The sequence below is a fragment of the Protopterus annectens genome, chromosome 17.part0 (genome assembly GCF_019279795.1).
Source record: "Protopterus annectens isolate FY-2018-M chromosome 17.part0, PAN1.0, whole genome shotgun sequence".
Classification (NCBI taxonomy): domain Eukaryota; kingdom Metazoa; phylum Chordata; order Ceratodontiformes; family Protopteridae; genus Protopterus; species Protopterus annectens.
Window position 1 is genome coordinate 226,507,986 of NC_056751.1, and position 72,089 is coordinate 226,580,074.

The window sequence follows — 72,089 nt, forward strand, 5'->3', positions numbered from 1 at the left end:
GCCATAGACTGCCTGCACTCATGTGCACATCAAAGCACCACCTGGTGAAGAGGGTAGAGTCCATGTCAACCACAAGGGGTATCACTCCATCAACTATCAGTTCAGGTGCAATGCCCAGGGCATTATCATGAATGTGTGTGCTGGCAGCCCTGTCAGTTATATCATGACTCCCATATCTGACACGCATAAGAGCTGTACCAGACATTTGTCAGGGGGGACATCCCATATGGCCATCTACTGGGGGATGCTGGTTATGTACTGGAACCCTGGATGATGACACCCATCAGAAATGCACACACACCTAAAAATGAATGCCATAATGAGGCACACATGCAAACTAGGAACATCATAGAGTGTGTGCTTGGGCTGCTCAAGTCATGGTTCCACTATCTCAATATATCTGGTGGATCCCTGCAGTACTCTCCAGCCACATGTGCACATATATTCAAAGTATGTGCCATGCTACACAATAGGATCCTGCAGAAACAGCTATGGCAGAAACATCAAAGGGAAAGGGCACACAGCCCCCCACCAGTGCCAAGGTCCCCACAGCCACTGGGGGACTCAGAGGAGGAACCCCCTGAGCCTGTTCCTGTAGGCAGACTTAGGTGTGCCCAGTATGCCCTGGCCTTGGCCAAGAGGCAACACATAACATATGCACTGACACCTCACTCCGACTCACATACATACTAAAAAGGATGTCAGCCAAAACACATAACCTGTACCTTAACATATATTGGCTGTGTACTGCATGCATCCAACAGAGTCAGCCCTGAAGCACTGTTATATCAACTGCTGCAGGCACAAGGTAAGTCACTTTTCATTACAACAAATGTACGGGGTACTACACTATAGTAGCATAGGTATGGACCTGCTGCATGTATGCAAGGGAATAGACTGGGCTACTGGAATAGCTGCAGGCAACTGACAGCTATGTGGGACAATAGGAACTCTCTGCCCAATACTGGCTGCCCCATAATATGTAGTAGGTCCCAAGCCAGCAAAACCCACTGCACTGTGTGAGGGGATTACAAACAGCAGGGTCATAGGACAGATGCTTGACTGTCAGTGCTAGAGTCACCTACCCCCAATGCACCAGTGTTCCCATACAACTGCAGTAAATTATGTTTGCAAGGTAATAGCAGCACACCACACAATCCCAGGGATGTACCAATCACCCTGGTGACATGTTCCATTTCCACAATATGCACGGGTCGATGTGTTATGTGTCTGTGGTTGATAGCATCAGGAATTAAACTGCGCTGTCTGGTGGCTGTCGTGGCTTAGTAGGCTAAGTATATTACCATGGTTGATGGTGCTCATGGTTCGAGACTGGCTGCGCCTGCTATTTTGCATGTGAGCTACACCTATGGTAGGAGTTCTACAGACTGTCCGTATGTCACTATTTGTTACTGCAAGAAAGCTGGACAAAGCCAGACCAGGGATAATGGAGGGATAGGGGGCTACAGATAGCTCTGAGTTACCTACATGGTGGCTAGTATAACAGCAGGTTGTAACAAATCAGAGTAGCAGCAGGATGTCAAGGCCAGCATGTAACTGTGTCAGTGCTTACAACAAGTCAGTGGGCACCATCATACCACTCAAATGTACAGTGTTGCAGAATGCCCACATTTTTGCCTCATAATTTTGACTAAAAACAGACTGCCTGCCTTGCTTGGATTACTTTCAAATACTTAGTAATGCTGTACAATTATATATTTTCTATTATTATTTTTTGTTTTGTTTTGTTTTGACTTGACAAGTTTAAGTTTGCTACTTCTACTACTATTGCCTGATCTGATTAATATATAGTGATTAACTAGAAATATATGGACTGAAAATCTTCCACACAGAGAAGTTTCTTACACTGTTTTGTTTAAACAGTATAATGCTGACCAATGGCTCTGGGTACTGTTCCTGACCCCCTAACTCCGTGGTAAAGCTGTAACTGTAATTTCTAAACTGTCTGATACTGATTATTTCAATTATAATGTTGTAAAGAACTGTTTGCTAATACAGTTTAAGTTAATACCTGAAGTTTATAGGAAAAAGCTTTGTGAGCATAGACGCAAGGCAAATGAAAGTGTGTGTGAATATATTGCTGAACTAAGCACTTATTTTCATCGGTGGGTGAGTGGATGTCAGGTCGCTACTTTTGAAGGGCTGGCAGACCTTTTTGTTAGGGAACAAGTCCTTAGCACTTTGCCTGAGGACATGTGAATCTGGTTAGCTGATAGACAATGCACTACTACAGATGAGTTGGGGAAGAAGGGAGACTTATACCTAGTAAGCAGGGCATCACTGCACAGGAACGGGACACCCAATGCTGTTCATGGGTCTAAGGGAACCCATGGTGGGCAGCCCAGACTGTCCAAACAGAGTCCACCAGTAGCAGGAGAAGCCACTAGTCCAGGTACATGTTCAGGACTAAGGGTTAAATGTTTTAAATGTAAATTAAAATTAACAAACTAAAAACTAAAACCAACAAAGTAGGAAAAGAAGGTTGCTCCAAAAGGGTTTATTTCATTAGCACTTTCATCCGCCAATGTAAATGAACCTTCTCAGACAAATACAACCAAACATTTTACTGCTTAAATAGTAAAATTCAAATCAAATGACATTACAGACACATCTCCCCTCATTTTAAGTTACAGTTCCCTCAGTATCAAGTTTAAGAGTCTTATTTTGTCTAAAACATTCTATAAACAATAATATTCAATTTGTACTGTACAAACACATAGGAAAGCTAAATACTATTAATGCCCTTGCTAGACACAATGTTGGAAATCCCGGACACTCATTCTCCTTTTTGGTTATTGAACAGGTATGTAAGGACATTGGGGGGAGACCATGGTCATTAAAATTGGAGGAGAGGGAGTTGATATGGCAGCTCAGATTAAACACTTATGTTCACCCAGGCCTAAATGATTATTGTTCTTTAAAATTTATTTTAAAATTGAAATAATTGGAAATATGATATTGTATTTGGGTGTGTTTGCACAGGACAAATTGAATATTATTGTTTATAGAATGTCTTAGACAAAATAAGGCTCTTAAACTTGATATTGAGGGAGCTGTAACTTAAAATGAGGGGGATGTGTGTGATGTCATTTGATTTGAATTTTACTATTTAAGCAGTAAAATGTACAGTTGTATTTGTCTGAGGAAGTTCATTTACATTGGTGGATGAAAGCACTAACAAAATAAACCTTTTGGAGCAACCTGCTTTGTCTATTTTGTTGGTTTTTGTTAAATGTTTTAAATGCAAACAGTGGGGCCATGTAGCATATAGATGTCTATGGAGGCAAGGTGGGGAACAAAAGGTGGGAGAGCCAGTAAGTGGAAATGACAAAATGCCAACAGTATGTTGTCTTCAGACAACAAGGGTACTAAACTACCACAAGAGGTTATATCCTATCTTAATGAATGGGAAAGAGGCCATGGCTAAGAGAGATACAGCCTCTGACCTAACTATTGTGAAGCCTGCAATGGTTACAGAGCAGCACTACTTGCTTCAGCAGTCTTCTCCAGTCAGAGCTTTAGGAGGGATCCCATTCCAAATACTTTTGCCTAGGGTTCACCTTGACTGGGAGGGTAGAAAAGGAAGCAAGCAAGTAGGTGTGTTTGAGGATATCCCTGCAGATGTCCTGATAGGGAATGATTTTGATAATGCTGTACCCTGTGTTCATGCAGTTACACGCAGTCAGGCTTGGAGACAAGCGTATGGGTCTGGTAGCTGGGGGAGACCCAAACAGACTGCACACTTCCATCCTGGACTGGTGAGGTGGTTACTTCAGGGAGGAAGTGAGACTGAAGGTGAGCCACAGCTGCTTGTGGGTACTGATGTTCCCTTGGATAGAGTGACTGCAAGGGCAGAGGTAAGTAGTAGTACCCAGGCTGATAGTGAGGCACCGCTGTCAGAGAATGCCAGACTTCTTGTGGAAGGGGAGCTGAGAAGAGTTACTAAGAAAGAGTTGAGACAGACTCAGCTCTCAGACCCTACATTACAAGGCCTGAGGGAGGTAGCCAATGAGGCACCTGCTTCTCAAGTGAAAGGTGAATCTGTATACTGGGACAAAGGGTTACTGTATAGAGAGTAGACCCCTGAGGGACTGCTAGAGGATGAGAAAACACAGCAGTTGGTAGTGTCCAGAGCCTACCGTCTGGCACTTCTAGCCACAGCCCATGATATTCCCTTTGCAGGTCATATGGGCATAAAATGTACAAAGAGACATATTATCCAGAACTTCTATTGGCCTGAGATTTCCGGAGATGTAACAGGGTACTGCAAGACCTGTGAGTACTTCCAAATGTAGGCAAAGCAGAAGACAAGGTGAAAGCTCCTTTGATGCCTTTGCCTGTGATTGAGGAGCCATTTCAGAGGGTAGCTATGGATATTGTGGGGCCTCTGAGTACCCCAAGTTCCACAGGGAAAATGTATATCCTAGTGGTAGTAGATTATGCTGCAGATACTCTGAGGCAGTGGGTCTGTCCTCCATTGAGGCAGAGAAGGTGGCAAATGCTTTGTTAGAGATTTTAAGCAGGGTAGGTTTCCCAAGAGAAATACTGACTGATAGAGGCACCAGTTTCATGTCAGACCTGCTGGCTTGTCTGTGGAAGTACTGTGGGGTGAAGCAACTAAAGACCACCTCCTACCATCCCCAGACTAATGGTCTTATTGAGAGGTTAAACTCTGCACTCAAAATGATGTGATGGGCAGTTGCAGACCAGTTTAAGAGGAACTGGGACAATAATTGCCCCATCTGTTTGCTTAGAGATAAGTGCCCCAGGAATCCACAGGTTTTTCACCCTTTGAGTTGCTGTATGGGCATATGGTGAGAGGACCTCTAAATTTGATTCAAGATGAGTGAGAGGGTGAGTATGAATCCCACAAGGAGTCTGTTGTGGCATATGTCCTAAACCTCAGGACAAGGCTCAGGTAACTAATGGGCTTGGCTCAGGAGAACCTGGCAGAAGCCCAACAGCAGAATAAGGTCTGCTAAGATATGAATGCTCGAGCTAGAGAGTATGCTGTAGGGCAGCAGGTAATGGTTCTCATTCCTGTCAGACATAATAAGCTGCTGGCAGCCTGGGAGGGACCTTACAGAGTGGTAAGGAATGTCAGTGATAGTTACTACATGGTAGAACTGCTAGGCAGGAGTCTGTGGCACAAATTGTACCAAGTTAACATGATGAAACCATACCATGATATGGAGGCCCTTGTGTTGAGTATTTACAGTGGATAGCAAGAGGAGTCTGGGGAGGATCAGGTGACTGATCTCCTCAGTGAGGCTTGGACTGACATCTTAGTGGAAGGGGTAGCAATGTCCCAGCAGTTGTCACCTACCGTGGTTCAAGAAATATGAGCAGTGTTACAGGAGTTTGGGAGCATGTTCACTGGGAAACCAGGGCGCACCCACCTGGTGCAGCACCATGTGGATACAGGACCCCAAAGGCCTATTAAGCAGGCCCATTATAGGCTGCCTGACAGAGTCAAATAGACTCTGAGGGAGGAGATACAGGAAATGTTGGAACTAGGGGTAATTCAGGAGTCCAGGAGTCCCTGGGCCTCCCCACTGGTGCTGTTACCAAAAAAGGATAGCAGCACCAGGTTATGTGTGGACTACAGGAAATTAAATAGTCACACAGAGTCAGATGTTTACCCCATGCCTAGGGCAGATGAAGCCCTAGAGCAGCTGGGTGGGGCTAAGTATCATACCGTTACTGATCTTAACAAGGGTTCCTGACATGTGCCCTTGACTCCCAGTGCTAGAAAGAGGTCAGCCTTTGTGATTCCTTTTGGCTTGTATGAGTTCATAAAGATGCTCTTTGGGATGAATTTCCCCAGTGACTTTCTATAGGCTGGTAAATCATATCCTAGCAGAAGCAGGAGATTTTGCCCTTGCTTAAGTAGATGATATTGCCATCTACAGCCATTCCTGGCAAGAGCACCTTCAGCATGTCAAGGAGGTGCTGGGCTGACTACAGAGGACAGGGTTAACCATTAAGCCCAGAAAATATCAGGTGAATATAGCAGAGGTCTCCTACCTGGGACATAGAGTGGGGAGTGGTAAGATCAGGCTAGAACCTGCCAAAGTAGAAGCCATTCAGGCATGGCCTGCCCCTGTTACCAAAAGCATGTGAGGGCATTCTTAGGGACAGCAAGGTACTACAGAAAGTTCGTCCCCAGTTATAGTACCGTAGCTACTCCCCTCACAGATCTGACAAGGTAAAACATGCCAGATAAGGTAGTGTGGACCCCAGCATGTGAGCAGGCATTCTAGAAACTTAAAGGAGCGTTGTGAGGATCACCAGTGTTAGCCAGTCCAGAATACAGCAAAGAATGTGCTGTGCAGGTGGATGCTTCAATCCATGGAGTGGGGGTGTACTTAGCCAGGTTTCCTCAGACGGAGAAGAGCACCCAGTGATCTATCTCACTTGTAGACCCCAACCCAGGAAGGAATGCTATGCATGTGTAGAAAAGGAATGCCTAGCCATAGTGTAGGCACTGCAAAAACTTCAGCCTTATTTGTATGGAAGAAAATTCACTGTATTTACAGACCACAATCCCTCAATATGGCTACATCAAGCCAGCTAGCAAAATGCCAAGTTACTAAGGTGGAGCCTAGGGTTGCAAACATATTATATGACAGTGCAGCACCGGAGTGGGGTTAGCAATGCCAATGCAGATGGGCTCTCAAGACAGGGAATGGGGTAAGGTATTCCCAGATAGTTTCAACCCTCTCACCAATGTTTCTCAAGGGGCACTTGAAAAACTAGCTTCAGTTTTTGGAGGGGGGAGAATTGTGATACTGCCAGCCCAGCTATCTAGAATTTTGTAAATAATCATATGTCACTTGTGAATATTAATATGATTCATATGCTTGTCTTACAAATGTAAGAGAACTGTATGCTATGTGGTGAGTTTCAAGAATGTAACCACAGTGTACCCTCCTGGAAAAGAACAGAATGTATATAATCTATATACCTGTGCAAATTTATGTTTTAATAGTAGAAGCTGGAACATACACAGTTATCCACACCCCCACCAGGGACAACAATATCCTAGACCTAGTCATTACCAACATGAATGACTGGTGTTCCATACCTGAAGTCAACTCCTCGTTGGTCACATCAGACCATAAGCTAATTACCCTAGATATCCACATCCTGACCCCACCCACCATTAAGGAAACCATGGTAAAAAAATTCTCCAAAGCCAACTTCATGCTTCTTAAGACAGAAGTGGCAAACTTCATGACACCCATGCAGATGGGCAATACAGTTACTACTGCTGAATCCTACACAAATGCAGTCTATAAGCACTTACACTAGTGCATAGATTGTGCTATCCCAAACAGAACCAAGATGCTATCTTCCAAAAAAAAAAAAGGAAGCCAACCTGCCATAAACAAACTGTACAACAGAAGGAAGAAACTGTTGCAAAAGAGAGTAAAATCCCATGAGTGGAGGCGCTCCCTAGTCAGCTTCAGTAAGAAGCTGAGATCTCTTATAAGATCCTCCAAAGCTAGCTATGAAAACAAAATTGCCACTGATTCTAAGGGCAACCACAAAGCATTATATAGCTATGTCAAGAATCTCGATGGCAACACCCAGATCTGCTCTGAGTAACAGCACAACAGCATGAAAATTACAGAGCTAACTGATATTGCCAACATCCTGGCAGATAGGTTCATTGCTAACTTTACCCCCCTCTCACCCCCTAAAGGGCCCATATCTATACAGGAAGAATGCAGAGTGCCTGTAATCACATATATGCAGGTAAAAGCTGCACTCTCTAAAACCAAAAACACAGCATCCATGAGACAGGACAACATCCAAGGCTACATTTTACATTAACTTCAAAATTAACTGGCTCCCCACCTAAGCACCATGTTCAATCATAGTCTCATGTCAGGCTTTGTGCTCACTAAATGGTGCACAGAAACAGTTATCCCACTCCACAAAAGGGGAGCCACCACTGATCCTGGGAACTCAAACAGATGCCCTACAATTGCCATCTCAAAAAACTCCAGCTTTACTCTGTAGCATATTGCCTACTCTAAGGAGATCAATGCCTAACATATAAAGCTATGTTAAACCCAGGGACATGCTCTAGGGACTTAAGCCTTGACACCACAATAAACAGGACATGCTAGAGGGATAGATTCCTGTCCCAAAGACTTCCTATACTCTGGAACAAGCTACCCATCTATGTCAAGTAAAGTTCCTCATTAGTACTCTTCAAGAAAAATCTTGATGAGTGGATGGGAAATAGGAAATACATCCTGGGGATCACTTCTGTGGCTCTGCTCAACAGGGACACAGGAAATTAACTTTCTTGGGTGGCATAAGCCAAGGAACCTTGTTGGCTAGGCTTACTTAGGCCCTTGGGCTGATAGCCTAGTACCTACCTATGAACCTGTGGACTTGCAAAACCACAAGAAAAATAAGTTGAAAAGTAAAGTGTTTTACAATTGTGTTATCTCAGTTTCAGTGCAGCAAGCAGATACGATGTCTAGAGCTAAAAGTTTTCCTATTGTCTTGAAACAGAAATAATTACTAGGTTTCAAATGTAAAAGTGTTTAATTGTTTTACGACTTCCAGTTCTGAGCAAATATCTGAGAGACATGTATTTTTCGAAGAGAAATGTTACATTTCGTTAAGTTTCTGTTAGCCTGGGAACTTAGGACAGGTGACAAAGAGTGATGTCATCCAGGCTAACCCAGTAGTAATATGTGATTTTAATTTAAGAACTCTTTCAGAGAGAAAGACAGGACATTTTGCATTAAGTCTTGGACCTAGAAACATCCATTCGGCACTTCTGCCTACATGTTGCTCTGTAAGTAAGATTTAGGCATAATATTTATTTTAGAGTTAGATAGGAATATAGTAAAGATTAGTTTAAATGTTTTCTGTATTCATTTGAGACTGTCCTGCAATGTTGTTTTAAAATAGCTCCTGTGATTCTGAACTCTGCAGTAACTGTGCTGTTTGAGTATTGCCTTGTTCTTTTATTATTTATTATTAACTATATTTAAACCTTTTTACTGTGGCTGGTTTGTTAAGAGATATTTAAGCTCTACTTGCATATGTATTTGGTAACATTGTGCAGCCACTCCTAAATAGCCTTGAAAGTCTTGGTCACACTTACCATTTGGATTATGGTGACATTACACAGTAAGATTGGGCACCCTTTGGTAAGGGCCTTAAAAGTAGTTGATATGTAGTGGCAGATGGCAGCTGGTACTACCTTATAGTCTGCGCAGAAGGGGGCATAGCTAGTAAACCTGTGCCAGCCTTTCCCAGTTATGTGTTTGTGTATAAATAAAATTTCAAAGTGTGTGTGTCAGCTACTTGGGCAAGGACATGAGGCACTGGTTGGACAGAGAGGGTGCTAGAGGTTTTAGCTTGGCCACTCAGCTGAGATCTAAACCTTGTAGCTGTGCCAGTGGGGAGTATTATTGGTGATCTGGAGAAAGAGAGAGAAACCAGCCCCAGACTGGCTGTAATCTCTGTGTGCTCTTACAAGAAATTGTACTTTACTGTGTGTGTACTTGTCATCCTCCCAATGTGTACATCCCTCACTGATGCTAGTAGTGAAGATTGAGCTTCCTTGATTACTGGGCCAGTGTAGGGGCATCACAACATATGTTATATACTAGTGCCATCCAGAGAGTTGTAGGCAGCATTTAGGACACCTATACATATTTGTGAAGTTTGTCCCAACCTACAGACCTTTGATGTGCTAATATGGTTGGCAGTGACTGCAGTAGCAGCAACCAGATCTGCTGGAAATTGCAGGGCTTCGTTATTTATTTTTTGTATTGACAAGTATATACGTGACATGCAGCAGACTGGAATGAAAGCCAGGACTGTGTGTGTCACATGTAAAGCATGCTAGGAATGTAACGGATAGAGCTACTGAGGCAATATTATGGCAGATGTATTTGAAAGACATATGCACATGCATACAATGGGTTACACAGGATTTGCATGAACCTGTGTGTTCAGATGGGTATGGAGTGTGGCAATGAACTGTCTGTCATGATTTTGTGACCTCTATCTGCACTGGCCTGCCAGTACGTCACCATACAGAATAGGTTTTGTGACAACCATCCCAAAAGTAGGTGGCACAACTGTAGACATTCTGCAACAGTCTGTGCAGTTGTCAACTGTACCTGCTATTGTAGGCCTCGCTTACATCCATCAACATGTATTCAGCTGTGTATTGGTTTGGTGTCTGCATCACAGACCCAAGTACACTGTCATTTATCCCATTATATATAAAGGTAGTGTGTCACTTGCAATCAAGATACACTTATAAAAGTACCTCCTGCTCATTAGAACCTAGTGGGTTAATGTGCTAGGCTATAGTTGACAGGGCCACAGGTTCAAACCTTGGCAGGTGCAATTATTTTTTGCTGATGTCCATCATTGGCAATCAGGATATGTTTATGGAAACACCAGCTGTTCATCAAAGTTGAGTAGCATAGTGAGCTAATGCATTATGCTATAGTTGATAGGGTGCCAGGTTCAGACCTTGGCTTGTGTAATTATTTTTGCTAATGTGCATCACTGGAAATCAGGATATGTATATGCATACATGTGTGGTGCACCTGAGCTGAGTGGCCTAGTGAGCTAATGCACTATGCTGTAGATGACAGGGTCATGAGTTTGAGACTTGGCAGGGGTGCTTATTCTGCTAATGTGCATAACAATGCCAAGAACATATAAGATGATTAAAGCAGCTTTAAGTGGGTTTATGCAATGCAGTGCCATGCCACTTAGCTCTGCTTAAACCCATGCTAATTCCAAAAAATAGAAAACAAAAAGGAAGTGATAAGAAAGTGGTGAAATGGGGCAAGCAATGGGAAAAACAATGTTAAAAGCAGGTAGGGATGTGCAGGATGGGTGTAGGAAAGGACAATAGCTCTCCATTTCTTGTACAGCAACAGCTGTGCAGGTTATTGACAATTTTGAATTTTGGAGCCTCACATCCCAGAGAGAGGGGTGTGGGTGACATAACTTTGTTAATTAATTACAAAAATAAGGAAGAAAAAATTAGGAAGAAAGGGAAACAAAAGAACAGAAGAGTGAAAACAAAATGATGGCCACAACCAACTTCAACTGATGAAGTTGTGACGAAAGCGGATACTAAATTTTTTTATACGCTATTTGACCTGTGGCTTCCTGATTTGATTTCCTGAGCTCTTCTGCCATTCCTGTTTTTTCTTGGTTTTTGTTAATTAATTGCTGTAATGATTGATTGTGGGCAGTGTAGGAGTGGGCAAATTGGAGAGCTATGTATGGGGTGATATATATATTTTGTGGAACAGATGCCCTTTTTTATTTTAAGGAGAGAGTGGAATATTGGGGAAGGAATACAGGTATGTGTTGGGAGGTAAGTTGGGTAGGAGAGGTAGCATTTGCAAACAAACAAGACAGACAAGACAGCAGACAGGGGTGATGCATGACACATGGGAGTTAACAACTTGGACAGGGAGGGTGGTATGGAATCAGAGAGCCAAGTGCCCCCAGACAGCAGCAGTGGGACTGAGTGCCCCACCCATGGGCATTCACCATGTCTCCATAGCCCAGAAAGTAACTGGCCTACCCAGTCAAGCTATGGTGTTGAGGTGTTTCACAGTGTATAGGATAGTAATGAAGATAACATGTGGTTAGCTGTAATAGCATGCCAGAACAAATCACATAATCTAGTAATGTAACATTGCATAGAGAACACAATAATTGGGATAACAGTCAGTAGTATAACAGCATGCCATTAACAGTTACGGCATAAGGCCAACAACATAGGTAATTAATCAAGGTATGTTAGCATGCAACCATTGTCATACATAACAATAATAAAACACATGCCACAGTATAACATTTTTAGAACAACATATGTTAAAAGTATACCATACCTGATGTATAAGAATAATAAATTATGACGCAGATAAGGGGTAGGAAGACAGAGGCATACATGTCATTACTACCAGTATAGGCTATATTGTTTGCAACAGAAATCTTATATACTCTACAGGTCTGCCCTTAATTTATGTATGCATGTGTGCTGTAGCTGCTATAGCACCTAAATACCTCTCAAGCTATCCGCATGGGACATTATGGGCCAAGCTGTAACACCTACAGGTATGCAACTAAAGAAGACTATTACTTGTCAGGGGAACATATTTGACTACCAAGATGTAATGTGAACTGATGTAGTGTGACTGTGCTATTGAGATAAATTAAGTGGCTGATAAATCTGTGTCCAAGGATTTGTCAAAAGGGATTACAGTCCGTGGCAGCATGACACTTGAGAGATGTGTCGTGCATAGTACAGAGAGTTTGTGTTTATCATGCTGTCCTTGGCAGGCATGGAGTTAGACTATCAGCAGATATTCACAGACACACCATACATAGAGCTGTACAAAGATTAAATAGTTTTATTTGTTTTAATAACTTGTATTAGTTTTTTACTTGTTGACTTTTTATTTACTGCAGTCTTATCACCTTGCTGAGCAATGCTGTTAACACTCTATTACATCTGGACACACAAATTAGTAACCTATTTGAACAGCTACTACAGCCATTTATTTGCCTGTAATTCATGTGGGGAGAACATCTGTTAATAATACATAACTGTTTACATTAATATATAGTAGTACTTGTCCCTGGATTCAAACCACAGTCTGTTTGTGACAAAATGTATATTGTACCTTGCGTTTATCACACTGAGCTACTGCTGAATATTAATTGAGTAATATATGCCTAGAGCTCACCTGGTAACACACTGTGACCTGGAAAGAGAGATAGAGTGTCATACAAGACTACAGTGACGCTTGAACACACATCCATGAGATTCATGCATGACAGAGATAGTAGATGAACTGTGTATTAATACTTGGAATGTAGGTGTACACATTTAACCCCTACTGGATGTGGATATGTGAAATGTGTACAGACCATATCAGAGTGCTGGGTTGCCTACCTGACCCATATACAGTTGCAGATGGTATATTTGCAGTCTACAGCTATTACAGTTTCATACTTGCCTGCAGCAGTGTAACTAAGTTCAAGAATGCATATAGCTGAAATGCAATGGTTAACACAAGACAATCCTGAGATAAGCACACTATTATACCTTAGCCATTGCTATTCTAGGCTCAGGTTTTAGTGCAGAACAAATACAATAATGCTATATCTTGTAGTATATCTCTACATCTACACTTTAGCACAACAGTTCTTTATCAGCTAATCTTCAGTCTCTTCATAGTATTATTCCCATGTTTACTATACAGCACTTGTATTACTTGATTTATTGACCAACAGCCCAAAATACACACATTTTTTCACAACACATCTTTTTTAGGGGTGACATGAAACAGTGATTGGTATACATCTAACAGTCTTTATTGATGAACACTTTAGATAATGCATTTGTTGCAAGACAGCTGTTATTCCACAATGTATCCAGTAGTAACTTTATTTCCTTAATAATTCTGAATACAGTTGAACATTTTGCTTCCATAACACTGTGACTGTGGTTGAACTTTATTTCCTTACAGTTATGAATGCAGTTGAATTTCTGTCCTTAACATTATGAATGTAGTTGTACTTTATGACATTAACATTATTAATATGATATAAACTTTTATTTCTTTAGCATTATTAATGCAGTTGTAACTTTCTTTCCTTAACATTATCAGGTTTCATGCTTTAATCTATATTGAACTGTACCTGGCATTACTCATGTATATCACTCCAGGCATATGACCACATTCATTGCAGTACACTCAAAACAGTCTATACCTGCTGGCAGTTACAATTCTATTCTTTTTTTATTTATATTACTATAGATTGCAAGCTATGTCTACACTCACCACACTCATGGCACAACCTAGCCAGGTGCCCTGCAAGGGCCTCCAGGTTTCGAGTTCTCTCCTCTGCAGCTGTGGAGAGAGAAAACCACCATTATACATAAGTGTCTATCACATATTAATACTAGAATTTGGTAAAACAATGCTTACAATACTTACAAACATGTGGGGTATTGTCAGCCCAAGTATCTTTGATCCATGTGGCCAAGAGATCCCACTTCCTACACTTCAGGTCATCATAATGGTGATGCACCTGCTCACATGTGTGGGGGATACCAGTTGCACTGGTGAGGTCACATGCCAGCTGGTCCCAGGTCTCTGATTTGTATTCTAACCTCTGATACAGGCCCTGCAGCAGCAGAATGTCATGGTCTTTCAAAACAACTCCGACCATGATCATGGACTCCAAAATGCCCCAGTGCTGTGCCCAGAAGCACACACCCTCTCCAACTCCTACCATAGTCTCTGTAAGATCAAACTCCAGAAGTTACTGTCTGTATTCCAACCTCTTGCACGTAAATAAGGCTGTTTCCCTACCCTTTGCTGCTATTGGATCATTTTTAAAAATGTGGAGCTTCATTTAGCATGGCGCAAACCCACTAAGCTCAGCCAAGCAGTGCTTAAATCGGCAATACTTAGCAATACTTAGTGGTGTGCAAACTGGCTTAGCTGAGCTGAGGACTACTTAAACAGGGCTTGCTTAGCAGTGCTCAAACCAGCTAAGCAGAGCTGTGCACTACTAGCTACTGCTAAAACAGATCCTGTTTAAGCATTACTTGGCTTGGCTTTGCAGTGCTTAGCAGATCTTAGTTAAGGGCAAACCACATTTACAAAAAAAAAAAAAAAAAGAATATTAAATTATTTGTTCATTACTACTACTTTATTATTATGTATATGTATTGCACGTCTATATTTCCTGAACTTATATATTTTAATTTCTTTATATTAGAGTGTGTATTTTAGGTATTGCAGACTTGTGTGTAACTGGATCTTTTCTCCTCAGGTCTCCACTGATAATGGGCTTCTGGTCCTGCTGGACTAACATAGTTAACATAAGGCAATCCATACATCAATAAAATAAAAATGAATTTATAAAATTTTACTATCAGATATAAAACCTGAACTGCTTGTCTGTGTATTCAAACTGTGGACCTACTGTACACAGGGCTGTGACTCTAACCACTCAGCTACATGGATAGGATGACTACTGCTACACATGTCTATATAGCTCTCAGCTACATTTAAGCACCGCTGAGCACCATGTCGCGCCCTGCAAATATGTTCAGTTATGCTTAAACATGATCTTTAAGTTAAAATTAAAAGTATCCAGTTTCCATTTTTAGATGTCTGGCATTTGTCCATTACTAAGTGCCGCATCATGCAAACACAAATAAAATATTTAACTTTTATATTTCAGTGCCATCCGGCACTTTGACAGTGCAGGGGTTGTGTTACTCATCTAGATACAGTGTAACATACCCCCTACACTGATTCAGTAACCATGTTACATGGCTCTTCCTCAGTAGTTAGCCTTCATTAATATGCAAGGTGCGCTGCTGAGGGGGAGCTGTCAACACAGTCATGGTACCCTCCATGTAGGACTTACACTATTCCTACACGGAGTTTATTAAATCTCCACCTATGTCTGGTGGGAGGTATGCTTGTGGGTGAGAGAGTATACTCTTGGGGAATGCAGCCTCATATCAGTGATATGCCTTTGAAAGGACCCTGTTAAGAAAGCCTCATGTCCAGCTTGTATTTCACCAATATCAGGGCCTTCTTGCACTCTTTGCCTCTTGAGACCCTTTCTGATTTTATTTGGAACTAACAAGAGAAGAGGGTCTCCTCTCTCCTCCACTAGAGATTCTTGTCTCTGTGAAGAAAAGAATAATGAGATCTTCCTTTCTGTCTAACCTACATACATACAGAAACATATCACCCTTCAGCTATAAGCAGGGGGACAAGCCACCCTGCACCCTCCATGTGGGGGATTGTGCCCCCCATACCCCCTGTACTTCACTACACTAAGTGCAGTTTTGGAGTTGATATATTTAAGTAGCAAGGGGTGTGGGGGTGCAAGGGGGTTTGCCCCCCTACTTATACTTGGAGAAGAGTAATATGGTTTGTCTTTTATTTGTTTCTGTATGTACTTGTGCTGGAATATAGTAAGTCTTGGTATCCTGTGTGTTTTCAGTATTATGAGATTCAGTATTTTGAGTTTTCAGTATTTTGAACTTCATACACACACACACACACACACACACACACACACATAATTTTTATATATGTGTATGTGTATACATATATATATATATATATATATATATATATATATATATATATGGGAAAGTGTAGTTAAGCAGCATATAATGGTGGTTTGTAGGATGATGCTGGTGATCAAAAAGTGGAGGAGGAGTGTGAAAGCAGTGCCAAGGATTAAATGGTGGAAGTTAAAAAAGGGTGATTGTGAGGTGGAGTTCAGGGAAGAGTTAATACAGGCACTGGGAGGCAATGAAGAGTTATCAAATAGCTGGGTAACTACAGCAGAGCTAGTAAGAGAGACTGCTAGGAAGATGCTTGGTGTGACATCTGGACAGAGGAAGGAGGACAAGGAGACATGGTGGTGGAATGAGGAAGTACAGGAGAGTATACAGAGGAAGAGGCTGACAAAGAAGAAGTAGGATTGTCAAAGAGATGAAGAAAGTAGAAATGAGTATAAGGAGATGAGGTGCATGGCAAAGAGAGAGGTGGCGAAGGCTAAGGATAAGGCATATAGAGAGTTGTATGAGAGATTGGACACTAAAGAGGGAGAAAAGGACCTGTACCGATTGGCTAAACAGAGAGACAGAGCTGGGAAAGATGTGCAGCAGGTAAGGGTGATAAAGGACAGTGAGGGAAACATACTCACAAGTGAGGAGAGTGTGTTGAGTAGATGGAAAGAGTACTTTGAAGGGCTGATGAATGAAGAGAAGGAGAGAGAGAGAAGGTTGGATGATGTGGGGATAGTGACTCAGGAAGTGAAGCAGATTCGTAAGGAGGAAGTAAGGACAGCTGTGAAGAGGATGAAGAATGGAAAGGCTGTTGGCCCAGATGACATACCAGTGGAAGCATGGAGGTACTTAGGAGAAATGGCAGTGGAATTTTTAACCAGATTGTTTAATGAAATTTTGGAAAGTCAGAGGATGCCTGAGGAGTGGAGAAAAAGTGTTTTGGTACCTATCTTTAAGAATAAGGGTGATGTGCAGAGCTGCAATAACTACAGAGGGATAAAGTTGATCAGTCATAGCTTGAAGTTATGGGAAAGAGTAGTGGAAGCTAGGTTAAGAAGGAAGGTGATGATTAGTGATCAGCAGTATGGTTTCATGCCAGGAAAGAGCACTACAGATGCAATATTTGCTCTGAGAATATTTTTGGAGAAATACAGAGAAGGTCAGAAGGAATTGCATTGTGTCTTTGTGGACTTAGAGAAAGCATATGACAGGGTGCCTAGAGAGGAGTTGTGGCATTGTATGAGGAAGTCGGGAGTGGCAGAGAAGTATGTAAGAGTGGTACAGGATATGTACAAGGGTAGTGTGACATTGGTGAGGACTACGGTGGGAGTGACAGATACGTTTAAGGTGGAGGTGGGATTACATTAAGGATCAGCTCTGAGCCCTTTCTTATTTGCAGTGGTGATGGACAGGTTGACAGATGAGATTAGACAGCAGGCCCCGTGGACTATGATGTTTGCAGATGACATTGTGATATGTAGTGAGAGTATGGACCAGGTTGAGGAGACTCTGGAGAGGTGGAGATATGCTTTAAAGAGGAGAGGAATGAAGGTCAGCAGGGCTAAAACAGAATATATGTGTGTAAATGAGAGGGAAGGTAGAGGAATGGTGAGGATGCAGGGAGTAGAGTTGGTAAAGGTGGATGAGTTTAAGTACTTGGGATCAACAGTTCAGAGTAATGGTGACTGTGAAAGAGAGGTGAAGAAGAGAGTATAGGCAGGGTGGAATGGGAGGAGAAGAGTGTCAGGAGGGATTTGTGACATACGGGTACCAGTAAGAGTGAATGGGAAGGTCTACAAGAGGGTAATGAGACCAGCTATGTTATATGGGTTGGAGACGGTAGCATTGACAAAAAGGCAGGAGTCAGAGCTGGATGTGGCAGAGTTAAAGATATTAAGATTTGCACTGGGTGTGACTAGGATGGACAGGATTAGGAATCAGTATATTAGAGGGTCAGCTCAGGTTGGACAGTTTGGAGACAAAGCAAAAGAGGCGAGATGGCGTTGGTTTGGACATGTGCTGAGGAGGGATGCTGGGTATATTGGGAAAAGGATGCTAAGGATGGAGCTGCCAGGTAAGAGGAAAAGAGGAAGGCCTAAGATAAGGTTTATGGATGTGGTGAGAGAGGACATGCAGGCGGTTGGTGTGAAAGAGCATGATGCAGAGGACAGGAAGAAATGGAAACAGATGATCTGCTACACACACACACACACACACACACACACACACACACACACACACACACACACACACACACACACACAGACACAAACACACACACACATATTTATATATATATAAATATATACAATATATATATATATATATATATATATATATATATATATATATACACACACACACACACACACACACACACACACACACACACACATATATATAAAAATCTATATGTGTGTGTGTGTGTGTGTGTGTGTGTGTGTGTGTGTGTGTGTGTGTATATATATATATATATATATATATATATATATATATATAGTAGTGAAACAAAGACTCCCTGAAATAGCTCCTTTCAGTGATTATACTGTCCTACATAACAAGAGACAAAAAGTTATAAAATACCAGGTTATACAAGCTGAAATTTAAGCAATGTGGGATAAAGACACTCAAACAACTGTACAAGTAGTAGGAAAAACAAGGCTAATAAAAAATAATTTTCAAGCATACTTAAATATGCTACGAATATATGTAACTCTGTATGAACTGCAGAAGGAGGAAATTCTGGGTACAGTAGGTGTTGAAAACAGTACTCTAGGCAACCATCAAAAACTGAAAGAATACTAATTTCACAAACTGTAGTGCTTCCTTGAGTCATAAATGGGGTCCATTCCTGTCTAAGTATTAAAAACCCAAAACATTTGGAGGAATTAAAAGTAGGTCTATTGCATAAGTAAATTGTCTGCATTAAAATCCACATCCAAGTCAGCAAAATATGCACTGTGATGTAGGATTTCTGAATTATCAGTCACCTGCAATAGTATAATATCATCTTCTAACAGGAAAGTAATGGATTTCACAGGCCCAGTGTCTACTCCAACAACTGAAGAAGCTGCAAATAAAGGGAACAAACATTTGTGAGACAAATTATCATCATTAATGTGAAACATTCCTGGTGTACAAGTATATCAGACTGGTATGTGTTAATATATTCAGCAATGTTGTAGTCAGATAACCCTACACTGCACCCACAATTCCAAACTTACTGTTAAGTACATACCTGATAACAGGTGCATATCAGTCAATATGTGCACAAGAGTAGACATGTAGTCTATGCAATTTGTGTCCATATAAAAAACACCTCTCACAAGGAATGTTTTGAGAAGTAGCATCTACTAGTTCAATGCAGTCTGGTCTGACTTCGCCACCTGTTGTCACTGTACCCTGACATATGGCGAGCAATGCAGCTATATTCAGAGTACTCTAACGAGTAAGTCACATACCATCAGGCGAGACCATACTCACTGGTCCATCTTAAATTTTAGTGCCAAACACTATACAAATTTAAACTATAAAAAACGTAGTTCTGCAGAGCTTCACTTTTATGTTTGCTTCCTCATCTTTTTCTTACTTGATATTGAAAACTCATTCCTTTATTCCAGTGCATATTGTTCATTTGGTGTCAGTTTACATTTCACTAAAATCTATTTTTCTTATTATCTGTTTAACATGTTTAATTAAGTGATGAAAAAAGTATAAAGTCTCCTTCAGCAAGCATGATGTCCCCTTAACTATCACATTGACAACAAACCTCTAAAAATCAATCTGGTAGTTAGCGACCTGAGAACCTATGTGGACAACAAACTGTCCTTCAATTAGCATGTATCCACTATTCTAAGAAAGTCCTTTTTCATTGCACAGCTTATTAGTAAGGCTATAGCAGCTAAGTCAAGGGATGTGATTGTTTCACTTTATGCACCCTTTAGTATATATATGTCCAAACACTTAATACAACTTGGATGACCACAGTGCTTTCTCACCAAGGAAATCAAGGGCCTAAATGATAAAAACTGCACTGACTGTCTCAATGCCTTGTCCAAGATAAAAAAGAACATTACCTAAAAGTTCAGTCTATCAACAAACAGAACCCAAAGAAATTCTGGAATTCCATTACCTCATTACATAACCCAGAAAAAAAAACTGTCCTCACCCTGACAAATGTCCTGAAGAAATAGCCTCCCTTTCTAACACCTTCTTGAATAGCCAACATCACAGCAAAATGTTTCAAACAAATTTACTTCACTTTCCAAACCTCCATATCTAGATCACCCACTCACCTCCCTCCCTTACTCACACCCTACACTCACAAAAGCCCAATACCCACACCTCTTCCACCTTTACTCTAAAGCCCATGCCAATCTCAACTATAATCAAACAAATGGTCCAGCCAGCAGCAGGTGTCAGCCAGTAGAAAGGTTTATATTTTAAAAATACACCACAAGCGCTTTCACCCTGACAACAATACAGGGCTTTTTCAAGTAAATACAAGCATAAAATCAGGTCTACAAATACTCCCATTCATGAAAAAGGTGCCAAAATGTTTAAAGATACACTCTAAAAGCATAACGAATGTTACACAACAACCCACAGGTGGATGTAATCAAAAGCACATTTTACAATCGTCCCTATACATTAAGTAATATCTTATAAATTTATAAATTTATTACAAATATTTAATCATACATTATTAATCATAAAAAGCTTTTCACAACATAAACCATAAAAAATGTATGAAAATTTGATTTATTACAATTTTTCACTTTTCTTCTTTAAAAAGGGCTTGATGGAAATATGATCGTTTAGCCCTGGGGGTTGGGATGCATTCAGTTTCAACTGCCAAAAGGTTTCCCTGCAACCTAACTAATTCTCCCAATCTCCCCCACTAGGGTCCACACATACCTGTTCCAAAATCCCAAAAAGAAACCTTACATGACTGGGTTCCGTATGCAGATGCCTATATAGTGCACTATTCAAATTGTTCCTTTTAATGTTGTAAGTGTGTTCATAAATCTGCTTTTTTAGTTCCCTTTCAGAATTTCCAACATAAAGTGCTGGCAGTCCTTACATAAGGCTAAATATACTATATCCCTGGTCATACAGTTACCTTTTCTGAATTGTATTCTACTTTTTGCGTAATTGTCCAAAGTGACATTTGCCACCCCTATGATATACTTACAATAACCACATCTACCACATCTTCTGGTACTTTGGTCCACACTCTGGACACTACTCCTTTCAAAAAGTTTTTTTAAGTTAACTCCTGTGTTGTAAACAAAATTAGAGTTCTCCCCTACCTTACACACAATGTCATGATTAAATCTTAACATTTTCCAGTTGTTCTCAATAACATATTTTATGTCCCTAGATACTCCACTGTGTTGCAAAACCAACGCCCTCTTAAAATTCTGTTCTCTACTAGTTCCATCAACTGTTACTGTCCCCGAGATGTCGCCTAATAAGGGCAAAAATTTTATACCCCATCCTTTCAAAATCTCACTTGCAACTTCCTTAATTAAATTATCCAGGTATCCCCTGGAGGTAACTAATTCCGAGATATACTTAATCTCAAAAATTAAGTCACTCCTCTCAGATGTCATTCTGGCTGCTCTGACCATCTGACCCTTAACGATACTTTTTTTCTGTTTCCATGGGTGGTCACTATTGTATGGGAGATAGGAGCTGCTAAAGGTGCTTTTCCTATGGATCCTAGATGTCAAATTTCCGTTAATTTTGTCTAGCCTCACATCTAAATAATCAATCCCTTGCTGGTCAAATTTAAAGGTAAACTTTAAAAAGTTTGTAGTTTGACCAAGGAACTCAACAAAATTCATAATGGCGTCCACTCCTCCCAAACAATAAAAATGTCCAAAAATGCCTGTAAAATCTAATGTTCCTCCAACAGACTGACTTAAACAAAAATGTTAGTTCCCATTGCAAAAGCACTAAATTAGTGTATATGGGGACACATGCTGCCCCCATGGCAACTCCCCTAATCTGCTTGAATGTCTCCCCCTCAAAATATATGAAATTGTTTTCTCATACAATTCTCATAAGTTCCACAAACAAATCAATTTCTAAGTTAAGTACTGAGCGCTTACTGTCTAAAAGTGACTCAAAATACTACAAACCTTCTTCCAACAGGCTGTCAAATGGCAAAACTCTATTTTTTCCTCAACACCCCTTAACATTTGTAATTGTTTGCCAATCCACCACTTATTGTTCAGCCCCCTCCCCTAAATTAGTGCCATAAACCTTATTTGAAGTGATGCTGCAAAACATATTTTAAAATTGTACATCTCTTGCATATGCTGCTTGTTATCGCTGATTGCAAAATCTTGGCATTGTTACAACAGTAAAATATTCTCCTTAGAAAGATTTATATTTACTTTTCCCACAAATGGCCAGTCAGTTGTCATCTTATTTTAAGAGATCTATAGATCAGCAATGCCTGAAGCTATTGCCTTAAACTTCTTATCCTATTATTGATTAAGAGGTATAAACCTGACAGCAAAGTTAAAGTTCACTATCTCTTCTGTATCAGCCTGTCAGTCATATTCAGTATAGCAAGCTCCATAATGACACTGCAGCCTGTGTGAATACCACTGCTACAGCAAATGAGAATTATATCTCAGTATTACTATATGTTTACAAAACACACACACATACACACACAAAGTAACACAGAGTATTGGGATCGCTGAAGTAAAGGAAATTATACAGGCAATATTGTAAGCAAAGAAAGTATGGCGCAGGTACTTCCATGGCTCGGTATTATGTAAACTGTCTTAGGATGTGACAGGTTATAGTTACAGGAAAATGGTTATATTTATAGTTATGTCTCCAGTGGAAGGAGGAAGCTGAACATATTTGTTGACTGATACCTTGCTAAACTGCTGTTGCTGCTCAAAGATCATAGAAATGCATTGGATTAAAAGACTAATATATTTGCAGTTGTTAAAAACATGTCATGGTACTAGAGACCTGGATAAATACCCAAGAGGTTTATGTTTTCATTAACATCACTGTAATAGCGGCTCTAATTCATCTGACAAAATCCCTAAATGTGAAACTATTGGTATATCCAATAGCAGGCCCAGCCTCAGTTATTAACCGTGCCAATCTACTCCAATGTCCAGATAGGTAATTCAGAGTTTAGGGCTCAGTAGACAACTACATGTATCTGTAATTCCATGGACACATATGTACCATCCATCCATACATCCATCTATCCACAACCCCTTTTTCCATACTGTGCACATGGGGTCAGGGTGTCACTTCAAGAGTGACAATTATCTAGAGCCAATGGTTATACCACCAAGTGGCTAGCTCTGTCATAGTTGTTCTTCCAGACCACACACTCAGACTTATGATGAATTTAGAGTGTCCGTCCAGTCCACATACTGCATGTCTTTGAAATGTGGAAGGAAACCTACATGAACACAAGAAGAACATGCAGACACCCCAGCTAAGAATCAAACCGAGGAACCTCTTGCTATAAGGTGACAATGCTATCTGCTGCACCACGGTATATTAAACCATAACACATATACTGAGTCCATGTTGTACTAGTGCAGTTAAAACTAGAGTACATTTGGTAGAATTGACATGACTGTGCATGGAAGAGAAACATGCATTTATTTTTTACATGATAATTAATGGATTCTTATTCTGAGTGACATATCATCATTCCATACTACTTCAAAACTGCATTGTGCAGATCATAGCTTCTCTATGCTTTCCCCTTAACTGTATCAATCTCTCCTTGAAAACCCCACATACAACACAATTTACCAAAACTTCAGACCAAAATCCAAATGTAAATACCATGAAAGTGGAGACATTACTTAACTTCTAAATCTTGCCCTCGGAGTTAACACCTCTGTCTCTCAGACTAATTCCTACTCTATACTGTTCTATTTAAGTCTATGCCTTACTAGTAATTCATGTATTTGTCAGTTCACAAGCACTGGTTTTCCTCAAGGAGTATGTTTTGTTAGACATCAGTGACACCATCCAGTAATACCCTATGGAACTTGTTATCATAATCTTTCCCCCATACTGCATTTCTATGTATTATTTGTCACATATCTTTGCTTTTAGGCCTTTATTGACATTTGTTGAGTGTTGCTTTTTGCTGTTTCAGTATATTTTTAATTATGCTTCTTATTGATTTTTGTTGTCTGTTGCATTTTTTGTTAAATTGTTATTTTAACCCAGGCTGAGTCAGCAGATGGTCATTCTATGATCAGTGCTCTACCCCAGTAACCAAAATGTAAATAAATAAACAGAGCTATTTTCATTAGGGATCTTCATTCTAATGTTTTTGCACCACTACATTCATGAGTTCCATTGTGACGCATAGTTTATCATTTTATTTATCGAGCTTACCCGAGGTAAAATAGTTACTGCTGAATAATTTTACGAGACATTGTAGCTACACATGTAGTTTACTTGTGTCTGGAGACACCTGGGTTGAGGAGAGTGGGAGGTTGTTGTGGGCATTATGTAACCTGTGATAAATAGCAGGGTGTGAGCTGGTGTGAGAAGGGTTAAAGTCAAGAGGAAATGGTGGTATGGTTAGAGTAGGAAGTGAGGTAGTTTTGGGAGGGGTTCAGGTTTTTAAACTTAGGGTGGGATTAAATAATCCTTTTGATTCAGTTTTGTGTATGATAGCATTAAAGAGCCATGTCCAAGTGATCAGTATTCATCTTGAAAGGCCTGGTAATACTTAGCCTGTGGTAAAGTTGGTAGTTATTTGTTGGGAGGTGTTATGTGTAGTGGTGGTAAGTTATTATTATTATTATTATTATTATTATTATTATTATTATTTTAGTGTTGATGTGCTTCTGTTGCATTTGTGTGAACAGGGAGCTGGACAAGGTTGTAGGCTGGTTAGGTTAGAGAAGCAGTGGAGACTGGTGGGATTCACTGTGATTGTGCTCATGTTAGGGGTTAAGGAAATGTATTCAGGAATATTGTACATTTGAATTCAAGGTTAATATTTTAATGCTGTTCTTGTGATGAGGGATGGGAGACAGGGGTGGGATGGGCGAGTTAGTGGTTCATTCGCTTAGGATTTTGATGTTGGGAGAGCAGTCAGCTGGTTCTTGTGTCAGGTGCAATTTTTTTTTGAAGGTGTGTGAGTGGTCATGTTGATTTTCTGGTGAGACACCCCCCCTGCATTTCTGGGTAGTAAGCAGAGCAATGGCAGATCGGTGTGTGCAAGGACAGCATGTGTGGTGACATTATGTAGTTGCCATGGCATAAATTTGGTGTGGGTTTGGGTAGGTGAAATAAAAAAAAATTAAAAAAGGCTGTAATGAGGAAGTAGAGAGGGGTCAAAAATATTCTGTTATGAATAGCAGTGGCAGGGTTTCGATGCACAACTCAATTGGCATGGTGAGTGAGTGCCACAATGATTATGGCCGTGGAATGCTAACAATTTTCTGAAGTAAAAAAATGAGTTAAACACACCAGTTCCAAGTTTCTTACATTTGACATATTTGTTCTTTTATGGAAACACCTTAATATACCACTATTTTGTAAAAGGTTTATTGTATCATTTTTAATACATTGTTGTTTCAAAATAGTTAAAATTAATTCAGCTGGAATCTTTCATAGCAATCAGGCATTCTGCCCAATATTTCACATTGTTCAACCACATAACAGTACTTTTTGGTAAAAGTCTTAGGGGGAAATTTGTGAAATATCTAAAACAATGAAACACATTTACTATAGCATGGAAAGGGTAATTACAGAAAAAGAAAACTTTTTATAACAGTGCATACTTCATGCATTATGAAAGCTGTAGCTACCCATATTTGGACTTAGTCAATTTTATTTAGTAAAATATTTTTGTTTTGCATCTTGACATGCTTTGGATTGTAGAGGCTTTTACATGCATCGCGCTAGAAAAAAGTGATAGTGCACCTATGTATTTACATTATAGGAGGCACTCTGATAATGGGTATGTTGGAAATTGAACGAATGAATGATTTAGAGTGTTTATCCTGCTTTTGGGATTCTTTATGACAAAATGGCTTAGAATAAGCAGAACAAATCCCCTTTCAAGTTTTGACTACTTGCAGAATAAGTTGAAAGCTAAAGTTGCCAGAGTTTAAGGACCTCATACTAATTATGGCAGGTGGGAGAGGCGAGTTGGGGGGGGGCTCAGACTCTATGCTGAATATCTGACTGGTTATTGATTATACTGAGTGTAGATTGCCTTATGTTCATTGTCTTGGTAGAAACAATAAAGGATAATTCAGCACTTGCTACACTGGGCTTTCAATCATAGGAAAGCAGTCATAATCTCTGTAGTAGAATAATTCCTTAACATTGGGTTCTGCATCCAGTGGAGTCATATGTCAGGGTGGGTTGGGTGAGGGAGGGTAAATGGGTAGGTATGAGTAGGACTAGGTGTGGTTGTATGTTATTTTAGATATATATAGTCAGGGGCCGACCTAGATAGGGTGATAATTATGCGTATAGTGGAGAAGGAGTTGAGGAAGTAAGTGCCCCTTTGGTGTCAGAGGTTATGTATGCTGGGGAGGTTTTGTTTTATTTAGTTCTTTTTGCATAGACAGAGCAAGGAAAGAGATGGTTTTGGGGTAGGGGAAGTTTGGTGTGAGTATAAAGTTGGGTTAAACTGATTAATGTTGTTGCTTTTATTTGTTTGTTTTGCAGATGGTTGAGGTACAATCCTTGAAGGAACATTGGGTATGAATAGTGTCACAGGTGAAGGAGTTATTTAGATATGCTGAGTTGTCATTGCAGTCACAGGAAACAGAAACGCAAGGTAAGAGCTGTCCATGGAGAGGAAGATGAGGAGTAAGAGAAGGCACAAGGCACTAGAAGAGCAGAGTGCCAGTACTGCTGGGAAAAGATCAGGAAAGGTCACAGGAGCAGCTAGCAGAGGGGCCAGTGGAGATTTCACAGTCAACCTCTAACTGTCTACAGGTAACAGTTTGACTGGTCAGGTTGCCAGCAATCTAGTGGCAGGTGGGTCAGAAGTAGATTGAGTGGCAGAGTTGCTAGAGTTTATTAACTTTTGAGGAGCAGTTTCAAGATGTGAGAACTCAATTGTGTGTAGAGGATTCCAGAGTTATAGTAGATGTAGGTAGTCTAGAACCAGCTAATGGATGGGTGGATCAGAAAGTAGGGCAGGTTGATGAAACGGGTGTTTTGGACATGAGAGGGCAACCAGGAGATTACCTGGCAACTCAGACTTTTCTAACAGGAGGGTCTGGGGTGTTCACATTACCTCAGCGTTGAAGGAAACAATATGAAAGGGAGAGTATGTTGATGTTTTTGATCTGACTAATGCAGATGGTGTGCAGAGGTTGGGTGAGTCAGAAGGTCTAGGAACTAAGGATTTGATAACCTCTTTGGCTGCTTTGGATAGAAGGTCAGGTAAGTTCAGGACATGAATCTGGGAAAATTGGGTCCTGGATTTTGTTTATTACATGCTGCCAGTTTTGGCAAAATATATGAAACAGATTTTACCACTGTTGGCATATTTTCTTAAAATTCAGGAGTCACAAAAGCTGTTAGGTGGTAGTGCCTGATTATGGCACAGCTATCACTTTAATAAATGAAAAGCAGTTTATCAAACGTTGTGATGGGAAATGAGTCATGAGACATTTGGTTGGCAACTATGTTGAACAATGCAGGGGGCTCGGGATAGGTTAGGGGCTTGCTGGTTGTATAATGCTAGTAGATGTTCTTGGACAGTCTATAGATTTAATTTTGTATGTTCAGTTTGTAAAGGTAATCATGCAGCAGCTAAGTGTTTGCATAAGGAAGGGGGAGCTGGGCTGGTGACATCAATGTCACAGGATGAGGACAAGCATTTTTAATGTGGGGAAATCTTTTCTCACAGGCAGAGGTAATTTTGAGGGCAAAAAAGGAGAATTGCCTTTTTGAGGGACATCAATGAGGGAGGTTTTCTGTCTCACCCATTAAAGTACAGGTGTAGGTTGCCCACTTGGGTGATTATCCCAATGCTGATGTGGCTAAAGAATTGATAGAAGGATTGACTTGTAGAGAAGGAGTCCTTTTAAGTCTGGGGTGGGGGCAGGGGATTGTCATGCGACAATCTGAAGTCAGTCAGAGGGAAGGAAGAGATTGTGTAGAGGTTGCTGATGTAGAAGGGGGATGCTGATAGAGTGTTAAGCTCATTTGATGTAGCACCTTTTGAAAGTTATATTATTATTCCATGGTGGTTGCTGCTTAAGAAGAAGCCAGGTGAGTGCAAGGTTATTCATTATTTATCATACCCTGAATGGGATTTGGTAAATGATTTACTTGCTAGGTCACATATCCAACTGCAGTATGCCTCCATGGATGATGCATTGTACCTGATTAGGGATTTGAAAGACTCCTGGTTGGTAAAGTTGGATACAGAAGTGGCTTTTCAGCTCTTGCCAATCAAGGGTGAGGAATGGCCATTGCTTATCTTGTGTGTAGATGGAAAGTATTACTTTGATAAGGCCATGTCAATGGGGTGTGCCGTGGCTTGTGCTACATTTGAAAAATTTAGTGCAGCGCTGCAGTGGATTAGAGAGAAGACAGTCTTGATTCAGTAGACAGTCTATTTCTTGGCAGAAGCTAAAGCTATTGTGGTGGCATTTAAGTAGATGTGTAGGGACATGGGTGTGCCTCTAGCTCAGGGTAAGATTGAAGGTCTGTGGCAGATGTTGAACTTTTTCAGGTTGACAGTGGATGTACAGAGGCATTTATTTTGTTTGGCCATTGACAAACTAAATAAGTTGAAGGAGAAGACTGAGTGGACCAAAGGGAAAGAGTAGGTGAGAGTTATGGATGTGATGGAGTTATGTGAACTGATGACATTTTTTATTCAGGTGGTAGGTCTAGGTGGAACATTCTACAGGTCAGTTTGAACTTGTTGAGAGGGAACAGGAGTAAACCCCACTGGGTTAGTGTTAAATGGATGGTGAGGGAAGACTTGAAGTTATGGTGGGTGTTTTTGTCAAGTATTAGTGGACTGTTGTTTAGACAGGATAATTGGAAGGTGGGTATTGAATTGTGTTTGTTTGCAAATGCAGAAGGGGCTCATGGATGGGAGCATACTTTGTTGGCAAATGGTTTGGGGTGAGCTGGCTTGCAGAGTATCCAGATGAATGGAGGAAGGATGTGGCAGTTTTGGAACCAATGCCTATTTAGGTGGTGTTAATGGTCTGGAAGGAGATGTTACAGAATAGGAGGTTTAGTTTCCTTTCTGATAACAGAGCAGTGGTGCATGTATTACCACAGAAAACAAACAATTAACTAATAATTGTTAAGTAATCTAATTTTTCACCTAAGCATGTTCCTGGGTGTTTTAATGAGATAACTGATAGTCTATCTCATCTTTATTTTTGCAGTTTCACTCTCCAGTGGTGTTACCAGAAGAGATGTGGAACATTGGAAAGCTGTAGCTGTCTGGTTCAAAAAACATGGTCAAATTCCACTTGGAAGTCATAATGCAGCATTCATTACAGCTTCTTCTTTTGTGATGCAATTGCTGCTGGAAGAGAGGAAGTGGTCGGTTAAGTTGTTAATGAGATATGTTGTTCATTGGTGGTTTCTTGGTGAAACAGTTACAACAATTAAGGTACATTTACTGGATCTCAGTGCAGCTGCCAAGCTGACATGGTTAAGAGATTTTTATGAATGATTTGATTGTGAGTAAGATAATTAAGGGATGTGAAAGAGGTAATGGCCTTACAGTGGACAGTCATTGTCCACTGAAAAAGCAATTTCTTTGGTTTTGTTAAAAGGTCTCTATAAGCTTGTGATTATAGGTTCATAGGTGTTTACCAGGCTAATAACCACATGGGCCTTTATAAGCCTAGCCATGCATTCTAAATCTCTGACAAGTTATGATACCCTTGTTAAGTGTAAGCAGGGATTTGGGAGATGAAACATGTATAAGCAGGGGCCTGGGAGATGAACCATTTACAGGTTACCTGTGTCTATTAGAGACATAGTTGCCAAACCAGGGATGAATTTAATTTTCTCCATCCATTTGTCCAAGTTGCACATGAATTGGGTTAGGGAAGAACTCTGCTTCACATGGATGGTGAGCCTGTCCCATAGACAAGTTAGTCTCTGAGATACATACTGGTCTCTCCAGCAGGTCCTATTTATATCACAGGCAAGGTTTAAGTCTTTAGAATGGATAATTCTGGTGCTGTTTGTTTTGTGGATATGTAGGAGATCCATCAGAGTGGGGTCTGACAATGTCCTGTATGACAGGCATAGATTCCCCTCAAAAGCCTGTAAGAGACAGAATATTGGGATAGGCCTTTGAGGTGGTCTGCAAAGGATATTTTACTTATGCTCTGTATTCTTTTAGTGAGGAATCCGTGTGGATGTTCCAATTGTTGGATAAGTCTGGTTACGTACATACAAAAGGAGGCATTGTACTCACTGAAAGGTCTGATGAATACCGAATACAGTGGAACAATGACTTCCTTGAACTTAAATCCCATACCTTTGTTTATAAGTTGTGCAACATAGAACAATTTCCTCACTACTGTAGAGACATGATGATCAAAGGTTAGATTACTATCTATGTGTGTCCCTGAGACCCTGACTACTGGGTCAGCTCCAAGGTGTGTGTTGTCAGTATGATAGTTACCAGGGGTGGATGACTTCCTAAAGGATACAATTATGCATTTCTTGGCATTTTGTTTTAGTCCATGGCTCTGCCACCAGTTGTTTGTCTGTGTCAGCCCCTCCTGGAAAAATGAATTGTAGCTTTCCTCTCTGGAAATTGAACTTGGGCTACTGTGGTGAGAGTGCTGAATCCTAACCACTAGACCACCAGGGACACCCTAGTCAGATAAATTATATTGTCTGGGCTTCATTGGTTCTGTTTATGTATATGGGGGTTTTATGGTTGGGGAAGTCCTGGGAACATTGCTTTGAGGAGATATTTGTATTACTGACTCATCTGTAGTGATATTGTTATGACGGCCAAAAATGGATCAGGTAGGGAAAGGACAACAGGTTGTGTTGCACTGTAATGCTGAGTGGATGTCCACTAATGTGTACTAGACAGAGGCAGAGAGCATGTGATGGTACACTGAATCAGTTGTTTTTTCATTTGGGTGACAGTAGGGCAACACTGGAGAGTCGGGGAATTGTTAGAAATAGATTTTCGACTCATTCATTTAAAAGAGGAAGATCATCTCATTTGGCAGAGGGAAAATAAGTGGAGTTGATATGTAGAGTGGGAGATGGCTATCTAAAGCTTTTTGATCTTACATTAGATAACTGTATTTGTCATTTTGGTAACTGTTGTTTTTATTTTGCAGGTGGAAATATTGTCTTCACAGGTCACACTTTTATTTTCTGGGTGACAAAGACAGCTTTACTCCAACTGGGTGGATGCATGTTAGATCTAGACCAGGCAGATGGAAGGTTTCTTGGCATGGTTTTTGAGATCTCAGGTGGCAGCATTTGTATGGGGAATTTGAGGAGATACAACCAGCATTAGGTGTACTCCACATTTTTGGTTGTTCATTTAAGGGGTCATGATTTGGATTGTAAGCATAAAGAATGCTGTTAGGTAGGATTGTTACAGATTTGTTATAAATGATGCAGAGGTTTCCTAGGATGATGATATTTTGGTCTGAGATTGTTCCTAAGTTGGTATGGAGGCATTTGGACAAGTTTATGGGTTTGGAAGGAGCTAGACAGTTTGTTAATTACAGAGTGTCAAGGGTGTTGAAGAGGGTCAGCTTGTATGTTATTCAGCATAAGGATTTTGATGACAGGGATGCTTCATGGTATAGAATGATTGGAGTTCACTTGAGTGATACAGGTTTGGATTTGTTCACCCACACAGATTTGGAAACAGAAAATGGGGGGGACAGCCTGCTATGCCAGGCTTTTGTTTGGAGTAAGATGGGCTCAGTTTTGAACTCTTCTTCCTTCCCCCTTTTTGATGTATGGCAATTCAGAATTGAGCAGTGGAACACTGCTTCAGGAGGCTGTGGGTGTTTCAGAGTGAGGGGTGGGATTTAATGCTGCTTGTATGAGTAATATAATATGAGCAGTTCTAAGTTGCCAGCAAAATGTTGATTCGGCTATTGGTTGTAACTCGGATGTAATCTTCTGTTCATGTTTAACTACTGTAATGTATTAAGTGGTTGCTTATTAAAATTGTTCACAATGGCAAATTTTGATGTGATTTCTTTAGACAGGGTCATTGGACAAATGTAATTTGCTTGCAGACTTATTTGTCCAGAGACACCTGGGTTGATGGAGGTGGGGGTATGGTAGGTTGTTGTGGGAATTATGTAACCTGTGGTAACTGATAGGGTGTCAGTTGGTGTGGAAGGGTAAAAGTCAAGAGGAAATGAAGGTATGGTTAGGGTAGAAAGTGAGGAAGTTGTTGAGAGTGGCTTAAGTTTTATAAATTCTGAATGGGATTAGACAATCTGCCTTTTGGTGTGGTTTGGTGCATCCCTCGATACCTCCCTCCCTTCTTTCCCTTATTTTGGAAATTTGAGGAAGTTAACAGAGAGTTTGAAAGTTAAACATGTTCACTTCTGGGCAGAGTAAGTATGGCCTAGTTTTGAACATCTCCGACCCCACCACACCCCACACTTTTTTTATGTTTAGCCATTCAGAAGAGAGGGTGCTATGCTGCTTCAGAAGTCTGTGGGTACTTCAGATTAAGCAGTGGGATTTAACACTGCTTGTATGAGTAATGGAAGGTGAACATTTCCACAGTGGCAACAAAAATGTTCATTCTGTTATTGGTTGTAATACTGTTGTACCCTTATGGTCATGTTTACTTGCTATAATGTATTAAGTGTTTTTTGATGAAATTGTTCACAGAGGCAAATTTTTTTGTGATTTGTTTAAAGAGGGTCTTTGAACAAACCATTCCTCTAAGCTTATAAATCCTAGGTTGTAAACCTTAAGATAATGCTCTGTTTTATCTGCTAGTAGATAGGACCTCACTAGTCACAATTAAAGGACTGCCAGTTCAACAACAGCATATCTTTAGCAAGTGGACAGAAACTAAAACACCTAGCAAAGAATCCCATGCACATATGTATGATGAACAAATTCTACACATATTGCACCTCAGTTGAAATCAAAACTGAATAATCACACATTGTAAAGCAACAGTGTTAACTGTTGTGTCAATGTACTCTAAAACTATAATGAATGTACTATAGGTGTATTAGTTATAGAAAATATTCAAAATAAATAAACAGGCAATCTGTCAGTCTTCAGATTGTTCTTATAGCTTAGCACAAGCCATTTAGTTTTCAAAGCATCAAAAGTTTTAAAATACCCCCCGGATTCATTAATCTTCCATGCAGGACAAGCTTAGTCCTGGACAAAAGCACCCATTTAGGAGCAGGATGGCAGTGCACCATGCATATTAACAAGGCACGCTGCCTGAGCTCCTAGGCTTATACTGAGCATGTACGAGTGCAGGGGGCGTGTTTGAGAGCAGAGCTCTCAGAATAGATATGCCCCTTGCAATGTAGAACAGCAGAAGGTGTTAAGAAATTAGCAAGATCGCGCATAGGTGTCCTCATATCCTCAACAAGTCCCTATGTGTACAACAGCAACAGTACATAAAAATCAAATGAAGAAACCCCTTTATTTTTATTTTAAAAATTTGAGTACAGATAACCGTAGGTGTGCGGGTGTGCCCATCGCTTAGCTATGGTTAATGCAGCTTAAAAGGCTAAAAAGGATAACAAGGAAGATATATGCAAATGAATAAGCACAGCAATAGTGTAGTGGGCAGAGCGTTTGTCTAACGAGCAGACATTCCCGTTTCAAGTCCCACTACAGCATAGTCTATTTTACATTCTAAAGCACATTATAACCAATATTTATGTTGCAAAATCCATGAAAAAACATATATTTATGAACTGGATTACTGCAGGAAATGCACATATGAAGTGTCAGTGTCATAACAAATAAGGCACTAGTGAGCAGGTTTAAGCACAAATACGCAGTAGTATGCATATGTAAGCACTAGTAAGAGTGTTTAAGTGCATTTGCATGGGGGTAAGCATTGCCTACACAGATTAAGCAAAGTGGAAGCTAACTGAGTGTAAGAATCTGTAACCGAAAGTAAGTACTGCTTAGCTCCACGCAAACTCACGCAAACCCGCTTACAACTGCTTAAAAGTGCCTTAATCACTCTGTATCCAACGGCCCGTGTTCTGCCCAGCAACAAAATAAACAGCCTCTGCAAGGCTTGAACCCAGGAATTGCACACCTTAGACAAAGTGATTTACCACTAAGCCATACCAGACATATATAACTTTGATGTTTTCAGAAACATAACCTCCAGTCTAGGCGTGCAACAGTACAGAGAATATATACCAACATCTAAATGCATGTTTGTGTAAATATATTAATATCTAAACAGATATAACATATCTATATATGTAGATATATATATATATATATATATATATATATATATATATATATATATATATATTTCTAAAAATATATACATATATATTAATATATATGAACATATATACATGCAAATGCCTACATCGACACATATATGTGTCTACACCTATATGTCTACATATACACAGCAAGTTACATATGTGTACACAGATATATATCTATGTAGGTATATGCGGACATAGTTATATATATGTCAGCAGATATATATATCTATATAGGTGTATATGGCCATACATCTGTAGATAGCAATGGCAGATTAACAACAATACATATGTCCACATGCACTGTTAATGGGGATGAGAGGCCCGACACACTATACGTCTTGTATGAATAGGCATCCCACCCCATAGCCAAACACATCCTTCCTGCAATACACTACCAGGTGTTGCAGATCCCATAACCAGGACCTGACACGACATGGGCACAAGATGTTAACAGTACTACATCCCACCTGTATGATGTCAGGCTGGTATTGGTAACATATCGTGCAGTAGTCTGCCTCCCATAGGAAACATAAAATGTGGAAGCCATAAACATCCCCAGGATACAGATACACAGACACAGATATGCAGATATAGATATACACACACACACACACACACACACACACACACACACACACACACACACACACACACACACACACACACACACACACACACACACACACATATATATATATATATATATATATATATATATATATATATACATATACCACCTATATATATATATATATATATATATATATATATATATATATATATATATATATATATATATATATATATATATATATATATATATATATATATATATATATATATATATATATATATATATATATATATATATATATATATATATATATAGAGAGAGAGAGAGAGAGATAGATATACCTATATATGGATATACATGTGACTACACATACACACGCAGATATATGCACAGTAAGATACATATGTAGAAGGTGCACACAATATGGAACAGCCACTATTCCTCCAGTTAACACCTGAACAACTGGACACTGTATGGGCCACCCATACAAATGACAGTCACTGCCTGCAACATATACCCACAGAGAGGTCATAGGAAAAAACACCACACACAGGTTTGCAGAAATGGAAAACCTTTAATTGTGTACTATTACAGTTCTATACGCCATGTTATATAGCTGTTCAGACACTGACATCCATATAAACAGAGTAGGGCAACTGTGAAACAGTTATACTAATACAGTAGTCTGGAAAGGTTCACAGCTGTTGCTGTCCAGGCCAAGCCCTTCAAATTGTACAATAGTGAGGACAGACTGGCACACAGGATACCAAACAATCAACAGTATGTAATGCAGGTGTATAGTTCAGCAGCCTCTATCTACACTCTGTACAAAATCACTAGGTGATAAAGATGTCATGTGACCAAATGGGTTGTAACTGTTACAAAACAAGGCATAACTGACACCATCACAAGCACATTGACAAACAGAACAGTCTGTGTGGCAGGAGACAGTAGGCTTGCCGTAACCCAATTTATGTAAGTAATTAATTATAGGTGAAGTATATGGTACTGTACATTCAGATACCTTAATGCAGCTCACCCCTGATACCCCCACATTTTGTAACAGCCTTGGTCATTTATGGTGCTCCCCCTCAGACTCAATAATACAGGGCCATATACCTCTGTTACATACACTGGCCTCTGTAGTGCATAAGAGCACACATGTGTTGTATAGGTGATGCCCACACATATATGGCCCCAGCCCCACTGTATGTGTGGGGGATACAACAGCAGTGGACTGATGGCAGAAATGGTAGTGTGATATACTCACAGCCCACTACAGAACAGCCCCCGACAGCATGTCATATGTGCAATGCTTGGTATGTAGATGGAGGACAGAGACTGGAACACAGGCGCAAATGTGGAAAACTGTTGCCATACACTAAGCAAGTTGCTGGTGTTACAAGATAGTCTGCAACATACCCTTAGTCAGGGAATTGAGGTTAGAAACAGAAATGGATGTAGCCATGTACTGGTAGTACTCAACACACACACTTCCAGTGAAATATCTGACACAGGACCTGTGTGGTGAACAGACAACACATGATATGCACACCTCTGGCCACCAAGAGGATAGGCCCACAGTAGAGAGCTATGCAGACAGACTGCATTCCAAGGTGAACTAGTATGTACACACACACACACTGTAACACCAGTACTATACAAAGCATAACACAACTCTACTCACAGTCTGTCTGTAGTTCCTGAACCTCCTACAAATATGTAGCTGCCCTGAGTGTGCCAGTTCTCCTGTAAGATGTATTGCTACCTGCTGTCTGTAACACTGATGCCCAATCACAGGAAGGATGTCCATCACACAGGAAATGTAAAGGGACCACGCCCTCATGATGTAGGGGTTTAGAGTAGGTGGTTGCCATGACAGTGGTAAATGGAAGTACTACACATGTGTAATCATATATATATATATATATATATATATATATATATATATATATATATATATATATATGTGGCTATCTGGATAATAATATGTACATATATTTCCACCATATGTCCTGGACATGGAGTGTAGCCCTACCCCAGCCTCTATAGTCTCAAAGTGATAGTGCAAGGGGATGTCAGGTATGTATAGCAGGCATATTAGTAGGCTATTGCTACTGTCATGGGGATTGTCTTCACATAAATTGTGTGTGTTGGAGGTCACATCTGCTTATAACATGTGTGCCATTGGCTACTGACAGACATCCTAAGGACATCATAGTAAAGTACCGCTGCTAGCATGTAATACCCCTTTGGACCACAGCAGAGATATTGGCCAATATATGTGGACATTCTAACACACATGTACAGTCCAGAGGTGTACACATAACACCTTTATGCTAAACATGTGTACCATGCCTAACAATATGGATGTAGACAGCCATGTAGATGGGTATAACACATAACGACAGGAATACATTTGCCACCATAGGTTATGCATTCACACACCCCTGTCTGGCCTGACACATAATAACTTCTGGTACAGGGGTTCCATGGCCACATACGACCCACTAGATATTGGCATACATCTGTACAGCATAACACTGCTCTGTCTGACATACATGACTGTTAAGGGAGGCCCAGTAGCAGTACATCTGGCAAGTATCTGCACATGACATCTCACTGGGTAAGTACACTAAGCTGCTAGGCATGTAACAATGCACTGTGCAGGCTACAGGCAGACTGGCTCAACACTGGCCTACATCTCCTATGGGGAAATGCTCATGTACCAGCATATAGCAGGCTCTACAGGCATGTCACAGCACAGGGTAAGATATACCTGTATGAAAGTGCATAACCACAACCAATGTGAACACAGCCACAGCCACATATGTTAAGCTAGCATAATATTACAGTATATGGACTATCTGTTTGACACCATCCTCATATGTGCCACTCACAGACTGACCCTACATATACTGGGCTGCTACACAGTTTGGTCTGATGGCTGTCTGTGGTATGAGATGTGTGTGTATGGCCCTACAAACATGTATTCCAATATGGTACCATACAGTGGAGCAGCATGTAACATCAGCTAGGACAGGACCTAGAACAATGACATCTACCACAGTCTGTACACAGGCTAAAGTACATATTAACAATACACACACTGTCAACATTCACCATAAGTACACAGACCTCAGTACTGTACAAACATCCACAGAATGCCCAGGTTATGTCATCAAATATAACCCCTACTGTACATAACATGTGTTGCAGTCTGTTATCACACTGGCTTGTTATCAGATATGATGACACTAATTATGGTGTACAGCACATATGCACCACTTCATGCACGACATACATACACAGGTTGACAGAGTTGTGGTTGGAAGCACATACACAGGACCAATAATGATATGCTGCTGTGATAACCTCATACATTTACTGTTGTAACAGGGTTTGTTGCAACATATGTCCTATGAGGGATATGAAGCCAGTAACTGTCATGGCTTTCACCATCTACAAACTCCAATTCTCAGACTACCTTCTGCAGTCCACAAATTGATGCTCTGTGGGTAACACATGAAACCAAAGGCACAGCACACTGCCCTGTCTGCAGATGACCCTGCAGATGGGGATTCCTCATAAACATGGAACTGACAAGGCAGGTATTGAGACAGGTAGGACAGTCATATACACAAACACATTGTTAAACCAACAGTACTCCAAATGCAGTATAGCAGCACTTACAGTCTGTAGTCAGGTTAGGCACATCCCCATCCTGTGTGTTGCCATGTTTCCACAGTGTATGTTGTTAGAGGTAAATCCCCAATCCATCTGAGATGCTGTTTGCCAAACAACAGATCTAGTTCCTGCTCACAGTGAATGAAAAGGGCCAACACCAACATGATGTTCCCAGATATTGGAGTGTGTTTCCATGCAATTGGCTATGGGAATGTTACCACAGCTGTTCCACGTGCAATCAGCTAGGGGAGGGCTGCAATTCATGCAGATGCCATCTGCTGATCATGAACATCACTTAAAATACACATGCTGCTGCCAAGCAAAGCAGGTGTAGGTCTCCACATCCACAAGAGAGGGAGTGTGAGAGGCAGACAAAGGCAAAGACAAGTCAGGGAGGGGTGGGAGAGTAAAACCTAAGCATGTTTGTGTCACACACCTACCAGCACAGGGTATCAAACCCATGTTGACTATGTAGTGCTATCACAGTTCTATGCAGTTATTGGATGCACCACATAGGTTACCTGTTGTGGAGCCCACAGAATATATATGTGATGGTGACTGAGATCTGCAACAGGGATATGGTAGCTATACGATAGGTGACATACATGTGTCTGTCCGCATGAACAGGTGCCAGCATCAACACAGCCACACTCTCACAGGTTCGCACACACATTGACACACTTGGCAGAGCCAGGATTACAACTCATCTGTAGTGGGATTGTCACAACACATCACTGTGCAGGTATCACATGCACCACACGGGTCATATGGGTGTTGTATGGGCAAAGGGTATAGTGAGGTGTCTGACATCAGACAGCATGCTTCAGTATGCCCATGGGGGTTGTAGGGAGTGTGGATTTGAACATACACACCATACAACACACACACAAACACACAGGGTGCCAGTACTGACATGCATGGGTGCATGTCTGTACTGGTGTGTGGTGGACGACTGTGCCAGCTGGCTGTACAAGTTTAGGTGATGGGTATACCTTGGCATCAGGCCACATGACGATGGTCTGCATTGTGGCTCAGGGCGGTAGTGTCTGTATTGCCCATTTTATCCCCCATCCAGTCACCTGGGGGACTATTGTGTGTGTGGCCAATGATTTGCATTGCTTGCCATGTATGCGTTCCTTAGTCCATGACATAGATGGTGTCTGGGATGTGCACACCTCCCACATGCATGTACAGTGACATGTGGAACTGTACCTGGGGTATCTGGCCCATGTTGTGAACACAAATTATCATCAGATGTGCCAGTCTTGCCCACCTGTGGTGGGAACTAGTAATGGGTAGCAGGCTTACCCTGCACCTACATGGATAGCATGCTAACATCATTCCCTGGTGTCAGTGGCATCTGTCAATACAGGTCATGCTGTCAGGCATGGTATGTCCTTTGTGGGTCACATGTGATGGCACCACAGGTGCTGCAGGTGTCCATTGGGGTACATGGGGAAGGTGCACTGTCTGCATGTACGTGCATATTGGGCAGATGGACAGCGTGCCATGCCCTCCATAGCCCACAGCTATCACCCCATAGTTACTATTAGTGGCCAATATGCAGTGTGCTACCCACATATTGGTTGTTGCCTAGGCATGTGTGTGTGGATGAGACATGGGTTGAGAGTGTGCTCTGGGTAATACTGGGGTTGCTAACTGTGATTGCCTGGCCTTGATGTCACATATATGGGTATGGCTTTGCACCCCAGCCTCTCAGCTATTTCACATCTGTTAACCCTGTATGCTGGGAATTGTGATATATAGTAGGACCACCATATAAGAAATATGCAAAATCCACTCCACATAGGTCACACACTCACAACCACGTGTTACAAACGCACACACACACCTGTCATGTCTTGGAGTAGAACCACTACTGAACTAGTTTATTACATGACAGCACTACGCAGTTACAGTACACACCATGGATATTACTGGAGTACTTCTCCCCCAAAGGTGTATATCACATTGGATGACATCAGCAGGATTGCCAAAGTAGGACATTCGAATTGTAGTGAGTGTGACTAGCTTAAAATGCATTGCTCCCTACACAGACATTGACACACACACAGCCAACATGTGTGGGTATAGAACCCCTAACAGAGGTTTATAACACACTCCAGCATAGAGCTGTTATAGGACACACCACGGGGGTTACTAGTGAGCTCTTTCCTCAAAGGTGTATTTCACAATGAATGACATCAGCAGGATTACCAAAGTAGGCCATTTGAAATGTATTGTGTGCGACTAGCCTAAAATGCATTGCTCCCTACACAGACAGTGACACACACACACAAAACATCCACAACCAACATGGGTGGGTAAAGAACCCCTAACAGAGGTTTATATCACACTACAGCATGGAGCTGTTATAGGATGCACCACAGGGATTACTAGAAAATGCCTTCCCCAAAGGTGTATTTCACAATGAATGACATCAGCAGGATTACCACAGTAGGCCATTTGAAATGTACTGCGTGTGACTAGCCTAAAAAGCATTGCTCCTTACACAGACACAACTGACATGTGTGGGTATAGAACCTCTAACAGAGGTCTATATCACACTACAGCAGGGAGCTGTTATAAGATGCACCATAGGGATTACGGGAGAACTCATTCCCCAAAAATGTATTTCACAATGAATGACATCAGCAGGATTGCCAAGGTAGGCCATTTGAAATGTACAGAGTGTGACTAGCCTATAATGCATTGCTCCATACACAGACATTGAAACACACACAAAACATCCAGAATTGCCATGGAACCCTACCACAATTCTAAATCACACTACAGCAGTATGCAGTTATGGCATGTGCTACAGAGATTACTGGGCTGCAACCTTCTCAGAGGTGTATTTCTAGGAGGGTGACATCAGCAACCTTGCCAAAGTTGAGTATATGAATTGTAAGGAGTGTGAGTACCCTAAAAAGCATTGCTTTCTACACAGACAGGATCAGACAGACACACACACAGTTCTCATGTCTGAGATTAGAACACCTACCTATTTTATCACACTATAGCAGTACGCAGTTACAGGTTGGGCTATGGGGATTACTGGGCTGCAACCTTCCCAGAGGTGTATTTCTAGGTGGGTGACAGCAGCCTTGCCAAAGTTGAGTATATGAATTGTAAGGAGTGTGAGTACCCTAAAAAGCATTGCTTTCTACACAGACAGGATCAGACAGACACACACTTGCCATGTTTGAGATTAGAAGACCTGCCTAACTACTTTATCACACTGCAGCTTTACGCAGTTACAGGATGCGCTATGGAGATTAGTGGACTACATCCTTCCCAGAGGTGTATTTCTAGGTGGGTGACAACAGCAGCCTTGCCAAAGCTGAGTATATGAATTGTAAGGAGTGTGAGTACCCTAAAAAGCATTGCTCTCTACACAGTTGGAAACAGACAGACATGCACACAGACACACACTCACACACACACACAGTTGCCAAGTCTGGGGTTAGGATGCCTATCTAACTAGTTTATCACACTACAGCAGTACGCAGTTATGGGATGCACCATAGTGATTACTGGGCAACAATTCTCCCAAAGGTGTATTTCACATTGGATGACCTCAGCAGGCTTGTCATAGTAGGGCGTTGGGGAGGGCAGTGTGTGCATGGGCCATAACCCATTCATCTAGGGGTTGACACGCAACATGTGGGCACACACAGGGTCATATGTCACAGGTACGTGTATACAGCTGGTAGATGACTACTTCCTTGTACAGTCATGTTGCACAGCTGTCACGTGCACCACATAGTCTGTAATGCTGACAGATACTGGTGGCTAGTATCTGCTGTGAGTGACATCTGCACTTCATGTGTTTGAGGCCCTTTGGCTGTGTGCTGGGTGGGACGGGCCTGGATAGCTCCTTGTCACAGACACCCTCTTCCACACATCTATGTATTTCTACCTTTGGCTTATTATAATGTATTGTCCTGACATATATGCCTGTATTCCTATCCACTCTGCGTGCAAGCCATGAGTGGTGCATACTGATAAGTGTCTGCACTAACAACTGCAACTGCCAGATATGTCTGGTCTACTGGTGTTTGCAGTCATGGCCTTCTTGTGTTTGTGTGAGCATGCCCAGTATGACCTTTCAGTATGTTGTTGACTGACATTGCCTTAATTTCTCTAAGCGTGTGAGCATGCTCAGTATGGCTGTCTATATTGAATGTGTGGATCATGTCCAGGCAGTTTGTGCTGCAGTGCTGACCTTTGTGTTGTACACCGACAGGTAGCATGCTGGCTTTGACTGTTACTACATTTCTGCATAGCGGGGGGAGGGGCACACCTAACTGCTTCTACATTTCTACACAGGAGTGGGGGGGACACATGACTGTTATTACATTACTATGTAGGATGGGGGAGCACACCTGACTATTTCTACATTTCTACACAGGGTTGGAGTGGCACACCTGACTGTTATTACATTACTGTGTGGGATGGGGGGCACACCTGCCTGTTTCTACATTTCTACACAGGAGTGGGGGGCACACCTGACTATTATTACATTACTATGTAGGAAGGGGGGCACACCTGACTCTTTCTACATTTCTACACAGGGTTGGAGTGGCACACCTGACTGTTATTACATTACTGTGTGGGATGGGGGCACACCTGCCTGTTTCTACATTTCTACACAGGAGTGGGGGGGCACACCTGACTGTTGTTACATTAATATGTAGGATGGGGGGGCACACGTGAAACTTGTACACATTTGCTGTGACTGTACTGGTATATCAGGTACTCCATTTCATTCTGTATTGCTAACTATCATGCTGACTAGAGGCATACCATTGTACTACAGATCATGGCTTTGGTTGCCCTACATATTATTGTCTGACTTCCTACCCCTCAGAACTTACATCCCACTGTGTGCCCTGCTGTGGTCTGTTTGTGTAGGCCTGGGGGGGAGGTTAACCATAGACATCATTCTGGGGCCATTGCACAGGCTCTGTTTGGGTTTGTCTACACCTGTTCTGCTGGCTGAGACTGTTGTTGGATATGTGAACCATCCTGACTGGCATGTGTGGGTCATATGGACACACATGTCACTCAGCACATTTCCTGCAGTAGGTTTTGTCACCCTGTGTAGTGCTGGCCACTATGGTGACTCCAGTATGTGGCACAGATGTCATGGTGCCACTATGGGTGTCTACTGTCTGCTGCCATAACATTCAGCCACCCAATTCCCTTGCATGCTCACATTCATACCATAGCTATAGGTAACAACACATTGTACTCCATTTGGCAATCAGTAGGTCGGTTGATTTACTTTGAGGGTGTGCCAGACTTGCGGATGGTGCTGGAGGGCTGCCTATATCAGATGCACATAGTACACTCCTATACATGGTTGAGCACAGGTAGTGTCATATTTGGCATCCCTTTTACTGTATGTGCGAGTCAGAGAGAGGTGTCATTCCCTGGGTCCCTACTGTGTCAGTGCATGTGCTATGCGTTGCCTCTTTGCCAAGGCCAGGGCATACTGGGCACGCCTCCTTCTGCCTACTGAGGCAGGCTCAGGTTGTTCTTCCTCTGGATTACTCTGTGCCTGTGCAGGCCTTGGCATTGGTGGGGGGCTGTGTGGCCCTGCCCCATGCTGTTCCTGCTGCAGCTGTTTCTGCAGGATTATATTTTGTAGCATAGCACATACCATAACAATTTGGGTACATGTAGCTGGTGAATACTGCAAGGCTCCACCAGATGTATCCAGACACTGGAACCATGACCTGAGCATCCCAAACACACACTCTGTTATATATCTGGCCTGTGCGTGTGCCTCATTATGGCATTGGTGTTCAGGTGTGTGTGCATTTCTGATGGGTGTCATCAGCCATGGCTCCAGTGTGTACCCAGCATCCCCCACTAGGTGACAGTAGGGGATGTCCCCATTGGCAAATCTCTGGTACAGCTGCATCAGATGCCATATGTGGGAATCATCATAGCTTCCAGGGCAGCCAGCACATACATTCGTTATAATGCCCTGGGCATCACATACGACCTGGCAGTTGATGGACGGGATGCCTCTGCGGTTGATGTAGGCCCTACCCTGCTCACTGGGTGGTGCTTTGATGCATATGTGTGTGCAGTCTATAGCACCCACAACCCCAAGGTATTTTGCTATTTGGTGGAAGAGATGCATATTGCTGGTCAACACCTCACGGATGTTGAGGAAATATACACACTGGCATGTGCTGACATGGCATCCAGGAACTGGTGGAATACTCTGGATGCTGTTGCCTGTGAGAACCCCATGATATCCCCAGTTGTGCTTTGGGAGGTACCTGTGGCTAGTATACCTAGGCCTACACATACCTTGGTATCCACTGGGTTGGGTTTCCCTCAGTCAGTTTGTTGTGTCAGGTGTGACCGGCACAGCTCAACAATTTGCTGTAGGAGGTCTCTGTCCACCCTATAGCAGTCCACTATCTCCAGCCCATGTAGCCCCTGGTAGGTTACCCTGGGTCTGTACACACTTCTCCGTCTCCTCACTGTGGGTTCTTCAGCAGCATTCACATCCTCACCACCCTCAGCCTCTTGCACATGTTGTTCTATGCTGCCTGCTGCAACCCTTCTCATTTTGTAGGTTTGTTTGTTAAAATATCACCACTTGTATACACCTGTGGTGTAGAGTGTGGGAAACCCCAGAGGGGACGGTGTTTGCTTAGTTTATAGTAGTGTTCTGGGCTGGGCTGGTCTGCTGCCTGTGTAATTGGCTGATTCTGATACATTTCACCTGCCAGCTATGCTAGTTCTCCTTGAATACTTTCCTACTGCTGTTTTCCCTTCCCATTGCCTGTTTAAGCCCGTGTGTGCACTGCACAGAGTGCTGAAATGTGCACACTGCTGCAATTTCCTGGCTTAACTTTTTTTTTCTTCCTGTAAAACCAGGTACGGAGTGCGCACACCCGCTTACACTTTGTAAAGAGTGCTAGGTAGGTTTAGACACACCTCCTAGCTTAGCTGTGCTAAGCTAGTAGCAAACCCGAGTCACAGGGCTCCAATCTGCTTACAGTATGCCTGACACCCCCCTCCATGATGTCACCTACTTCCTAGGCTTGCACCCAGCTATTCCTACTCTTACACTGTTGGGACCTGACTCACATGCTGGGGAAAACTGGGATTCACTATCTTTCCCCTCATTTGCATAGGATTGCCTGCTAATGCATAGTTACATGTGTCACACTGAGCCTTCCCCGTTAGCAACCACTACTCACTGGCCAGGTTGTCTTCTGCCTGCCATCAACTTGCATGGCAGAATACTGATTTTAGTTAGAATGCTTATTTCAGGTTTATTTTCTTATATTCCCCCCAATCCCATTTACGCGTCTCTGCCCTATGCTTAAACAGCCGAGATCGGCTAAAAAAATATATAAGTTGATTTTTTTTTTTTTTTTTTATCGTTTGCAATGCCAATAGCTTTATACTTGGCCATTGGCATGCTTCCTTAATGATATGCAGCCCTTATTTGGAGCTGTCATAGCTCCGTTTTGGATTTTTCAGAAATGTACTCAGTTACTAACCGAGTACATTTCTGCAGATAGTACTAGTCTTGCATGGACTATTGCAAGCTTCCTGGATTGCAAAATCACCTCATTTGAATGGACTTCTCCTGCAAATAGGGTGATTTGCATACCAGGGCTTAGTCCATGAAAGATTAGTGCAGGAGCTCTCGTGCATGCCCCTGCAGGCTGTTCCTGGATCGCACGGCAGACATATTGCCTGCGTGAGCTCCTGCACTAATCATGCATGCCGTGCAGGGCATAGTGAATCCGGGGGATGAAGAGAGTATGAAACACAGTTTGTTGCTGACACTGGCTTGAGTTGTAGTAACTGATTAAATGTAAGAAAATTAAACTGCAGTTTAACTAGACAAGTTTGACCTTGCCTGCCAGAAGGAACTGTATGGTCCCCTGGGGGGATATACATGCATGTTTTCCACCTGATAAAACTGCTTTCTAAGAAACTGCTTAAAAGGTGCTAAGAGAATGTTAATACACTGTGATGTATATGAAAATGTTAGCAGGTGTATCACACAGTCATTTGCATTATAGAACAGGTAACAAGATGGCACAGGGGTGAAATGGTCTATTTGGCACTGCTCTCAGTATACCAAAAAGTTGGAATCGCTCATCAAAGAGTCTCTTGAGTCAGTTGGATTTTAATTTAATTTGGATTCCTGTTGAAATTCCAAGAGCTGTAATTGCAATTCTTAGACTATTGGAAGTACTGTGAATGTGGAGATATATACATTAAATTCAAGGTAGCAGTATTTGGAATATTCTTCCTTTTCCAAGGTGCAGCCAAGCCAGAGTCAGTATATATAAGTAGAAAGTAGAAGGATTGTGAGGGGATATGTGGGTTTGTCACTCTCAGCAAAAATACTTTATTGGTGAAATAGAAGCTTTGATTTTTTTGTCTGAATCATATTTTTTCTTATGAGTTTCAGTGCTGTGGGACCTGCAGTTTCAATGTGATTGCAAGCCTTTTCTTTTTTATTACCTTATTAATAACTTTATTACATGTAGTCTCACTACTTTGCACAGACTAGTCACTTATGCATACTGTGGTCATCAATCATAATCTTAGTAAACCAGGGAGTAGGGCTGATACATATTAAAAATGCATACCTACACCCATGTCACAAACATGTAAACATGATCAGATAAGTCCATATACTTAGCCTTTGCTAATTGTATAGCCACAGTTCTCCGTGGATGGAGCAGCAATGCTCATGATTCATAAACAAGGAACTGTTTTCAAACTGGCCCTACCAATGTGTAAATAATATGGGGCCAGGACTGCATACCAGCAAATGTTGTTTGTATCTGAAAGCAGAATGAGTCTCCTCAGCATTGAAATAAGAAATGAAAATGCACTTTTGTACAGCATCAAACTGCTAAGAGTACACTTTAAAATGTTTCTCTTAATGCAGACTTAACTTCTAAAAAAAATTCCATACACTTTTTGTTAATTTTACTGAGAAAAATATCAACTTGGGATAATTTCTTAGGAAGACTTTAAAGGATTTAGTTGGTTAATAACTTCAAATTAACAGGGCCTGTCTAATGGCTCTATAACCTGCACCCAGTCAGCTCATTTATTAGATGGGGTGAGAATTTATTACATGGGGTGAGAGTCAGGCATCTCTGAATTAGGTACAAACCCTACAATCCATATGTTCATGTGCAGGTAGCCCATTTGATCTATTCTTTCAATAATGGTAGGGGTCAGGTGGTAGGGAATGGGCAAGCTTGCCGCTCCTGCAGAGCAGCCTATCCCTCCACAAGTGGAGCACCCCTCTGTTGTAGTGGATCTCTAAATTCCACACTGTGTGCTGCCTGCAGCAGGGAGAACATCTCACCATGTTCACTCTGCTATGAGCATATGCATAGTGGTAGCTCATGAGTGCAATATCTAGGGCTTTGAATGCCATGAGATGACAGAGAATTGATTTAGAAACAAGTACACATGTGTATCACATTACACTGCTTCTAAAGTAACATGTCTTTGTGCCATGTAACTGTGGTGTACAGCCTCACTAGTCCATAGTAGTTGGGTTTGCTTGTAAAGTATCTAGTGAGGAAAGGGTAATCATCATTACGTAAAAATTTGTGGCATAACAGTTCCTATCATGAACTAATAATCTCCCTCTTGAAATGCTGAGTGCCAACAAACAGAAGAAAAGACCAAAAACGCAGAAGAGAGAATATCGAACATCATTCTTCTTTTTTTTGCCCTCATTGCACCCCATTGCAGTGGGCAAAACTCCACACCCCACAAGTTTATATTTACTAACTCTGGGATTGCCATACCTCAGAATATTCTAAGAAATAACAGTTTTGGAATTAGTATATATAAGTCCCAGTATTAAGCCATTCGGTGTCAGCTTAATGGGATTCACAATAGCAAGTCCTGATATTTGAAACAGTTACCTACCTAATATCAGTATACTTAAGTCCAGTTCATCAAAAACTAGGTCACCTTGAAAGCAGAGATCAATTCACTTTTTAAATATAATTTTTCCATGAAGGGAAGCTCCCCATGTTTTCTGACTAGGAGACTTCCCACCTCCTCTTTTAGACTTAACAATGCCATCTATGAGGTCACTGAGCAGTGGGGCAAGTAGTAAAGCTCAACTGCAGTAACCTCCTTCAATAAATATGTTTCAGCCACTTGGCATTAATCAATCACTTTGTCATCACACATATCAAAGGATATCCCCATCACCTCACAGTAGGGAATAAAATAAGGCAGGCACCCATAAAGTAATTAATGATATTAAAAATGTCTAGTTTTACAAAGAAAAGAATATATTCATCCTTATAGGTTCATAGGTACATAACAGGCTAACTGTACTTGTGGGCCATTTTAAACCTAGCCAGTTTCCCTTTTGGCACTTACATTAACCTATCCCATTTGTTGTTACATTGGCCTTAACCATCTGATGGCTTATAATTATACATCACCCCTAGTGAAAACATTTGGGATTATGCTACAGATAATTTGAGGGGTCTCATACATGAGATAAAACATTTAGGAGCTGCCTCTGTCCATTAGTAGTATAGGGGGAAGTCCTGGAGTAAATTTTCTGTTTCCCAGCCATAGATTCAAGTTGCTCTTGAATAGGGACAGAGACAAGCTTTGTTTAAAGTGAATGGAAAGTCTGTTGCAAAGCAGTGGTATCCTCTGTGGGATATACCTGTTCTTCTAAACTATTCTGCTGATGTTACAGAAGAGATTTAAATTCCTAGACAGAATATTGCAAAGTATCTTGGAAATTATGCACCTTTCCCATGAAGAACATGTTTGTTTTTAATTTAGTAGCTGTCACTCTCCTACTTTGGACACAATAGAAGAGTCTTTGCCGGTTCTGTTCATGCAGCTTTATTATATACAAACACATCACGATAAAAGTTTACTAACTTTAACTTAAATAACTTGTATACAAACTAACTACTGCAATCATACAGGCTCACTCTCTGGCTGCGCTGTCAAAATGGCGCTGGGAATAAAACGTGCATGGTATTTATATGTGCACACTCAGTCCTTGTTATACTTCTTAAAGACACAGCACATGCACTCTGATCTACATCCTTCCTCTTTGAGAAATAGATCATGCAACATTATGAACCTATTTGGCATGCAGATATTACAAGTAGTTCTTTGTCATGTAATTATACAAGACTAGGTACATATATACAGTTATGTCCTTATTGCTGCATATTTCACACTCGGCCTCGATGTTCAACCATATCATGTGACATAAAACTGGGAATTAGGTTTAGCAACTGGAGCTGTCTCTATAGAATATTCAACCTTGAAAGTATTTGGAACATCTTCAGGAATGGAAGTAGAGGTAGAAACACACTCTGGGATGGGAACAATGTCTGGTTCGCACTGAGATCTAGAGTCTAAATCACAGTCACAATGCTGCGATGATGATTTTGGTACAGGAAGAAGATGCCTGCGATTTCTCCTGTAAGTCATGCACTCATATTCTTCGAGGTAGGATCTTGGCACAGCACATATGCCTGTAACTTGACCAATCTGGTTGAAACCTTTTGCCGTTTGTATTCTCACTGTCTCGCCTTCCCTTAACGGACGAAGAAATATGCTCGATTTATCAAAAGTGGACTTCTGGATAGAACACGTCTTGAATAATTAATTGAACCTTGATGGTTCTATTGTTCTTAGCTTTAGGCCTCAGTAAACTGGAACTAATAGGAAGCATCATTTTGGTTTCCCTGGATAGAAGTCTTTGAGCAGGTGAGCCAAGTATAACGTCACGGGGTATGTTTCTGACATTAAGTAAATTCAAAAAAGCATCGGTATTGTCACACTTTGACCTTTCAAGTAATTGCTTTGCACCTGTACTGCATGTTCAGCTAGACCATTTGACTGAGGATATTTAGGACTGCTAGTAACATGTACAAAGTCCCATTCTTTTGCAAATTTCCAAAACAACTGACTAGTAAATTGAGTACCATTGTCAGAACTAACTTTGTGTGGACTATCATGGACTGAGAAATGATGTTTCAACTTAGTAATAACAGCAGTGGATGTTAGATTAGGTAGTAAGCCAATCTCAAACCAATTTGAAAAAGAGTCTACTAATACTAAGTAGTGTTGATTGTCCCCTCGAAGATATCACTGACTACTGTTGACCAAGGTAGTTCAGGAACTTGACTTAGCTGAAGTGGCTCTCTTTGCAAATGTGGTCTAATACTATTGCATACTGAACAAGATGAAAGCACGTTATCAATGTCTTTTAGTAATGAAGGCCAAAATACTAGTTATCTCACTCTTCTCTTAGTGGGTGCAGAACTTGGGTGATCACGATGCAAAATCTGGATATATTCTTGTTGTAAAGAAGCAGGAACAGCAATCTCAGGACCTTTGAAAATAATGCCATCTTCCATCAACATTTGATCTCTGTAAGGAAAATAGTTTGCACTTCAGATGGTACATTAGATTGCTTTGACTGCCATCCAGCATTAATGTAGTGATCTCCCAACTCATCAAGCCTAGTGGTAGAAAAATTGCACACTGCCATCATGTCAAAGTCAAAATTCTCTGAGTCAAGCTATTCAGTCGTACTTCTGGGTGAACTGGATAAAGTATCAGCCAGAGAGAGTAGTTTGCCTTTTGCATACACCATTTTGAAGTTGTACCTTTGCAATTTGAGGATTGTTCTTTGTAATCTCTCTGGAGCTGAATGCATAGACTTCCTTTGAATAGTAACTAGAGGTTGGTGGTCAGTTTCAATCTGAATAGATCGACCATAAATATAATCATGAAACTTGGAACATGCAAATACTATTGCCAAAAGTTCTTTCTCAATTTGAGCATATTGCCTTTCAATTTGAGTAAGCGTTCTAGATGCATACGCTACTGGTCTGCCCTCTTGAAGCATAACTGCACCAAGACCAAATTTTGAAGCATCACAGGAAAGAGTGCATCATTTATTCACATCATAGCATTTTAAGGTAGGTGGGATGGCAATTTTCTGCTTAAGGTCTTCAAATGCCTTCTGGTGTTGTTCTAACCATGACCATGCAGCATTTTTGCATGTCAGCTCTATTAAAGGTGCTGTCAAATCACTGAAGTCTGGTATAAACTTAGCTAAATAGTTGACCATACCTACAAAACACTGTAGAGCTTGAATATTACCTGGTGCTGACACCTCAGGAATAGCTGCTTGCTTGGTCGGGTCTGGTTTCAAGCCAGTACTGGTAAATAACTTACCTATATGTAACTTCTACAAGTCGGAATTTGTACTTCAGAGGGTTGAGCTTCAAGTTCCCTTCATGTGCTCTGTCTAGAACTCTCTTTAGGTTTTTGTCATGCTCTGCTTCACCATTGCCTTCAATCAATAAATCATCTACTATTATGACACAAGGATAACCCAAAAAATGTGCTTCATTGCACACTGGAAGACTTCACTTGCAGAACTTATTTCAAACGGCATCCTTAGGAATCTGTATCTGCAAAATGGGGTATGAAGATACAGTGCAATTATATCTCCTCAGGGTTTCATATTGTTATTTTTAATGGCATTCATATTGTGGTACAGGTCCACTGATAAAACTCTGCTGTTTTCAGGCCTGGTGCAGGTTGGTACTTTATGTTACTATACTGTACTATATTCCACTACTCCTGCCTAAGTTTCACATTATTCCACATTATTCTACATTCGAGTATTGCCATACCATCTTCTCCATTATTGTTTGCAGCCCTGCATTGGTGGGCAGCCCCCTTGCACACTTCTATCTATCTTTTTGGTTTCTGTAGATATACTGAAACTTCTTCACCCTTAGCCATCTATGCTATTTTCCTTTTCATGGAAAATATATATCACAGTAAATACCATTGTTACACTGTCGATGTAGTTTTCCCTTCTGTGCAAGTGGACTCACAACAGTTACCAGAGTTGTTCATAAAAGTGTAATGTTTATCTTAGCTGTTCTTACTTTAATCTGGCTGTGAGGTACTCTAACACAATATAGCCATGGGGCTGTACTGCGGCCATGACAAGTTGATGCTTCCATGCACAATGGTTTGGTTGCATACATACAGGTAATAAATATTGATGCTTATTGTAAACTGAATGTAAATAGTGCTGGCTTGGCCACTATTGTGGAAGTGGCATTTCTGAATCCTTGGGATTCTTTTCCAGAATAGTAGTGTTACACCCTGCTATTAGTGGTTAGTAATGAGGATTTGTAATCAAGAATCACTTGCCAAAATGAACTTTTTGCATCCAAGACAGAAAAACAGTGTCATTCATGTTAGAGCTGCTACTTCTTCAAATGTATGCATTGGATAATGCGGTCTCTTCAATGGTTTGTTCAAATCTCTTGGGTCAGTACATATTCTGATTTTGTCTGAGCCTTTTTTGTGAGCTACTACCATAGATGACACCTATTTGGTTGGTTCTGTAACTAGACAAATTAAACCTTGTTGCACCATTTTATCCAACTGAGCCTTAACTTTATCCTTTATAGCTATTGGAACTCTTCTTTCTGATCTGACTCCTGGAAGTTTGCCCAACTTGTCATCAAAAACGTCAGCATACTCTGCTAAAACAGCTTCAGGAAAACTGGAACTAGGATATGCACTTTTGTGATGAACTTCTTTAGTAACAGAAAGCAAATTCATTCTCAAACTGTCTCTGAGTCCCAACAAAGACTGTACTGGTCTTTGAACTATATAGAATAACAAGCTTTAACAGTTCTTGGCCAAATAACATAAAGCGTCACTGAGCCTTCTGTTTGAATTTCTTCATCTCCATAAGCAGCAAGTTTCCCACTACTGGCCACATTGACTTGCTCATTAGTTCTCACTTCAACAATATCTGCTGATATAACATCACACTTTGAACCAGTGTCTGCTTTAAGCTCTGTGGATTTAACATTGATCTGGACAGTACAGAACACTTCGCATTTTGCCAGTAAATTGACTGCATCAGCTCTTTCACCAGTTACACCAATTACTGATATCCCATCTACATAGAAAGCTGACTGCTGGATCTTTACTTGATCAACTTGCTTTTTGCGTGACCTTTCTTTACAACTGTGTGGGGTTTACTTGATCTGCAAAACTTTTGAAAATGGTTCCATTTTTTACACTTGTGACATTGCTGACCAAATGCTAAGCATTTCTCTCTTTTAGACTCATGATTGGCACCACAATTGCGACAGTTAACAATAAAGCTAGACTTGGGTTTTGCTGATTCATGCTAGTACTACACTGAGGAACATGTTCCTTAACTTGCTAGAGAACTACATGGTTTCCTTGGTGAGCCAGCAGGGGCTGTGGCTGCCATGTGCTTAGACCTACTTCTGTTTGCCACGTGTTGCATGCTATCTGCATTTGGTCTGGAGCCTGCTGAAACCATGCTCTTGTTACTTGCAAGCATACTTGTGTGTTTTTCTGTCACTTCATGGATCTGACAAAACTCAATGGCTTTACTCAATGTTAAATCACTGTCACAGAGCAAAATCTTTCTCACAGCAGCAGTATTAATACCACACATGAGCCTGTCCTTTATTATCTCATCTTTTAAGTCACCAAATCAACAAATTTTAGCTGTGTTTCTCAGGTCAGTTATATAAGCTGCAAAAGTTTCCCTGGTTTCTGCTCTCTCATGTAAAACAAATGCCTCTCTAATGTAATATTTGTCTGAGGATTACACATTTCTCTGAACTTGCGCTTCAAACACGTGGGATCTTCCCTTGATTCAGCCTGTACAACAATATGACAATTTTCACCTTCTCCCTCATATACTGCTGGTGCATACACAAATGAATGCTCTCTTTCTATGGCCTCTGACCCAGCTAGGTTTAGCAAAATGAATGCCCTGGTGCATGGATCTTTATATGAATATGTTGCTTATATAAAAATATTGTACTCTTGCTCAAATATTCTCCAATTCTCTGCAATATTCTGATCAAATACAAATGGCAAGGGCTTTCGAAATCCATTTGCCACATAAACGCATACCAGTGAAGGGTTTTGCAAATAATCACAAACACATATGCCAAAAATTTTTGCCAATACTTGTAAATTTGCCCAATACAACAATAAGCCTCTGTATAAATGAACTTTGTGAAATAAGTCTCTTGGGCACTGTAATACTCTTGAAATTACTGGATTGCAAGAAATCACCTCATCGGTATAAGAAACATGTCAAATAACTGTACTGTGCAAACGAACTGGGCAAGAGAAGCTCACAGTCAATAACATTTTGAAGTAATTGCACTTTGCAAATAAACTGTACACAGCACACTGAAATTTCCCCAAAATGGTGGTACCTTGCTAGGCAATTCTTTACAGTGCAAGAAACACTCTGTAATGGTGGCACTTTGCGAACAGACACACCCAGCACAAGAAACCTTTTGAAATGGCTGTACTTTGACTGCATTTCACAAAATAGTTGCATTTTGCACACAAATGAACTTCAGAATACATGCAAAGTAATAATCACACACTTTAAGCACTTTTACACACTTTGAGATACTTCAAATAACTCTAGTTATGCCCTTGATGCAATGCAAAGTAGTAGTTATGCCAAAACACAGCACTTTGCCAAAAAACATGCAGTTGCCTTGATTTATTTACACTTAATGTGCCCTTTTTTGCTCTTATTATATTTGTTTTGCTCATTTAATCTCTTTTCATGCCCATTATACTTTTCTTGTGCTCATTTTACTCTAAACATACCCATTTTGCCTTAAACATACTCATTTTACTTCTCTGATAATCGTGTCATCAGATATCTTAATTTCTCTTAGTTAATAAGCCTTTTGTGCCTCCCACTTGTTCAATAATTTGATTTGTGCCCTTGTAATGCTCTGTTTTATCTTTTTTTTAAAATAAGTAGTTCATGCAAATTTTCATTACCTTTTATTCTTTTCTGGCTCTTTTTCATGCCTTCTGGCTCTTTTTCATGCTCATTTCTCTCAGTTTACCTTCACTGCCATCACTGTACCTCATGGCTTTGAATATCATTCTCTGGAATCCTGGTTCTGACACCATGTTGCTCTCCTACTTTGGACACAATAGAAGAGTCTTTGTGGGTTCTGTTCAAGCAGTTTTATTACATACAGTACACATACATCACAATAGAAGTTTACTAACTTTATACAAACTAACTACTGCAATCACACATGCTCACTCTCTGGTTGCACTCTCAAAATGGCACTGGGAATAGTACGTGCCTGGTATTTATATGTGCACGTTCAGTCCTTGATATGCTTCTTAAAGACACAGCACATATACTCTGATCTACAGTAGCACAGACCGTACAGAATCCAGTGTAGCTTTTAACACTTGTATTTCTAATTCATTAATTTCAGAAATGGAGGTTATTTTAAAAATAATGTGCATAATTCCCAGAATGCATTACTGGCAGGGTGAATGCCTTTTTATCTCCTCCAAGAACCATGGGCCCCAAATCTGTGTTTTGAGGAACAAACAGCATGGGAAAGTCCTAATTCCACTTCTACTTAAGCATATTGTAAAAGCTAAGAACAAAGTTGTACCCAGCAATGTGTCATTTTATTTCTATGAAAATCCAAACTGAAAACCTTGTGTTTTCTAACTTCAGTAGACAACTATAAGACTAAGAGAGCACCAGTCATTCATAAAACAAATCAATTACTGTATTTGCTAAACATTATTTATTTTGCCAAGCACAGAATTTCTAAAACAGAACATTTTAGGAATGAGAAATGCATTTCTGGTGCATAGTGATTATATTAAAAAAATAACAGGGTGAACCCTGCTGTGTAACACTACTATTCTGGAAAAGAATCCCAAGGATTCAGAAATGCCACATCCACAATAGTGGCCAAGCCAGCACTATTTACATTCAGTTTACAATAAGCATCAATATTTATTACCTGTATGTATGCAACCAAGCCGTTGTGCATGGAAGCATCAACTTGTCATGGCCGCAGTACAGCCCCATGACTATATTGTGTTAGAGTACCAGATTAAAGTAAGAACAGCTAAGATAAACATTACAGTTTTTTGAACAACTCTGGTAACTGTTGTGAGTCCACTTGCACAGAAGGGAAAACTACATCGACAGTGTAACGATGGTATTTACTAAGATATATATTTTCCATGAAAAGGAAAATAGCATAGATGGCTAAGGGTGAAGAAGTTTCAGTATATCAACAGAAATCAAAAAGATAGATAGAAGTGTGCAAGGGGGGCTGCCCACCAATGCAGGGCTGCAAACAATAATGGAGAAGATGGTATGGCAATCCTCAAATGTAGAATAATATGGAATAATGTGAAACTTAGGCAGGAGTAGTGGAATATAGTACAGTATAGTAACATAAAGTACCAACCTGCACCAGACCTGAAAACAGCAGAGTTGTATCAGTGGACCTGTACCACAATATGATTGCCATTAAAAATAGCAATATGAAACCCTGAGGAGATATAATTGCATTGTATCTTCATTGCCTTAGCAATGTGAGCCACAGAAGCACTCAAACTGAGAGTATCATAAAACACACATTTCAGGGGAATGTAACACATTTCCAGACCTATAGCAAAAGGAATTTAAACCAAAACCTTGCCTATTGATAGTTTCTCTACTATTGCATTAGCAAGTTGAGACACAGAAGGACTCAGACTAATGATGTCATAAAACTTACATCTCAGGGGACTGCAACACATTTGCAGACTGCAAACTGAACATTATAAAACACCATACAACCAACCCTAACGGGATTAAAACCCTCCACCCACTACAGTGTCACTATACAAATAAGTTTTGTAGTAAACTGAGCCATACAAGCAGTTAGACTAAAGGCATAAGATTTACTGTATTTTATATTTGTATAGTGCAGTGCTTCAGCGATCTGCTCATTTGTGCGACCGATGGTAATAGAATTAGCACATGACATGGACTAGACTTCATTTTTCCTATAGAACAAAGAAGTACCATTTCTCATTGCTTATACGTGCACATCAGTGTTGTTTGCTATGACTCACAATGCAACATATGACCACAGAGAAAGATTATTTGGCTTTATAAGCCCTTCTTGGGCATGTGTGTGTTGTGTTTAATTATTTTTAACCAGATTAATCATTGGAAATGAGAGCATATGACGCAGATGGAAATAAGAAACAAGCAGAGAATTAAACACAAGATGAACAAAGAAGGAATGAGTCTTGTTTTCAAAGAAGAGAAAGTTGGAGAAGGAAGTCATGGATGTTAGAAGATGGTAGAGGAAGAGGATAAGACTTCTCAATTTCTTAGCTCACTAATCCTGGGGCAAATCCAAAAATAGCTCTAGAATTTAATGAGTTTAATCATCAATGATGTGTCAGAAAATTGCACATTTATGATGAACACATCAAGCAGTAGGAATCAATCACATTTACATTAGTCAAATGTCTGGAAAGTTAAGAGGTATGGTGGGAATATCTGTTGTGGGACAGGTGCCTTTGTTTTTAAGAAGGGAAAGTTGGAGAAGGATGTCAGAGAGGTAAGAAGTTGGTTAACGGTGGAAGTTAGATGGCAGGGAAAGACAGATATGACTAAAAGGATTGTGGTAACACAATGAGGGAGTGGAAACAAAGGAGACATCAGTCAAGTAAAGGGAAGACACTGGTGAGTCTACAACATACAGGGGTGTGCCTGGGCACAAAAGGGAGGGGAGCAGTAGGCTGAGGGAGAGGAGTGTGTGTTCTCAGATGCACACTCAGTTACCTTAAAACCAGTATGATTGCATGTCACTCCTGGAACCATCACCATTGGGTCCTGTCTCAGAAAGTGGAGTCAGCACTGGACAGAGATGTGACTCAGCAAGTCACAAGCACATGGTTTCTATGCAGTTAGTGTGGGCATCCAACCTTCTACTATCCCCCCACAAGCTCTGGCAGCTCCTAATGGGTAACAAATGTGTTACCTCCACTTGCACTGTTAATGGCAGGTAACAGTAAACCACCTTTCAGGGCAGGGTTATCTGACACAGCTGGTCAGGAGATGTGGTGGCAACTGTGGCAGGTTGGGACTCAGATGTGATGGGTACCACTAGCGGAGGTTATGGTGGTGGTAGTAGAACTACTGCTGCCACTGATGGGGGGGGTGTCAGTCCTTGCTGGTGGGATGGTTGCAGGTTGCTGTGCTACTGTATATAACAGTAACAGAAATTGAGAAAAACAAAACATAAACTAAATAAATTGGATAAAAGAGAAATAGTGAGGAAGAAAAATACAAATGTAATGAAAACTGCATTATTAACTTTGTTGAAACTGATACAGTTAAGCATAATAATCTTTTAGCAGTAGGACTTGAATAGGATGTCAGCAACCTGTTTGTCTGACTATAGCATATGGATGGGGTTCTGATATAGGAGAATATTAACATCAGGAGCTATTTGTTAAGATATCACATTTGTGATTGTGGCCAGTGATGCAATTTGAGTTTTGATAAAAATAAAACTGTAGGTATACAAAACAAACATGATAAATATGTCCTTCATAGGAGATAGACAAGGAACAGTGGCTTCTACTGCATATTGTGAAATGTGCAGAAAAAAAATCACTAGTTATGGATCTTACATACAAAGGCTGTGTACTGGTATACTGATATTAGTGGAGCAACAAATATCATTTTCAATGCGAACAGACTTTTTTTTTGCTTGGGAATTAAACTTATAGCCATGCTAACAATCTCAAAGAATATGCAGCTGACATGATGAGCCACTTGTCTGCATATAATGGAGGAGAAATGCAGAAGCACACTTCTAACATTGTCCAGTAATACTACTAACCTTGAGCTGTACCAGTACTGACAAATGTGGTACTGATGTATAAATCATAATTATTTTATTGCCTAAAACTGATGATATGAAAATCATCATTTTTTATGACAACATATTTATACTCACCCCAGCATTCTCTTTTGTGTTGTAGTCTCTCCTCTGCATCTGTCTATGCCTTTCAATCTCTGCAGAGGCTGGAGACACGAAAAGGGCATAATGAAAAAAATGGATGATGGTATGCAGTACTAGGTACTTTGGGTAACTAAAACAGGTTATACTTACTGTAGTGAGATGGGGATTTCACCTTAACTTCATCTTCCTATTGGCCAAGGAGGTCAGGCTTACATCAGCTCATGTCATGGTAGTGGTGATGTAATTGTTCCCTCAGTAGTACAGGTGACAGCACTGGGCAAACTATTCCAGGCATCAGCTTTATTCTGTGACCTGGTATAGCCCTCCTGCAAGAGATATTGCATTATGATGGATCCAAATTGTACTTCAAGGTGTGAAACATGGCAGTTCTGCATCCCTCTGTACATTGTTTAGAATACATGCTCTAACATGATTCTATCTTCAGATGGTTAATTATAGGATGACAATTCTCTCCACTCTAGCATAAATGGCTTCCTGCATGTGTGCTCAGTTGCTCACTCTTGTGGGTTTGCTACCCTGAATTTGAATCTTTTGACCTATTAAAGCTGAAAATTTTATTTCTGAGTGAGACATCTGCTTATACAAGGTAAATGCTACTTTCTGCACATCCATTTATTTCTCCAAGGGAAGATTTTCATCTGCCCTTTAATTTAAGGATGCCAGTTTGTCAGTGCTTCAGAATGTATTGTCCAAAATCTGTCTTAAGGGCTACATGCAACTGTACTGAATGTAGAGAATGTACAGACACAGTCATGTACAATAATGATGTGGTGTTATGTGCCCTGCACATATGTGATTAGCCACACAACATTTGTAACACTACTATTTCAATGGTCATATGTTCTTGTCAGGTTACACTTCTTCACTTGTTTTGTGGGGGATATGTGCTTAGGATGCATACATGCCTGACATTTGCTTAAAGATTGCTGGTAGATACTGATATCTAACTAACAAGCACAGCTACAGTATACTAGAAGGCCTAGTAGGATAGTAGTTGTATGAAGATTTTAAGACCCATGTAAGACCATGGCTGTTAATTCCACAGTTTTCTCTACCAAAAGAGCCATGTCTAAAACTCCCAACTTCTATCCACCCTACTCTATGCATCTCCCATTCTGACTAATCTCAACATAACTGAACTAAGCAAAATGGAAGCCTGCTATAAAAGAATTGCCCGCTTTGCTGCAAATTGCTCATATAGAACTCATCACTACACTGCTTTGAGACAGCTCCACTGGCTTGAACTTCCCAACCTCCTAGGCTACAATCAGCTCTGCCTCTGTCATTCGATCTACTACCTTCCCAATAAGTGTCCTGCCCTCAAAAACCTAGTACAACATCACTCAGCCAAAAGGCCTCTTAGATCATCAAGCAAACTACTACTAGACGTCACCAACAGCTACAATAGCTTTGGAGATGCACTATATTGTAGTTCACTGGCTAAAAAATGGAACTCTGTCTCCACTAGCATTCAAAACACATTGTCCAAATCCTCCTTTAAAGACCTCATCAGGCAACATCTCAAGCAAAGTTGGCAGTGCCATGATTGTTCCCCAGGCTAGTGAAAGTGGATAAAGTACACATACTAAACCTAGAGTACTTGAGAATAGTTTTCAGTCTTACTCACAAACACTGGCTGATCTACAGTGTATGTACTGTACCTGTGTACTATGTATGTATTCCTCCTATGTTCCAAATTTCAGCTGTACACCACAAATCTATTAATTACCTTTATTTTTAAATTAATATTTTGTTGTTTGTTCTTTCCACTGTAACTGCTGATGTGCTGCATACCACTGTAAAAACATGTCTTTTAAAATTTGTCTGTATACTGAATGTGTCTAAATAACTAAATGTATCTGTATTTTTTCTATGTGGAGCTTTTCTCCCCGGGCCTCTACTGAAAAAGGGCCTTTTCAGCTCAGTCAGACAGCCCCGGTTAACAAATAAATAAATAAATAAATAAATAAATAAATAAATAAATAAAACCCAAGCCTAGAAGAAAGGTAATGCATTTGCTGGTGCTTTCATCCACAGGTCCAGGTTTATATGTGCTGAGAATAAAGTGGTACTAGTGGCCCTCTGTCTCTATGGTAGATGACTCTTTATGGTCCTTTCCACCAGCCAGCTCTTCTATGACTGTGTCTGGCATGAAACTGTAACCAATGTTAATTTTGTGGGTGGTCAGGATCACAGTTATGATATGGTTCACCACTGAATGACAGATATGATGCCTGCTGCGACCCACAGAGCAGAGTGTCTAGCACAGGAATGGAGTGCAACAGATAGTGGGCCATCTACCAATACACCCCTTATGGTGATGGAGGTGTTCTTGGCCTCACTCAAAAGCTGTACAACCTCCACAGAGTCCCACACTGTAGTGTTGGATGTCAGGTTGGATGTCAGAGTAGAGTTGGACAGGACCAAGACAGTTTCAACAGCAGATGTCCCAGGTATGTAGTCCTATATTGGGGTATCAATATCTGCAACCAGTCCTTATTTCATGCTCACAGTAAGGTTTATAATATCTGTCTGACTTATGGTCTACAGGTTCATTGAGGATCCAAGTTCCACAGCCACCTGTTCAATGTATGGACAGAGGTATTAATTGTTATCATATTTATTGTTGTAAAGATATCAGTTGCATGTGTAGTTGTGGTGCTCAGTCCTACATACACTAGATATTTTTTGCTGTGGTATATTTACAAATGATTTTTTTGGTCCTACTTACATTGTGTAGTTTTTGTTTTGATATATTCACAGGTGATTCTTTTCCAGCACCAGCACTGTGGATCTGTCCCCACTTGATGCTGGAGAATCTGTAGCCTCTGATAATGATGGCAGGGGGTGAGCTGGCACAGTTAGGGGGTGCAGAGTGCATGGGTTGGACACAGAGAGTGTGACCTTTGCAACCCCTATTCAGAGTGTGAACACAGTCTCTATGCCTGCAGATCCTGTGAAATACACCATCTGAGATTGGACATGTTGATGTGGACACAATCCCTCAGGGAATTGTGCCGGTCCCCAGATCAGAGATATCTACATCTGTCCCTAGTACTCACAGGCAGAAGGGTCAACACAGGTGGGTTGGTGTGTCAGAAGCTGCAGCTCAACATAAATGCAGGGCCATTGTGCAGACAGGCTAGTTCCACCACAACCATATCAAAGATAGTGAGGGTGATCCAGGCTGTGCATGGTGACCTGTGGGAGTGCACGACCCATATGCATGATTCATTGGATAAGCTAAATCACACATTGGACCATGCATCATCAATTCTGGGTCATCTGTCAGCAATGAGGAGCTATCCTGATGGCTAATCCTCTGCTGCATTCACAGATGTTAGCCAACATTGCTGTGGACAAGTAAGATCCCACTTCTGCAGTGCTACCACTTCCACAGCAGCTTTGATAGTGTAGGTGTCTATGCCTAGGAGAGGGTGTCTCCATAGTCATGGTCATCATCATGATGGCACATCTACTAGCAGATGTCAGGCAAGGTCACATTGTACACCACTGTCTAGGCAGAGTCATGCTACAGTCAGTACAATTCCTTGCTGAGATAGGGCTGATGGGCAGAGACATGCATAGAAGGCTGAACCTTCTATCATGTATGCCCTACACCTAGCCAGGTGGCTGCACCACAGTGCAGCACCAAGTGCTGAGTCTGTGCCACAGACCCATTTCTACACACACACACACACACACACACACACACACACACACACACACACACACACACACACACACACACACATCACCACCACAGCTCCCTGCACATTGCACACTTCCACTAACCCTAGCCCTTCTGCACATTAACACCCCTAAATCCAGTTCTCACACTACCCATGAATTCACTTTTTCTTTTGCTACAACTCAGCACTGACACTCTTCACTGTAAAAAAATGTACTCCAGCACTCCTTTATCCACCTGTGAAAATAATTGCAACTGCACACTGCACTTTCTACATTGCTACTTGGGTTGCCTGTATCCAGTACACAGCATGGCCAGCCTAAGTGTGGGGAAGCACAGGCTGGCATTTTTACATGCATAAATTTTACAGCAGTGTATTTACATAAGTCTTGTATCATCATGTTGTAAAGCTACAAGCAGTCCACTGCTTGTCTGTTATTTCCAGGGCATATTGTACCTACCCTTTTAAGCCCACATGTCTGAGTCATGAAAACTGCCTGGCTGGCCTGCATGCACACTGTAGATGATACCCTGTGCTTTGCAGACCACCTGACAGTTGATGGAGTGATACCCTTTGTGGATGACATACCTTCTTCCTAGTTCCATAGGTGGAGCCATTATTTCAATATGGGTACAGTCCATGGCCCCTAGTAACTCAGGGAAATGGACTATATCATAGGATTCCTGCATGGTGCTTTTTCTCTCCTCTTGGTTATGCTGGAATCACATATGCTTTCTAACATATTGAAACATGGCATTGAGGAAGTGATGGCATATTATTGAGGCAGATGCCTCAGATACTCCCACTGTGTCCCCATTAGGTCACTGAAAGGTCCCTGTAACTAATATATGTAAAGCCACACATACCTTGGGATAGGTACTCCACAACTTCCACAGAGCTGCAAATGAGGTCAATTCATAGCCATGATTTCCCGCATAGTGCTTCTGTGCACACAGTACCACTATGTCGAATTGTGGAGAGCATGAAATGTTAAGTGTGGTCAAATGACTCAGCACCTCTGAGGGTGACATCCTATAATCTCAGGCAAAGTAGCTTAAATGAGAGCCTCCTACAAATACACATTTGCAGTGCCTTTGGCGACACCATGCATATTTGTGCTATGTATATTATATGAACATGAGGCTATGGCTGAGTTCATATTTAAGGTAAGTGCAACATCAGTGCATGTAATTTAAACATTTCTGACCTGCTCTGAAATCTTGTTTTGCCTCATTATCATGCAAGGCACCTCATTATACAGTCATTAGCATATAACGCAGCTGACTACATTATTTGGCCTTGCCACATCATACACTTGCATTTTCTGAATTGCAACCCCCTGAGCGTGACCACTTGCTTAGCCAAACTTGCTTAGCATGATGAAATGAAGTTTTCTGAATCTGGTCTTATGTTTTTTATAGCACAACGTGTTTTGACTTGCACCAGCAAAGTTTAGAATCAATGTGCAATCAGGAAACAGAAAAAGTAGCCAGATCAAATATGTGATTGTCATATGCTAATTTATTGCAGCAAATGTCTTGCTGTTATCATTCATTCTGTCAATAGTACTAGAACTGTATTTGCAGCTGTAAGGATTCAAGGATGCAAATATCTGTAAAGGTCGATGAAAAAGGGATGTTGGTTTACATTGTAAGCAATTTTATCTCGACAGTATTTTATAGATATATATATATATATATATATATATATATATTTATATGTGTGTGTATATATATATTTATATGTGTGTGTATATATATATATATATATATATATATATATATATATATATATATATATATATATATGTATATATATATATATATATATATATATATATTTATATATATATATCTATCTATTCTATCAACCTAGACAGTATGATACTTTGTTTTCTATCAATGTATTTTATTTTATTTATTTATTTTTTTGGCAAAACAAAAGAAAAAATATAAATTCAAACTGTATCCTGCCATTCTGCTGTGATAGTCTATAAATATGCAGGTTGGCATATTGCAGAGAAATAGTTCATTTGGAAATGAATGTATCAGATAAAAAGATTCACGTTCTTACACACTTGGTTATTAAGCTTCATTGTGCCATGCTGCATTATTTATTAACGACATAATTTATTAAGTGCATGCCACTTTAAAACATTACAGTTCAGATCAAATAAATTATGTCAGGCAAATCTACTAGTAGTAAAATAATGTGTCACAAGTCAAGACAATGGATAATATTCTTTCATGCTGAGACTCATGGAAGAAAAATAGCCTAGCATTTAGCTATACAAAGAAGAAATTTTGTTCTGTATTGTATAGTTTCTGCACTTGATTTGAGAATATTTTCTGAATTTAAATATATAAAAATACATAAGTATATAAGCTGTTCTGTGAATAGTTAGCATAACAATAACAGCTAAGCTGAGACAAGAAGCACGCAAAGAGATGTCCTTGAATTTAAAACCTCCTAAGGCTGTCTAAGTAGCAAATGTACTCTCAAAGGAGTTGGTACCTAATGCGCTTAGCAAAAGTGCTACGTCTTCATTCTTTTAATCCATCAGACTAAAACAGTGGACACTTTGTTCAACTCTTTTTCCTCTTCTAAGATCATTGTTTTAAATGTCAGGTCAATGCATCTAGTGATCTGAATTTATTTGGATAAATGAACATCGGAATGTGATTATTAAATTAATTTCCTTCAAATATGCTACATTTTATTCATCATTAAGTAGAAGTTAAGAAAATGTACAGGTAAAAACAGTATATACATATGTATGTATGCATGTCTGTATGTATTTATCTGTGGGGCTACCATCTCAGGAATATTTAAGATAATTTCATTTTTTTTACTTCAGTAATGAGATGTGGATTAATATGAAAGAGAAACATGACATAGAAACATAAGAATAATGAAAGACGTGATCAAGGATACCATAACATGGCTAACCAGGTTTACTATCAAAATTCTGAAAGGAAGAACATTTTCCCATCAGATGACTGAAATATAATATCGAAAATGAAAATAAAATTTGCCTAAATGTCAAATGCATTAAAAATGATGATCAACGTTTGACATGTCAGACTTCTGGTTTCAAACATTTGTGCGTCCTTTTACATATTAGCAGGGAGGGCCCCCCTCCACCCCCATGGGAGGAGTTGTACCCCCACACCCTCTGCTTATTATATATACCAACACTGACATCGCACTACAGGAAAAGGATAAATTACCAGATCCACACTGCCCCTCCAGACATCCCTCAAAGTATACCTGCCACCATTAAATGCTAGGCTACTTTACTTCCATGAGTCTCAGCATCAAAGAATGTTATCCATTGTCTTGACTTGTGACACATTATTTTACTACTAGTAGATTTGCCTGACATCATTTATTTGATCTGAACTGTTTTAAGATGGCATGCACTTAATAAATTATATCAAGTTTATATTAGCGAATGTATACCCACTTTCCTTAATATAAACTTGACCACTTTCTGTTCAACATTATGACAGCTTAGAAACCATGCATTCAACCATTTGTATTCAACTGCATGTCTTTCAGAATATTGATAGTAAACTGTCTAACCAATATAAACCTTTTAAGTAGATTCAGTTAAACATTCTTGCCACTCCTTCTGAGAACTTTATTTACTTATTTATTTACTTGTGTCTGTTTACCAAGATAGCACACTGAACACAGCAGACAATTTGAAGGCACAGCCTAGGTGAAGAAATTCACTAAAAAAAAAAAACAGGACTGATTCCCAAACATGGAGTAATTTCAGAAGGTAGAACTTTTTGAAATGTTTTGAGTGGCTGATCAAAAAGCATCTTTCTTCTTGCCTACCTCCTGATTGTGACCCTTTGCAGTATGTGTACAGAGCTAACATATCGAAGACTAATGTCATATCAGTAGCACTACACATCTCCCTTGAGCATTTAGAAGGCAAAGACAACTATGTGAGGATGCTGTTTATAGACTTTAGCTCTGCATTTAATACAGTGGTACCAATGCAGCTGATAGAAAAACTGGCACATTTAGGAATCAGTAAACATCTCTGTAACTAGATCCTGGACATCCTGACTGAGAGACCACAGGGGGTGTATTCAGGTAAGAACACATCAAAGTGCATCATGATTAACACTGGGGTTTCACAGGAATGTGTTCTTAGCCCACTGGTATTCAGCATCCTAACCCATGCAATGCTAAGCACAAGTCCAACCATATCATCAAGTTTGCTGATGACACCACAGTCATGGGGCTCATCACAAAGGAGGATGGAAGGGTATACAGAAAGGAGGTGACATCTCTGATCAGTTGGTATGAGGGGAACAACCTTGGCTTGAATGTAAGTAAGACCAAAGAGATTATTATCGACTTCAGGAAAAGGAGAACAAACCACCTAGTGCTCAGGATCAATGGTGAGAGTGTGGAGAGGGTTAAGAGTGCAAAATTCCAGAGTGTGTACATATCCAAAGGTCTCTCATGGTTGGGAAACACCAGCCAACTGGTCAAGAAAGCATACCAATGCCTTTACTTTTTAACAAAGCTGAAAAAAAAGCTAAGCTTCTTCCTCATATTCCATCCATCTTCTACAGATGTGCAATAGAGAACATCCTCATCTGCAACTTTACAGTCTGGTTTGGAAACTGCACAGATGCAGAAAGGAAGGTGCTACAAAGAGTGGTGAGGGTTGCAGAGAAGGTAACAGGTTCCAGTCTTCCATCGATACAACATCTTTATTCTGCAACAAGCATCCAAAAGGCCACCAAAATAATACAGGACAACATGCATCCTGCACATGTACTGTTTAACAACCTGGCATGGGCAGGAGACATAACAGCATCCACTGCAGGACAAGATTCAATAACAGTTTCTACCTTACAGTGATTAGACTTCTGAACTTGGGCACTAGTCCCATGGGTCTGGACACATAACAAGTCAGTTTTTATTTATCTGTGAAATATATACTTGCATATATTCCAGGTAAGTGCAATATTTGTTTATCATATCCATAGTCAGTATTATTTAACCTACTCAAGTGCAACATTAGACAAATAACGTAGGCATTCTTCAATCTGTAGTGTGTTTTGTATTACTTTAAATAGAGTACCTAATTTAACTCTGGGGAGGATATTCTTTTCGTATATAAATGTTGGTAAATATCTCTGCTCTTTCTTCTGTGTATTGGGAGTAGTATTGTATTTGCTAGTTATCTTTATTCCTCTACTTGTATGTGTTTTTTCACTTTCATTTGTAACCTCAAGAATTGAGCTGATGAACGAAATTTCATTTAGGCTACACATGTGTAGTTCTAAATGACAGTAAAGTTTACTTTCCCTCGGATTTATGAAGCTCTTTATAGCGTGCAGGATTAGTTTAAGAGCTATTTTTGTCAATATGGTCGACGTGCGATCCAGGAAGTGCACGTGAGCTCTTAGGCTAATCCTGCATGGACTGAGCTCCTGTATGCAAATTACCCTCATTTGCAGGTGAAAATCATGCAAATGAGGGTAATGTGCGATCCAAGAAGCTGGCAGCCATCCTTGCAGGATGAGTGCAGTGTGCAGAAATGTACTTGGTTAGTAACCAAGTACAGTTCCGCAATCTACAAATCATTGAGGAAGCATGCCAATGTCCAAGTAGAAGGCCATTGGCATTGCAAAATGTAAAAAAAAAATAAACAACTTTTAGTTTTCTTTTTGACGATCTTGCCTGGTTAAGCATAGTGCAGATTCACGTAAATGGGATCGGGGGGAATTAATAAAATAAACCTAAAATAAGCATTGTAACTAAAATCAGTATTCTGTCATGCAAGTCAATGGCAGTCAGAAGACAATCTGGCCAGTGAGTAATGGTTGCTAAGGGGGGAGGCTCAATGTGGGACATGTAACTATGCATTAGCAGGCAATCCTATGCAAATGAGGGAAGGGTTAGTGAATCCCAGATTTTCCCAGGGTGTGAGGCAGATCCCAAGTGTGTAAGAGTATAAATAGCTGGGTGCAAGACTAGGATATAGGTGACATCATGGGGGGGGGGTGTCAGGCATACTGTAAGTGGATTGGAGACCTGTGGCTCAGGATAGCTCCTAGCGTAGCACAGCTAAGCTAGTGGTGTGTCTAAACCTGCCTAGCACTCTTTACAAAGTGTAAGTTGGTGTGCGCACTACACACCGGGTTGTACAGGAAGAAAAAGGAAGTTAAACCAAGAAAAAGCAGCTCTGTGCACATTTGAGCACTCTGTGCAGCATACACACGGGCCTAAACAGGAGGGCAATGGGAAGGGAAAACAGCAGTAGGAAGGTAATCAAGGAGAACTAACTGAGCTGCCAAGTGAAATGTATCAGAATCAGCTAATCACACAGGAAGCAGACCAGCCCAGTCAAGAACACCACTATAAACCTAGCAAACACCTACCCATCTGTTTTTTCCAAATACTACACCACCGGTGTATACAAGCGGGGAAATTTTAAAACCAAACCTACAAAATGAGAAGGGCTACATCAGGCAATATTGAACAACATGTGCAAGAGGCTGAGGGTGGTGAGGATGTCAATGCTGCTGAACAACCCACACTGAGGAGACAGAGAAGAGTGCACAGACCCAGGGTAACCTACCAGGGGCTACATGAGCTGGAGATAGTGGAGCACTATAGGGTGGACAGAGACGTCCTACAGCAAATTGTTGAGCTGTGCAGGCCACACCTGACACACCACACTGTCCGAGGGGAACCCATCCCAGTGGATACCAAGGTATGTGTAGGCCTAGGTATACTTGCCACAGGTACCTCCCAAACTACAACTGGGGATAACTTGAATAAAATTAGACCTGTTAATAACAGCCTGCACTTCATTGCTGGAACCTGTGTTCTGAGAGACTGCTTTATCTATCTGGAAATATACAGAGCTGAGTATATTTTTTTGGTTTTAGAGTTTGTACTGTTAATTGTTGCTAACAGCTTTTCAGATCTCTGCTGAAACTGTTTTCCCCATCTCCCCCTATTTTCTGCTGTGTCTTCATTTGATATAACTGTTTTTATAGCTTGTGTGTTATCTAACTCAAGGATCACTTGCATAAAATTAGACCTGTTAGTAACAGCCTGCATTTCATTGCTGAAACCTGTGTTCTGAGAGACTGCTTTATCTAGCTGGAAATATACATAGCTGAGTATATTTTTTTGGTTTTAGAGTTTGTACTGTTAATTGTTGCTTATAGTTTTTCTGATCTCTGCTGAAACTGTTTTCCCCACCTCCCCCTATTTTCTGCTCTGTCTTCAGTTGGTATAGCTGCTTTTTACAGCATGTGTGTTATCTAACTCAAGGATCACTTGCATAAAATTAGACCTGTTAGTAACAGCCTGCATTTCATTGCTGTAACCTGTATTCTGAGAGACTGCTTTATCTAGCTGGAAATATACAGAGCTGACTATATATTTTTGGTTTTAGAGTTTGTACTGTTAATTGTTGCTTATAGTTTTTCATATCTCTGCTGAAACTGTTTTCCCCACCTCCTCCTATTTTCTGCTGTGTCTTCAATTGGTATAACTGTTTTTTTACAGCTTGTGTGTTATCTAACTCAAGGATCACTTGCATAAAATTAGACCTGTTAGTAACAGTCTGCATTTCATTGCTGGAACCTGTGTTCTGAGAGACTGCTTTATCTATCTGGAAATATACAGAGCTGAGTATATTTTTGGTTTTAGAGTTTGTGCTGTTAATTGTTGCTTATAGTTTTTCAGATCTCTGCTGAAACTGTTTTGTTCCACCCACCCTCCCTATTTTTGGCTTGTAGTTTAAATTTGGTGGCTTTTGCAGTTACCCGCCCCACTGTAGATTTGATCTGGGACACTCCCCCAGTCCCACCTCTTTACCACATTCTACCTAATAAACTCTTTCTGCATTTGCTTTTAGTCCTTTTTAATTTAATTGCATTTTTAAACTGTGTTTGGTCTAATAGTGCTACATACTAAAGTGTGCTAGCTTGCACTGCATATGAATTGTTTTTACTGCTGTTTTAGCTACTTTTCTGTAAAAAAATAATAATACTGTAAGCCTGTTTCCTACCTTTCCTGTAGCTAGTGTTCCAGATACTGATTTGCTGTATCCAGGACTGTATGTAAGCTTCTGAGCCCCCCCAAGCCTTTCTGTATGGGAGGGAAGCCTTCTAGCTTATCAGTGGGAGTGGTAAGTACTAGGTAACCTGTCTACCACATAAGGAGTGGTTCTGGCCTAGAAATTGTAGTTATTGGCCGTTTGGGTAATCTTTTCCATCTCTCTCAACTTTCTGATTTGAAAGCCTGCATTTGCACTTGTTTCTGTCCTGTAACTCATCTAGTGCAGGTGCAGATACAGATTCCTAGGTTTAGCACTTAAATTTGCTAAGTCGTGCTCAGCACTTGTTCAGAACTTGTAAGCACTAAATAAGCTACTAATTACTATAGCACTCAACCTTCCTCATTACCTAGAGGAAAACAGTTTTTGTACTTACTTTTCTCACTTGCTTAGAGAAAAACAGCTCTTGTACTCACTTTCCTCACTTATCTAGAGGAAAA